At 37.4% G+C, this 54,419-nt stretch overlaps 3 protein-coding genes and 3 long non-coding RNA genes across 8 annotated transcripts; 4 read left to right on the forward strand and 2 right to left on the reverse strand.

Moving 5' to 3' along the window:
• The first annotated feature begins 3,133 nt into the window (after positions 1–3,133).
• LOC309476925 lies at positions 3,134–4,849 on the forward strand. The gene is made up of 2 exons (XR_014198422.1): positions 3,134–3,700; positions 3,984–4,849. It is a non-coding gene; the product is annotated as an uncharacterized lncRNA (long non-coding RNA).
• A 6,660-nt stretch (positions 4,850–11,509) lies between these two features.
• On the forward strand, positions 11,510–13,132 carry LOC309476898 (urokinase plasminogen activator surface receptor-like). Its single transcript, XM_082140055.1, has 5 exons — positions 11,510–11,770; positions 11,864–11,983; positions 12,229–12,369; positions 12,539–12,643; positions 12,787–13,132. The coding sequence occupies exons 1-5, from the start codon at positions 11,722–11,724 to the stop codon at positions 12,975–12,977; spliced, it is 606 nt and encodes a 201-aa protein (XP_081996181.1). The 5' UTR covers positions 11,510–11,721; the 3' UTR covers positions 12,978–13,132.
• Positions 13,133–18,778: 5,646 nt separating this feature from the next.
• Positions 18,779–27,749, forward strand: LOC309476889 (uncharacterized protein). Of its 2 annotated transcripts, none has more exons than XM_082140037.1 (5): positions 18,779–18,910; positions 19,003–19,122; positions 19,585–19,713; positions 19,878–20,039; positions 26,313–27,749. In XM_082140037.1, the coding sequence occupies exons 1-5, from the start codon at positions 18,862–18,864 to the stop codon at positions 26,351–26,353; spliced, it is 501 nt and encodes a 166-aa protein (XP_081996163.1). In that variant the 5' UTR covers positions 18,779–18,861; the 3' UTR covers positions 26,354–27,749. The 2 variants fall into 2 exon arrangements, with proteins under 2 accessions (XP_081996163.1, XP_081996162.1); XM_082140036.1 differs by lacking the exon at positions 26,313–27,749 and adding an exon at positions 20,199–20,601 and having other exon boundaries at positions 18,780–18,910.
• Positions 25,877–29,147, reverse strand: LOC309476924. The gene is made up of 2 exons (XR_014198421.1): positions 29,070–29,147; positions 25,877–28,871 (listed from the first exon to the last, which is right to left on the reverse strand). It is a non-coding gene; the product is annotated as an uncharacterized lncRNA (long non-coding RNA).
• Positions 29,148–34,865: 5,718 nt separating this feature from the next.
• LOC309478404 lies at positions 34,866–36,484 on the reverse strand. Its single transcript, XR_014198975.1, has 2 exons — positions 36,409–36,484; positions 34,866–35,852 (listed from the first exon to the last, which is right to left on the reverse strand). It is a non-coding gene; the product is annotated as an uncharacterized lncRNA (long non-coding RNA).
• Positions 36,485–46,073: 9,589 nt separating this feature from the next.
• On the forward strand, positions 46,074–52,922 carry LOC309476902 (uncharacterized protein). 2 transcript variants are annotated; one of them, XM_082140061.1, is made up of 6 exons: positions 46,078–46,148; positions 46,253–46,351; positions 46,853–46,993; positions 50,259–50,369; positions 50,502–51,512; positions 52,335–52,922. In XM_082140061.1, the coding sequence occupies exons 1-5, from the start codon at positions 46,100–46,102 to the stop codon at positions 50,696–50,698; spliced, it is 597 nt and encodes a 198-aa protein (XP_081996187.1). In that variant the 5' UTR covers positions 46,078–46,099; the 3' UTR covers positions 50,699–51,512; positions 52,335–52,922. The 2 variants fall into 2 exon arrangements, 1 of the variants encoding a protein (XP_081996187.1); XR_014198407.1 differs by lacking the exon at positions 52,335–52,922 and having other exon boundaries at positions 46,074–46,148; positions 50,259–50,383; positions 50,519–50,897.
• Positions 52,923–54,419: the final 1,497 nt, after the last annotated feature.

A 54,419-nucleotide genomic window follows, 5' to 3' on the forward strand; every position in this document is an offset into this window, starting at 1 on the left:
CCCGTGTTAGTGACATCACGAACCTTAAAATATGCATAAACCCCGCCCCCGGGAATGCGGTTTATAGATTATCATGACAGATTATGCTAATCAGTGACTAAAAGATAACTACACATAAGCTACTACAGATTCATCAACTAACCATTCAGAAATGTCCTGATGCATTCTACATGTTCTTGAGTCTCTCCATCATTGACTGCAGTTTGAACCGCAGTCAATGAGGCTGTCCTTACTCAGGCAAAAAACATTGTAAATGACAGTTCCCATGTTTTGTGCAGCGAATACTCGCAGATGCCTTCAGGGAGAAGATACAGGGTTTCCTTATGTAAATATAACCGGTTCAAACATTCCTTTGTCCCAGTGTCAGTTAAGCTCATTAATGAGCAAATGTAGGGAGGTTTTTACCAGAACTGTAACATGTACCAGCATCTTTTTAAAATTTGTACCAGTATTTTTAATATGCACTAGCATTTGTAGTGTGTTCAAATGTGTATCATGACTGTATTGTGCACCGCACTTTAACATGCACCAGCACTTTACTGTGCATTGCACTTTAAATGTGTATTTGCAATGTACTTCAAGTATTGAAGCTCTGATCCTCTTGCACTTTGGTCCCTATCTGGTTGCCAGTTATGCACCCTCTCCTTTGTTGGATGTTTTATGTTTTATGTTGTCTATAAGTTTTATGTATGCCTATGCAGCAGTACCCTGTCTCTAAACCAAATTTCTCCCAAGGGAGACGAATAAATGAACTTGACTTGACTTGACTTGAACATAAAAGGTTAAAAGTTTTTGAAATTGTAGTGCATGTCTGTGTGAGGTAAAAGGACATGAGCTGTTGAGCTCCGCCCATTGTGCCGGGAGTAGCAGTTAATTTGCATTGAAATGGACAGACACAAAAATTGTGCATTTTTGCTCACCCTCGAAAAGTGACAATTTGCTATATAAAAATATCTGTGGGGTATTTTGAGCTAAAACTTCAGATACACACTCTGGGAACATCAAAAACTTATTTTACATCTTGTGAAAGGGGCATTATACCACCCATTTTAACATGTTGGCCTACCTTCTTGTGTTAGTCACCAACATTTACAACTGACAAAAACTCTCATGCCTTTTCTTTTGCATTTAAATCTTTATACAAGTAATCTTGCAGGTCATAAAGAACTTGTTTTTCCACCTCCACGAAGAGATGATTGGTTGTAAGTTTGATTAGGCTGTGCAATTAAGGTGAAATTTAGGGAGGCACCGATACCGATACCAGTATTTCTCAACTGTTTACATAAGACGTCACTAACAATGGTTAAGCAAAGATAGGTGTTTTTACATAATTTTGTGTGATACCATTATCAGTATTGGGCCCGAAACTGCGCTTGTGTACTCGTACTCATTAAAATGCTCTGATTGTATTGATTTTACTGTACACCACGCGTGTACAGTAAAGTGTCTGTGACAAAGAAACAGACAACAGAGTGAAAAGAGAGCAAAATGGATTATCAGAGAAGGATTTATATGAAGTAAATGTATATAATTAAAAGAATGTTAAACAAATTAAATATTTACACTTTTATAGTGTGCGCACGCTGATAAGCAGAACGCGGAGTTGATTGAGCGCACAGAAGCTCAGACGCGTGAGTTTGTCGAGCGCACAACCCCTTTTTCACAGACATTACTGGAAAGTTTGTAGTTCGGTCGGATGTGTCAATAGCCAAGAAAGTAAATCAGGGCACATATTATGAATGTTAACTAATGATAAATAGAGAGCGCACACACTTCTGTTGAATGCACTTGATTGCTGATCACATATGCACATATGCGTCATTTGGATTAAAACTAGATCTAAAGAAAGAAAGGCACATCTAGACAGCGCTTGAATACTGAATTGAATTCTCTTTCATGTCTTCTTGCGCTTGAATTGACATATTAACACAAAATTATGTAAAAACGCCTGTCTTTGCAAGTAACATAGTAAACGTGATGTCTTAAAGGGATACTTCACCTCTGGAAAGATGAATGTGTATTTAAAATAGGTCATTTATGTTGAAGAAATGTGAAATTATTTTTTAATTTGGAGCTTTCTAGACTGAGAAAAGCCAGAAAATGTATTTTCGGCTTATGTGGATGAAAGACAACAACTTCCAGAATGCACTTGCTTAGTTGCCCTAGGAGGCCACTCCCAAGCCACGCCTACCAGTAAGAGAGCGCAGTTTAAAACAACAAGGCTAGGCTACTAGTGAGTCTACACAGGATTTTGAGATCGCCCAAAATGTCCGGAATTCGGCTTTTGCGTTCTACAGTCGCCATTCATTATGTTTACTGTGGCGAGCAGGACGAGACTGAGGGCTGTGAGAGAACGATGAGAGGCCGGTGGCGTGATTACTGATGAGCGGCACAGTGAGACGCACCGGTCTCGTATCTCTTATGGAGGAGCGGGAATTTTCTTAGCAATGTAACAACGCACATCAACCTATCACTTGTTTAGCGTTCATGTAAACACTACATTCAGATTCACCAATCGGAATGAATTCAGTTCGATTGAAACAAAAGGTGTGCATGTAAACAATGAAAGGCAATTGCAGAAAGCAAAAGCCGAATCCCGGACATTTTGGACAATCTCGACTGCCGGACATGTCCGGGAAAAAGAGTATGGTAACCCCTACTACTCAGCTTTCTCCTACTACTCAGCTTTCTCCACAGAACAAGAGCCTGCTAGCTTAGCTTCCAAAAAAAGATGGCTGACACTATGGCTGCATTCGAAACCGCATACTTCCCTACTATTTAGTATGGGAAAAAGAGTAGGCGAGCGAAAAAGTATGAATCCAAAAGAGTAGGCGAGAATTACCTGGGTGACGTATTAATTATCGCGAGATTCGGACTTAAGTGCGTTCGAATATGCCTACTTTCCTACTATATAGTAGGCGAAAACAGTACGTGAAGGAAGCAGTACGTTCGAAACATCAGTATTCATAAAAGAGTAGGCGAGAAGTTCCCGGATGGCTTACTGCTTCCACACAGATTTGTGAGTGCTGATCCGTGGATACTCTTCTATCCCAGGAGGCCACGCGAGAGGACACGTCATTATCAAACATCGCGGAGATCAGCGACGCGGGTGCTTTCAAATGTGAGTAAACACGGTTCCTTGCGTTAAAATTGCATGTGTTGAACTACTGTAGAGTAAACTGTTGAATTGTTGAAGGTGTAAAGACGTTACACATTATAGTATAGTTGTGATTTTGCTGTAAAAACACGTTTTATTGTGTATAACGTTAGCTAACAGTGGAGCTCCAGTAAGGACACGTAAGTTACGTCTCTAAAGTGGATTTACATAAACCATATATATCTTAAAGACGCTTATTTTAAATGTCTATTTACATCTGACAGGAAAATCTTCAGTAAGTATTGCAGAAGAGCACATCACAACATGAAATAGACATCTGAGTGATGAATGTGTGCTAGAACAAATCTATATAGTAACTAAACATAAGTTATCTATTTTATTTGTCCATTACTGTTGATAAATTGAGGAACATTTATGTTGGATAAAAAGTTAAAACAACCTCAACATGTAAATGTAGTGTTGCTCATAAATCACAGAGGTAATATGAATCTTGTCTGGATGTTACAGGGTCAGATGAACAGATGTGTGTTTATCCAGTGGAGAGTGGCTCATGAAGCTGAATGCTGTCATCAAAGGCTTTGAGTGAGTATACTACAGAAATAAATAACAACAACTATTTAAATATTAAGTTGTAGTTTATTTTAATTATTGTAATTTGAAACAGAGCTATTACAGCACTTTTCTGATTCTTGATTTCTGTGCATTTGCTGCACAGCTTTTCTGGTGGAGCAGGACCTGCAAGGAAAGATGATGGCGGCATTTGTGAAAAAAACACACGTTTTTGTCTTCTAAATAATACTGAAATCAAATGACATTGTGCGGTTAAAATGACTGTTTTTTGTGTTATGTTTGTGCATTTTTGTAGGATCTGAAATGTCAGCAGGCTGGTGTGAGCACTGAGGATGAAGAGCCCAGAGCTGAATCCTGGAGATGGTGCCATGGATGAGTCCCTTCATCACTCCACCTGCCCTTATGAGACCCTCCATCCCTCCACCTGCCCTTACGAGACCCTCCATCACTCCACCTGTCCTTACGAGACCCTCCATCACTCCACCTGCCCTTACGAGACCCTCCATCACTCCACCTGCCCTTACGAGACCCTCCATCCCTCCACCTGTCCTTACGAGACCCTCCATCACTCCACCTGTCCTTACGAGACCCTCCATCACTCCACCTGCCCTTATGAGACCCTCCATCACTCCACCTGTCCTTACGAGACCCTCCATCACTCCACCTGCCCTTACGAGACCCTCCATCACTCCACCTGTCCTTACGAGACCCTCCATCACTCCACCTGTCCTTACGAGACCCTCCATCACTCCACCTGCCCTTACGAGACCCTTCATCACTCCACCTGTCCTTACGAGACCCTCCATCACTCCACCTGTCCTTACGAGACCCTCCATCACTCCACCTGCCCTTATTGCCTCAGATTGTGAAGCACAACACAGCACACAACAACCTCAGGCACGAAGGAACGGCTCACCTCTGGCGGTCAGCTGATTCATCAGAATAAATCCGCAGAATGGGAACTGCTGTGTTGAGATGGCAGAAGGATGTGGGGTTCAGCGCCTGTAGTCTACATACATGATTGTAGTTTGAATAAAGCTTTGTTTCATGTGTTGACTTGTATATGCATTTGTTTATTGTGTGATGGTGACTTTGATTCATTCTTTTACTAATTTATTAATATTTCTCATTGTTGTCAGTAAATAAAATATAAATATTTAATTAATGCTTTATTTATTGTTTGAATGAAAATGTAGATATGTTCACTATACACATCTAGAGTGTATTCATGCATAGCTATGTCGTATGACATACATTACATTACATTTTGTTTGTTTTATTGAATTATTCTCAGTAAAAATTAATATAATTAAGTATTGGTCATCATTTATCGTTGTTATTATTGTATGTTTTGGGGTGGGATAGCAATGCAATTCATTCTGGGGTAATATTCATTTTTAACATTAATGATACTTACATTTTTCGAGTATAAAATCAACAGTTTTCTCCAAAGGCGAATCTTCGCACAGCTGCCCTTTGTGCAGACATTACAAACGCTGAGGAAAACCATTCTAGGTAGGGCTGTTGAGTTACTGATGTTATGAGGTGTGTATATATATATATATATATATAGGCCTATATATATATACACACACATATATCAATCATGGGTTTGCATACATAATATGAGATTTTATACACAGGAAAAAAGAACCTACAAGGTTGAATATCGTAATATATATTTTCTTAAATAATTAGTTATAATACACTTAAAAAATTCATTTTTTGTTATTTATAGGCCTAGGCCTGAGGGATGAAACGAGAGTTAAATTCATCAAGAAAAAGGAAAACATAAAGCAGTAAGCCACTTTTGCTTGTGGCTGAAAATGTTTGGATATAAAATAAAGAAATTAACAACATATTCAAGAGATGACAATTTTGGGATTTTGTAATAAAAATAAATAATATAAAACGGTGGGTCACATTAGTAGGGTTAAATATAAGAACTTAAATCAACCCTAAATGTATTCACAAAATAAATGGGCAGCAGTTTCTTCAAAAAGACCACAAAATGAGCAAGTTTAATCAATATCAAGATATTTACAGATAGATGAATTAAACGTGTCGTTCAAATTTTTCAAGTTATGGCTCTTGTGATAACGCGTCGTAGGTCACATGATAACGTCAACATGGCAGATGTCCGGTTCGCATTCATACTCAACGAGATCTGGCTATAAAGTACCTACTCTTTTAGCGCTCGTTAAGTAAGTACTCATTGAAATTAAGTACCTACTCGTTGAGTATGCAGTTTCGAACGCAGCCTATGTGTACATTCTGTGAGTGAGATCCCACCCCCTATGGGCGGGTTGAAAACATGCGGGACAGCCCCTCCTACTGGCTGTAGTCTTTAGCCTCTGGCCAAAAAATCCTCCGATGATGCAAAATGACGATTTTTGCGTCATCTGAGGATTTTTTCCAGACAAAAAATACATAAATCTCTCATCTCAGGGGGATATGAGGATGGAAAGCACGGTAATTTGAAAATACTACAGGTTTTCTACTAATACAAAGCTTAATGCTAAATCCTGAAGTATCCCTTTAAGTGAACGTAAACAGATATAGGGCCCTATTTAAACAATCTGAAACGCAAGTATCAAGCGCAAAACGCAAGTAACTTTGTGGGTGGGTCTTGGGCGCTGTTGCTATTATACCGGCGGGATAAATGACTCTTGCGGCCGACGCAAATCTAAAATGGGTTGGTCTGAAGTAGCTTCATTATTCATAGGTGTGCTTTGGGCGTAACGTGAAATAAACCAATCAGAGCGTCATCTCACATTCCCTTTAAGAGCAGACGCGCTCATTTTATAGCGGATTCCTATTATAACGGCGGATTTGCCAGACGCGCGCCAGCAGCGGTTCACAGCCGAGGAGACCGACGTTCTCGTCAGGGCCGTAAAACACAGAGAAGTGACATTGGGGGATGGAGGAACACACCCAAATTAACTTCGGTTAAACAGGAGTATGATAATTTGGGTAAATGTGTAAGCTAGATGTATGCTTTTATAATAAACTATCTATCTATCTATCTATCTATCTATCTATCGTAATAATGTATGATTTGCAAAAATGAAAACTGCTGCTTCTGTGTAGATGAGAGAATCAAAGTGTATGCGCGTTGTGCACACGCTACATTGATTATGGCCAAGCATGCACCCTTAAAATAGCATATGAATAACATGCGCAACGCGCCACTGACTTTAAACTAGATTTTTTCGGTTAGTGGCGGAATTGTTTTCTAAACGTGCAAAATAGCACCAGGGAACGTTTGCGCCGGAACACGCCTCCTCTTTGCGCTGAACCGCCCCCGGGAGCGCAAGTGTATTTCTTAGTTAACCGACGTGCATCTGTGGAGGGAAAAGTCCGCTGTACGCGGGTGCAAAATAGGAATGATACATGCGTCGCTGTACAAAGTCAATTACGCTGGGTGCAAGATAGGGCCCCTTATGTATGTGTAACAGTATATTGGATAAGTGCATTCAGTCTCAAAGGAGCAGCTTAATAAACCTGCAGCTGTGTCTTTAATATTAATCAAACAACAAATAAATTGCTCTTGACTGAATGACTTTTGCAACTTTAATAAATTCATCTATATTTAATTTATACAATGAAGACAATGCATTGTTTTACATTTGATTATTCAAATGAAACAACCGTTATTTTTTTATTTTTTTAATCTTGTTCTATTGAGCCCTGCTGAAGAAGCTCTAAATATGCCCTGTGCTATTAAATGAAAGATAAAATATGATAGAGCAATAGAATGAACAGTGAAAAAAAAGCTTGTACAATGCATTTTAACAGGCATCATTTCTGGTCTTATTTACACATGCTTAAACACAGCATGGCAGAAATGAAGACCTAATGCTCCAAACATTAAATATAGAATAAAGCCTCTACTTCAGCAACAACAGCAGCTCAAAATGATAAAAAAATATAAATAATAATAATAATAATATTTCTAAAACAAAGACTGAAACAACTGATAAGAATTTTTAAGTAACAGATCAAATATTGAGAAATAGCTGAATCCAATCTCAGTCGGAGGCATAGTCAGGTGTACACTGAAAATATGACTCTTTGAATTGGTGTTATTCAATTTGGATGCAGAGCAACTCAGAAGCAGAGAGAGAGAAGATAATGTCTGGGCGAGAGAGAGGAACCAATGTTGAATGAGAGGAATAGTTGGAGGAGAGTAGTTGGATCAGGACAAGGGAGAAGAGGTATAGGAGAGGAATGTGTGTTATGAATGATTCCACTGGAGGCAAGATGTAGAGAAACCAAATGCAACTTTAATTATCAAACACAAGATTAAACAAAACAAAAACATGACAAAGCATGGAAACTAGAAACAAGAACATAGACTAGACACAATCCTAAAATACTCAACAAAGACACAGAGCAAACATGAGGGCTTAAATACATAGACTAATTACAAGACAAGGAACACCTGTGAACAATGATCAGACGATTAACCAATGTCAAGAACATGGCAGGATCACATGACAAACAGGGAATCACATGGCAAGACATAGAAACATGACAATGACAAGAAACAAAACCCAAACCGTGACAGTGTGCTGTGTTTCCCCTTACACGTGGAACCTATGAAAGCTTTTTCCCGCCATGGATTAGAAAATAAAAGTAGGGCACTAACTATGGGGGCACCATCAATAACCCACACCACCCCAGAAAGAGATTTCAAACAAGGGGGCAATTGAAGTTCTGCAAAGCTCTGAGCAATTGTTAATTTTTTTTTCTTTCTACTGTACATTCTGTAAAGTAGTGCCTCATTTACTTTTAGATAGTATGTTACCATGTTGCTAAGAATGCACATATTTAACACTTATTATAAAAACAATGGATTTCATAATGTCTGCAGGTATAACTGAAACATGACAAGTAATGCAGTTTTCGTAATGCCATCAACTGTTAGTATTTTGACAGTCATTGCGCTATGATTGATGGATTTAGTTTAGTTTAGCGAGGTTAAAGCACGCAAGCAGACCATCTACCGGGAAAAAGTGTACGCGCGTTGTGGACTGGCCTATAGGCGCATATTACTAACGCTCCCTCTAAATAAATAAATAAATAAAATAAAAATAGCAATGCGCCAAACAATGCATTTGCTATATAAACAACGTAGGATGTGAAAATGATAACTGCGTTGGGCTGAAACTAGCAAAAAAACACTTGCGTCGCGCCTGGTCCCGCACTGCGCTGTGTGTATGATAGGGCCCTTAATGTTCATGTTGGATAGAAAACTAGTGCTCATGTTTTGACAGATTGATTCACTTTTGAATCAGGTTTGTCGTGTTTAAATAGAGTTAGTATATGTAACTATTTAGCCAACTGTGTGATATAGGTGTCTTGCTGTGTTAAGGGTACTTTAAGTTATTATAAACGCTTGTTAGCTTTTGTAAAACAAACAAACAGTGAATTAGTTGATTTCATCTATAAAGCAGTTCTCCAAAAAAAAAAAAAAAAAGTCATTGTCCAGCTCTGTTCAGTTTTCATACAACATCTCCAGCCCCACTGAGATGGTCTTCAGTCCCGTCAGCTCTGCCCTGGTGCCCTGCCCTGCCGGTTCCACCCTGGCCGTGGAAATTTATCAAACTCCAAAAAATAAATAAGAATAAATGCTACAAACAAGAATATATTTGTCGCTGTTGGCGGAAACCTCGTATCTCTATATTTCATTTTTTTTTTAATCTTTTTTTTTTTTTTTAAATGAATGCTATTAGTCATCCTTTACGTCTGTACGTGGGTTTTACAAATATTTAATCAATGGAAAGGATTTAAAGGGTTAGTGACTAAGCCTTGTAACTCCATTGAATCCTCAAACTGTCGGTCAAACCTCATAACTCCATAACTCTATCATGAATGAAGTGCTGCGCACAGTTTGGACCGTGTCTGCTTTTTTGCAGTGCAAAGGTAAATAAAGAACCGTTTGTTTAAGTACAGCGTTTTCTTAACACAAGAAAAACATTGTGTCTATAAAGCCTAATGTTGTTTGCTTTTAAAGGGCGGAGAAGGGTACTGTTTTAAATATCCTGTGCATAGTGCTTCATCTTTTATATCAGGAGATTTTGGGCAAATGTATTCAACAACAAGAAAAACTGAGCGCCCATTTAGCAACAATAAACTTTATAACCTGTAAGTTGATGAAAACATAATGCACACTGACAGTGCACTGGCTGTTCCAGTGATGGACAAAACATACTGTATCTCTGTCATTCGCAGGTCAAAAAAATCAATATTATAATGACACACGCAAGACTAAAACCACAATAAATATAAATTTTGACAACTTGGTGTTTAAAAAAATATGAGGTTTCCGCCTGACAGCAATGATAAGTAAATTTGTTTTATCATCACCAACAACATCATAGCTACCTAGATGACCTTATTGTATTCCTTTGTTGTGACCTTGTTGAGGGGTGTCCTGTTCAATCCAGTCCTATTGTGTTTCCCTTCCCATCCTACCATACAGCCTGAGACTTCCCTGCGCGCTGGTTCCCTTTGTCTGGCAGTTGTACCGGTTCGGCACCCTTGAGCCTAAAGCAGTGTTTCCCAACTCTGTTCCTGGAGGCACTCCAACAGTGCACATTTTCTCTTACTAGTCACTGGCATCAGATCTCTGGGTCATTGTGCCCTTGTCTGGTCTTCACCATAACCATCTGCCTGCTACAGCTCTAAAAATGGATGATTAGGTGGTTATTTTCAATATGTCTGTATGGAAGTATCTCTCAAAATATCTTGATATATCAAAAATGTAAGAGTGTGCTTTTTTGTTGTATAAAATTAAACTACAATTTAATTTCATCCACATATTATATGCCTCAGAGCAACTATTTTTTCTGCAGCACTCATTGTTTTGTCACTACAAAACGTACTTGTGTATGTAATGTTTGCATATCACTATTGCACAAGAGTGATAAAGGTCCCTCTCGCTGCCTTGTATTTTCTTTTTTAATCTCAATCTTAATGTACCATATCCATTCACACAAATGACATTGCTCAAACAACATTTAATGAAGAGAAAAATATTATTGCAGCATATGATCCTTGCAAATAATTATAATATTCTAAAAAATTGAAATTTTTGGACTCCCCAACTTGGATGAATTAAATGGAGAGTTTACATTCTTTTGAGCCAAACATTCATTGTCGAATTCGTGTGAATCCGTACGAATGCCCTACCCCTGACCCGCACCTAAACCTACCCATAACTGAGGTTTAGACAAATCGTACAAATTCATACGAATTATCCACCTTGTACTCACTCGTACGAATTGGTCGTGAGATAGCGTTGCGCATCTTTATGTAAAATTCTTAAACTTTTTCTCTATGCTTGGTTAATGTTTGCCCACTTTTTTTAGTTCTTAAATTTGTTCATTCATTCTGATGTTATCCATCATTTGCTATTATTCTTGCTTTTGTACTCCTTGCTTTTTTTGTGTTAGCCTAAAATTAGATGAATAAATAAAAAATAAATAAAGAGAAATCGTATATTTTACCTAGGCTCCAGCATCCCCGATCAGACAAGCTGCTTGGAAAATGCATGGATATTATAGTTTTACTGTTATGAACCAGACAAAAAAAATTAAAATCATTCATATAATATTTTCCTCAAGAGATAATTACTATTCAGCTAATTTTAGTCATGTGCTTGAGATTGTGATGATCATGATAACTCATGATTTCAGAGAACATGACAGTTATGGTTCTGTTTAAACATGTTGTTACATACAGGTCATACAGGAAGTCATACAGGTTTTGAATGACATGAGGGTGAGTAAATTATGACAGAATCTTCATTTTTGGGTCAACTATCACTATAATAAGGTTGGTTTAAGTAGATCTATAGTACACATTGTAGTTTCCATAATAATCCGTTATTTGTCATTAAAGTAAATGTTGTAAGCTGTAGTTTGTTTCTTTCTTTTTTTAATTTTCTCATGAAGATCCTCCCCTTTTGATAAACTATAAAATGGCACTGAAACAGACGCATTATTTCATTCTCCTCCTGATCAAATATGGATCTGCAAATCTCAGTTTTTCTCCTGTTCATTCTCTTCACTGCAGGTACGAAGACAAATAGTGTTTATACAGTACCAATACCAAATACAGATCATTAGATGTCCTCTGTCTCACTGCATCTCTGTTTTATTCCTAAAGGACATTCTCTCGACTGTTATAAGTGTGTGAGTTCGACGAGTTCTTGTGCAGGACAAACGGTTAAAACATGTCCCATTGGATCTACTCAGTGCAGTACTTCAACAGCAATGGCACAAGTTGGTAAGTCCAATATGATTGAAATTTACTGTTATATTTTACTGATAAAGATGCTGCTATTATTTACTTGTTTTTCTGGCAGAATTTAAATTTTCAGTCACAGTATATTCTACATAGATTTCTGATATTTAATTTGTTTTTTCTCAGATTGCTATGATTTGTTTTTAAAAAATTGTTTAAAATGAAATAAAGTTGTAAATACATTTTCCAGTTTAATTGGTCTTTCCTGTCTCATTCATGATCTTTAGGGGGCATTAGTTCTACAGCGAAGTCTAAAGATTGTGATGGTGCTGGTGCTGCTGCCTGTCAAAGCCAGTCCCTTAATCTCGGCGTTCTAAGGTCGACTTCTACCTGCTGTAACACAGACCTGTGTAACCTCCAAGAAGCAGGTATTTGTATTTTACTTCAATGATCATGTGCAAATAACTTCTGTAAAGTCAACACTCATTTTACTTCCAAATGACATTCAGCTTGTCTGTGGTGAACTGACTGAATGGAGCCGCTAAAGGAGTGTTGCTGCATTAGATAATGCATGTATTATTATATATCCCTCTGTAGATCCTGTCCCAACTGGAAAGAAATGTTACTACTGTGGTGAAGATCAGAGCTGCTCAAACACAGTGGACTGTTCAGGGACTGAAGATCGCTGCATTAAAGCAACAGGTGAGAATCTGGAATCGGAAGAAGATTAAAGTCATTATCATTATCATTTAAACTCTCTTAAACATTTGACACAATCACATATACCAATGACCTGCTTAGACTGAACCAACCTTTGTTTTCTTTCTTTTCTTTCTTTTCATCAGGGACTTCAGGTGGTCAGTCAGTTGTTATAAAAGGCTGTGCGTCTAAATCAGCTTGTGACGCCACAACATCAGTTAGAGGTATTGAAAGCATCACATGTTGTGAGGGGAACCTGTGTAACGGGGCTCAGAGTGTCACCCAGAGCTTCCTGTTCCTCTGCTGTTCTCTGCTCTCCTACTTCATGATGCACTGAATACAGCAGATCTTCACATTCTACAATCAGACACACTGTATTGAATACATGTATATAGCTTGTGTTTTCTTTGTACTATTCTTGGTGTTCTGATGAGATTTTTTTGCTGTGAAATTCTCATGTGACAATTTATGAAATAAAACTACTACACCTTGTTCCTGTGGTCATATTTAATAAAGCTTTTTTTAAAGAAGTTAAAAAGTTCCAATAATATTTCATTTCTTACAAAAATAAATAAATCAACTTTGTTCAGAAGAAAAATGTATGATAATTATTGAATTATTTAAAGAAGGAAAAATGTATCGTTTCTCTTTTTGTTCCCTTTACTTATTTTGCACTGTTCTTTGCTTTTATCATTATGTTCACAATGCAGGTGACAATAAAGTACAACAAACAGTAACTGTGTTGGCACCTGCTCTGAGAGAATTTAAATGACTCAAAAGTACGAATAAAAGTTCTACTTCTGATTAGGATCATGCAACATCCTAAAATATTTAAAGTCCCCATGAAATCAAAATGTAAGTTTTTTGGCTTTTAGTATGAATATGTTAGCCTTAAGGTTATCTATAAGCTAGTGAGCTCCAAAACAATGACAACATTTGCATTTAGAAGGTATAAGCGTTCAAAACTTATATGCTCTCACTTCTGTCCAATATGGATAAATGATTTTGATGACATCGCTCTGCACTTCAGACAGAGTTTCTGTTCAATCAAATGCTCTCTAGAATATGAAGCTCGAGCCCGATCTCATGAAAGTGCACGAATGATATTTCTCGTATCATTTATACGCCAAAAATAGTTTTTGCGTACATATGATACGCACTTTATGGCGTGTAATATGCACGCACTCCACACCCCTAATCCTACCCAAGGGGTTTACAGTGCGTATCATTTGCACGCAAAAACTACTTTTGGCGTATAAATGATACGAGAAATATCATTCGTCAAGTCAAGTCAAGTTTATTTGTATAGCGCTTTTCACAATACAGATTGTATCAAAGCAGCTTCACAGTATTAAATTAAAATAATACAACAAAATTTGTTTCAAGAGGAATTTATTGATTGATAAAATTTAATTAAATATCCCCAAAATATCCGTGCTATAGATACGCACTTACATGGTGAATGGCACATAGTGCACTATATAGGGGGTAGGGAACGATTTAGACTGTGTAAATATGCTTTCCATTGGGGCGAATGAAGTCTGGTTTCACGTTAGTGTCATGCAAACCACCGCAACTATAGCACAAACGATTGCACAGAGCGGATCAGATGCGCGAGTCAGCGCAGATCACAAAACATATCGGCCACATTTGAATTCTGCACTATTTTAGAAAAGGGTAGGAGCTGCCAGTGGCAGTGTGGTGAAGAGATGAGTCCCACCGTAGAGATGAGTCCCACCTAAGGATCCACCCAAGTAATCCCATTGGTTCAAAGCATGTTTTATGTGTAATCGCTTTAGTGCCTGAGGTTACAAATCAGAAAAAAAATCGATTTATTATATAAGTAGTTTGAACTAAGTTATAACGACCATAAATGTCTTTTAAAGGTATAGCGGAGGATTTTCCCGAATTTTAGAAAAGAACCGCCCTCTCCACTTTTTGAAAAAATGCACATGCGCAACACTCTACCTGCTCCCGAGAGGGAACGCCTATTAAGCGCTAGCATCGCTAATCATAGCTTACATTAACTTTTACTAGCAGTGATTTTAAATGGATTTCTCCAAATAGCATGCCAAACTTTACCTGTCGAGTAGAAACTTTGCGACTGAGGCATCAGTGGGAAGCCCAACCTGTGCTTTTAGCGCACGCCAGCGTGTAAAATATTCTCCCAAAAACACTGGTCTTGTTTCTTTCTTCAGAGGCCTTTCTCTTCTTGTCATACAATTCGTAGACACTTTTTCTCTTGCGACCCTCAGACATTTTGAAAAAACCCGGTGAGAACGGCGAGCTTCAATGAATGGCTGAAACCGTAGCTCACCACACATATACACCTGAAAGTGCGCATGCGCAGAAAGGACGAGCACGTTCGACGGCCTTACGTAAACATATCAGCAGAATGATTGACAATTAGGAGGACCAATAGTCTTGATGATCCACCCGGAAAAAGAAAATCCTCCACTATACCTTTAACTTAAATGTTTCGTATACTAGTATGTAACCGAAGCTATAGATTGTTGAACACTATAGAACATAGATTCTGCTCATACCGACATTCCCAAGTAATCATATTATATCTAAACAAAATGTTGACAAAAATCCACCATACTAAAGACTGGACAGTCTCTACGGACAGTGTTGGGGAAAGTTACTAAAGTAATGCATTACAATATTGCGGTACTTAATTACTTTTTTAGAAAAGTAATGCGTTACTTTACTTTTTGAGTTACTTTTTTTCACCTGGGCTGCGGGCTTGTTTTTTTATAACAAAAAAGTTATATTTTTGGGAAAATGTAAAGACCCTTTAAAAAGCTAAATTGAAATAATAAGCCTCATCCTGAAGGAAATGCAAATTCATGCATGTGCAGAGGGCGCAGCTCAACCAAACCTTTCAGCTGTGCTGCCATTCTGGATTAAAGAACAATAGGATACAGGAGAAAACATTTTTTAACACTTACTTTACCAATAAAAAAAATAAAATCTATAGTCATTTTTGCTTATTGTTTAACTGAATCAATGAAGGTCAGAAGCTACATTGGTCAATATAGTGATATTATATGCATCAAAATGTATGTTTTATTTAACATATTTAGTTATTGAAGGTTTGCATAGTATTCTGATTCTGCATTTCACTGATTTTATTCATTTTGAGGAATATTTAATCTTTTTTTGCACAAGTAAGATGAGTAAATGCAGGTTTACATTTAGTCTAGAACTACAATAACCATAATTTTTACACACAACGCCTCTCCACTTCAATTTGTCTCAACATGGGGACAAGAGAGCTGTCAGTCAATAAATGGGAAAACAAAGTAACTTGCGTTACTTATTTGAAAAAGTAACTCAGTTATTTTGTTGTAAATTTGAAAAGTAATGCGTTACTTTACTAGTTACTTGAAAAAGTAATCTGATTACGTAACTCAAGTTACTTGTAATGAGTTACCCCAACACTGTCCACAGACATGCACAGACTTCATAAACAATACAATATCAATGCAAATTCTGAAACAGCCCTAAGCCTACTACACCCTGTCCTAACCAGACGCGATGCGGTGGGTGAGAAAATGTCAGTTTTTCTATGTCAATTCAAGTTTTTTGTACAAACCAGCCGCAACGGCGATTTGTGACAATTCTGTTTTATAAACAGTTTTTATTTCAAAGTATGTCAATGATAATCTCAGGTGCAGATTATGTGCTTTATTTAATGTAAAAATAATTGAATGCAAGTTTGAATATAATTTTTCATAACATTTATAGACATGGCCCACTGAAAGCAACAATGGATAGGCTAATTCACCTCAGATCATGAAAATAAATTAAAGGAAACAACAATGTTCAAACTGTCAACTCAAGGTGAGCAAACAGGTCTATTACAAGTCTTAACAAGTCTATACAAATACAAAGTTTGTATTTTAATTATGTTAAAATGGTGTAAGATTTATGAATTTGATAATGTGCTTATCTATTTTGTTGCGAATGCAGTGCACTTGCAGAGAGCCCATCCACACGCTCTTCTAATTGGCTGTGCTTTTTGATTGATTTTGTCCCGTCTCGTTTGGACAAACAAATTGCTTGACAATGGAAATCTTGACGCATCGCGTCTGGTTAGGACACGGTGTTAGGCTGTTTAAAGGTGAACTAAGTAACTTTTTTTACCTTAACTGAACAGCTTCGGAGTCATTGGAATGGTTATATTACTTATTTCGGGTTGAATGGTGGTCGTTTCGCACCCCTGGTGCCCGTGAGCGGAAAATACGCACTTGCAACTTTGAGCCGGCGGGCCGCCGGCCGCTGCGTCAGGAAGTCTCGCGTGATATCAGGTCTCGCGATGTAAACAATTGCTTTACGACCAAAAGAAATCTGCTAAAATGCTGTCATTATTGCCCTCCCTCACGCTGTCCGAACCCGAATGAAGAAGACGTTTTAAAGAATGTCCCATCTGCACTGATGTCGTTGGTCTATAGCCTCTGGTGTCTGAGAATCACCAACGAGTTTTTACAACAGTGTTGTCAAATATCTATTCCGAAGCTGTGGGGGGAGCTGTAGAGAGAAACCTGCGAGCAAAAAGCGAGAATACAGCGAAGAAGTCCCGAAGCTACTGAGTGCTGCTTTAAATGTGCTTTTCAAAGCTGCAATTTCTCCCAGAGGCCAACCCAAGCAACAGAACTATTGAGCAGCATCATAAGCTGTTCATTTCCCCTGTTTTGTCTGAATGCCAGCATATGGTACCTTCCACACTCTGCCATACGTACACGCTGCATGGGAGCTACTCGTACATTATCGTACAGTACATTAATACTGACCTGTATTAATTTCCTGCTCGGGTGTGTTTCCCAAAGCCAACTGTGGTTGCAAGTTCCGTCATTACCAACACAATTCAATGGAACTTGCGACCACACACTGTAAAAAGTGAAAATGTGCAGGAGGTATTTCTACCCGATTCTACCAACAACAACAAAAAACTAATTTTGTTTACAGTTTGATGTCACATAAAACAAGGGGATGTTGTTTTAACTGAGTTACATTGACCCAACATACAACTTCCATTAAAGGATGTACACATTCGACATATCGTATATCTTAACACATATCTTAACATAAATTTGTTCGTTTTATTTCATTCCCATGTTTTTTTCCTTTGTCATATTTGTTTGTCTTGATAAATAGTTTGAATAGTTCCTTTACTTATTTCACCCATTTTAATCCATGAAGGGAACTCTGCTATATATTGGTGTGCAAAGAGAATAGAAATCAATCTTGGCCTGATTTTTCAATAACTTCCCATCATCGCCACCCCACCTTAATAATTCTTATGCAACTTATTTCACCCATTTTAATCCATGAAGGGAACTCTGCTATATATTGGTGTGCAAAGAGAATAGAAATCAATCTTGGCCTGATTTTTCAATAACTTCCCATCATCGCCACCCCACCTTAATAATTCTTATGCAAATTTAAGTCTTAACTGTCAGGTTTATACAACAAAGATGTACCATAATTAAATATATTTTCTCTTCCTCTTACTCATCTTTGGCTGTTAGTAAATGCATGTACTCATTACTCATCTTTGGCTGGTTGGTACTTAGTGCATGCATTCATCCTAATTGAAATCCAACATGAACTAATGTGGTGCTTCTGGTTAAAAACTTTGAACACCAGTTTGTGTATAAACAGATTGTCCAACCAAAAATTAACATTAATTTACTCTCCCTCAGGTCTTTGTATTTTTATGTCACTATAGTTCAAGATTAATCTATTCAAATCTATGTGATAATCAATTTGAGGTCAAAAGTAATCAAAAAGTAGTAAATTATATAACCTAAAATGTGTGATGTAATAGTTATGTAACTAACTACAGTTTTCATCAAGTAATTTGTATTCAGTAATGGACTACAATAGAAGTAATCTACCCAGCACCAACTCTGATATTTATTGTTCTATTAATATGGAATGAGAATACTGTACAGTATGTATATTTCAGAGGTGTCCAATCCGTTCTGCCCTAACACACCTGCCTGAAGTTTCCGGTAATCCTGTAATCCTTAGGGTTACAGAGCTGTGACTCATTTATGAAGAAGAATGCTTTTAGGAAACTGTCCAGAAAGAGGAAGTACCTCTATCATAAGTTTGTGTCTCTACCCGTCACTATCCCATGACGGCCCATCCCTTTTTCAAGGCTATAAAATGGGCATTGAAACATTATTTCATTTGCCTCCTAATCAAAGATGGATCTGCAACTGTCAGTTTTTCTTCTGTTTGTTCTATTCACTGGAGGTACAAAGACAAAAAAAATTTTTTTTTTTTTTTTATTCCATCCAAATCCAGATAATTGGATCTCTCTCACTGTCTCTGTTTTATTCCTAAAGTACGCTCTCTCAGCTGTTATGAGTGCACGAGTCTGACGGGTTCTTGTGCAGAACAACAGGTAACAACATGCCCTGAACTTTCCACGACGTGCATCAGTTCAACAGCAGTAGCACTAATTGGTAAGTACAGCAGTGGAAATGTATATGGATATTTAAGTGTGTGTGTGTGTGTGTGTGTGTGTGTGTGTGTGTGTGTGTGTGTGTGTGTGTGTGTGTGTGTGTGTGTGTGTGTGTGTGTGTGTGTGTGTGTGTGTGTGTGTGTGTGTGTGTGTGTGTGTGTGTGTGTATACTGTATATAAGATTTATGATTGCAAGCATAGAATTTTCTATCAATTTTCTATACAAATTTCTGCTACTTAATTCAGATTGTTATGCAAGTAATATAATTTGTAATGAAAAATGAAAATTAAAAGCATTTTTACTAGTGGTCTTAGACTTTGAGGATTAGGGGATCATTTTATATGGTAAATTTAGTCTTTTCTCTTGACTTCTGTTTTGCAGCTGTGATTAGAAAGACAAACACTTTTTCTGTTTTAAATAAATTGTATACATTCAGTCATTCCTGTATCATTTGTTTTTTAGAAGGCAATCCTTTTAAAGCGAAGTTTAAAGGTTGTGTTCCATCAAATGCCTGTCCGTACCCAAGCATCAGCAGTGCAAATGTCTCTCTTTTCTGCTGTAACAAAGACCTTTGTAATGCCAAAGATGCAGGTATTGTACTTTACTGACCATATGCAAATGACTATCTTTTTTTTTTTAAATCATCTCTCATTTGACTTCCGTAGAACATTCTATCAGAAAAGTAAATGTAGGAATTGATTGAATGGAGTGGCTTAAGTATAGTGTTGTTTCATTAGATGTCTTATTTTGTACAGAGCTTTCTGGAGATTCCAGTCCTAACATCTTCACTGTCCCCAATATCCCCATCCCCAATCCCCCCATCCCCAATGGAAAGAGATGTTACTATTGTATTGGGCAGAGCTGCTTAAACATAAAGGACTGTTCCGGGGGTCAAGACCGCTGCATTAAAGGAACAGGTGAGAATCTGGAAAGTTATTATTTTTATTTCTTCATCGTTGATGGGTCTTATTTTTGAACATTTGATACAGTTCACATATACCAATGGCCAGCTTAGACAGTGGTTTTTATGTTACTTTCATTCACGACTCAACTTCTGTTTTCTTTCTTTTCTTAAGCGAATTTCAATGGTCAGACATTTCCTATAAACGGCTGTGCCAATAAAGCGGTTTGTGAAAGTGTTGCGAGCTTCTCGTGTTGTGGGGGGAACCTGTGTAACGGGGCTCAGAGTGTCACCCAGAGCTTCCTGTTCCTCTGCTGTTCTCTGCTCTCCTACTTCATGATGCACTGAATACAGCAGATCTTCACATTCTACAATCAGACACGCTGTACTGAATATATATTTATTCGCTGTACTATATAGTGTTCTGGCCTGGGGCCGTATTCACAAAGCATTTTATCTTACCACTAGGAGTACTCCTAAATCGCACTAAAAGTTTTCTCTTAAAAGTTATTCACAACGCCTTTCTATAGAAGCTTGTTTCCGCCACAGAATAAAACATTTTAAAAGATAATTGCGACTTTTTATCTCACAATTGCGAGTTTACATCTCGCAATTCTGAGAAATAAGTCAGAATTGCGTGAAATAAAGTCGCAATTATGTGTTATAAAGTCAGAATTGCGAGATATAAAGTCGCAATTGCGTCTTATAAAGTCAGAATTCTGACTTTTTTTCTCGCAATTGCGACTTTATATCACGCAATTGCGACTTTATTTCACGCAATTCTGACTTTATATCTTGCAATTCTGACTTTATAACACATAATTGTGATTTTATATCTCGCAATTCTGACATCTTTTCTCAGAATTGTGAGATACAAACTCACAATTGTGAGATATAAAGTCCAATTCTAAGGGGAAAAAAGACGGACAATTTTGACTTTATAACACGCAAAATTTTGCGACTTTATATCATGCAATTCTTACTTTATATCTCCCAATTGTGTGTTATAAAGTCAGAATTGCGTGTTATAAAGTCGCAATTGCGTGATATAAAGTCGCAATTGCGAGAAAAAAAGTCAGAATTCTGACTTTATTAGACGCAATTGCGACTTTATTTCACGCTATTCTGACTTTATATCTCGCAATTCTGACTTTATAACACGCAATTGCGACTTTATTTCACGCAATTCTGACTTTATATCTCGCAATTCTGACTTTATAACACGCAATTCTGACTTTATATCTCGCAATTCTGAGAAATAAAGTCAGAATTGCGAGATGTAAACTCGCAATTGGGAGAAGTCGCAATTATCTTTTAAAATGTTTTATTCTGTGGTGGAAACAAGCTTCCATACTTTTCAGACCTACTCTTAGTAAAGAAAAATGACAACTCCTAAACTAAGAGTGAGTCTTCGTTGCTATGGATGACGTCATTACTCATGCACGAGCTTGACTGAAGTGACCACCTTGATTGGCTGATGATTGTAACGCGGGAATGATTCCAAACAGCTCCCCTACGATGATGAGTGACAGGTCTGAGAATGCGTGCGCTACACAAGTAGTGCAAAGGACGGAAGATGATGAATAACTGAATAAATAGCCTAAATGAATAAAGAGTAAGGCAAAACAAATAGCCTAGTAGCCTAATGAAACATATGGATTGATGCAATATCTTTGCAACATTATTGAATTAATCTGTCACTATATGCCTCTGCCTACGTTTGCAAAGAGAAGAACATTTTAATTTGATTCACAATGAAACGTTACAATTAGTTTACATGCAATGAGTAGCCTAGTTTTGGTTGTTGTTGGTGGCGTTATTGCATCCCTAGTTATGCCTACAATGCAAAATTGTTCCCTCGCGATTGGAAGCTCCTGTAGCCGCCGCATACGCATTTCAAAACATCGCAACGTGAAATGCCACAAAAAGCGGTTTGTGAATAGGTCTTAGTGAGTTAGGAGTCCTCTCGACTTCTTTTAAGCTGTCCCAGACTTAGGTGCTACTTTTAGGGCTAAAATGCTTCGTGAATTACTCTTAGTGAAAAAAATTAGGAGTCCTAAAGTTAGGAGTGACACGCCCATTATTTTTAGGAGTTGCTCCTAAATTCGCCAGTTAGGAGCTACTTTTAGCCTTAAAATTCTTTGTGAATACGGCCCCTGATGTAATAAACAGAAAAGTAGACATTCAAAATGCAATAATAGTTCAAAAGAAAGTGCAATATTTTTTTTCTTTAAAAAAAAGTAATAAATTATCATCCTTGTCCAGAAGAAACAGGTTCTGTATGATCATTATCAGTGCTGGGTAGATTACTTACAAATTTAGATGGTTTCTGATTCCAAATTATATGAAAAAAAAATTGTGTTCATAATGTAGATTACTCATTTTAGGATACTGACTTGACCCAACTCGCTTACCACATTGATTTGAATATGAATATTGTACCATATTGATATAAATTTACAGAGAGAAAGAAAATATATTCCATTCTTATTTATTCTTACATTCTTATATAAAATATATCTTATATATATCATTTTATAAAATATATTCAACATTATGGCCCGGTATTAGACAGGGCTTAGATTAAGCCATGATTAGGCCTTAGTTCAATTAGGGCATTTATAGATTTTATAAATGTGCCTTAAAAAAAACATTACTGGTGTGCATAATGAGACATATTTTACATTACTGGTGTGCATCATGAGGCATATTTTACAATATATTTTAAGATATTCCAGTGCGATTTGCTTTCAGCTAAGACCGCTCAGTGCATTTTAGTTTGGGACTAGGCCTTGTCTGTCACAAGTGCATTAAATATTACATAACGTTAGGTTTTCCCAGACTGGAGGTTGCGAGTTTAATGAAAAGCTATTTAGTAATTATGTCATAACATTTTTAAAGGGTAACTAAACCCTAAACAAACTTTTTTAAGTTAATGATCTGTAAGAATGGGGCTTTATTAGTGCTGTTCATTGATTCGAGTAACTTTTTTGACATTTGGGTATAAAGTGTTTTAATTCTACAATATATGGTGTAAAAACGTCTGAGTGCTGCCCTCTTCAGGTTGAACGGTGGCTACTGCAGTTGAATTTTCCTATTGGATGTTTGCGGTACTGCGTGACGTAAGCAGGTTCCAGCTCACCATGCCCTTGGTACGAGCTACCATGCATAGTATTGCATCAGTTAGGATAGCTTCAAGTTAGCGTAGATTTATCTGTATTTAGTACAGTGGTCAGGAGGGTACGTAGGTGTAGTGTTGCTGGTTGCAACAGGACTGCTGGACTGCATAGCTTTCCAGCAGACTTGGAAATTAGGAGCTAGTGGTTGCATGCACTTGGTCTGGAAGACCGTGAGTTCCCGCCTAGAGCTCAAGTGTGCAACCTGCATTTTACGCGGGATTGCTTCTCAAACGCAATAGAGGTGGAAATGGGCTTCTCCACACGACACAGCTCACGCTGAAAAGCGACGCAGTGCCAAACGCTGCTCCTAGGGATGGGGAAATGAAGCCTCATGAATCACTGAGGCTTTCCCCTGACTGTTCCGGGAAAAGATTCAAAGCTTCGAGAGTGTCGAGAACAGCGCCGAGAGCAGCGCCATCTGGTGCTTATTTAAAATAAAGCAGCCAGAAGCCTGTGTTAGAAGCTCTGGCAGATGAAGCAACCACAACACACTCCATAGTTTCAATGTTATGTGTACAAATAAAAACCTTACATGTTTGTGTTTGATTTGTTCATTAAATAAATTATTTTACCCATTAAAGTGTGACAATTAAAATATAAAATGAGCTTATATGATTCAATAAGATCTAATGTAGGCTCTCTCTCTCTATATATTTCTCTCTCTCTCTCTCTCTCTCTCTCTCTCTCTACACACACACACACACACACACACACACACACACACAATGAATAAGGACATTGTCTGATAGGATCATCTGTTATTAAATGTGCTTATGACACTTGTTACTGATAGTGCTTAATCAACTGTAGGAATGACAGAAAGTTGATAAAGTTTTTAATTATTTTTATATTTTTGGATGTTGCCATTGCTCTAAATACAAACCCTTCACCAAACACCAACACCCCTTCCCCCCTAATCCCACCCTAAACCCCAATACCAACACCAAATTACCTAAAATCACCAAAAAGTGCAAAGATTTTACAAAAACAAAAAGACACAACAACAAAAAATAATAGCCTAAGTAGCGAAAAATTAATTTTGCTTATTTAAATGTAATATTGATTAACTTTTCAAAGTACAGCACTCTGGAGTTCGAGCCTTCTGACACCCAAAGCTAAACGCGCACGTGATTTGACAGAAAGTGAGGCTTCGTTTGTCATCGATCACGTGACTCTAGTAAACCGATACACACCCCGATACGGGGCTTCACTAGAAATTGTGTCGCTTGTGTGATACGCGCATCGAAGCTTCAGTGTCATACGTAACATCACTAGTTTCTTGATAGCAAAAATGGCACAAACATACACACTCTCTTTGCCGGCAGAGGACCGTGAGCAGTTAAAGAAGCTACTGGATACGGGGTTACAGAGGTGTCCCTTTGAAATGGTCGAAAACTGGATTAATGACCCCACGCAGTGGCCAAATATGGACTATTCAGACATCTAAGTTACCACTATCTCGTGGAATCACCAAGTAACGTTAAGTAGCCTATTTTTTTTATTTATTTTTTGTCATTAACAACCTCACAGTATGACAAACTAGACGATGAGGCTAGTTACTTGGATCATATTTCACTTGATTTAAGCTATTGACAGTTTTGTTGTTGACTACTAAGTTAACGTTAGTTAGAAAGACGAAGCTGCCATCAGCTACGTGATTAGCTCTCACTAAAGTGGACTTTTTTTGCCGTACACTGTAAACCTTTTTACAACTTTTTACAACTTTCTAAGTCCTAGACCTTTCTAGACACAAGCCAAGAAACCAGCCAAGTCCACTTTAGTCCTAGCCTGCCACTATTTCAACAGTAAAATCAGTTAACAGCCAAGGTAGCGTGCCTAGTGAGAGCTAATCACGTAGCTGCTAGCAGCTTCGTCTTTTTAACTAGTAACGTTATAGCTAGTCGACAACAAAACTATGTCAATAGCTTAAATCAAGTGAAATATGATCCAAGTAAACCGCCGACTCCTCTTGACATGGCTTCATCGTCTAGTTTGTCATACTGTGAGTGTGTTAAACTTAATGACAAAAAAATAGGCTATACTTACTTGGTGATTCCACGAGATAGTGGTAGATAGTCCATATTTGGCCACTGCGTGGGGTCATTAATCCAGTTTTCGACCATTTCAAAGGGACACCTCTGTAACCCCGTATCCAGTCTTTAAATACCGCTCACGGTCCTCGGCCGGTGTCATGCCGAAAAGTGATGGTCTGCCGAAAATTGATTGCATTATTTATTGCAATAAGTAGAGGCTTCAATCATTTTGTTGTAAGTAGAATACTGCATTTTATGAAAGAGAGGTGTGGTGGCAAAGAGTGGTGGCGTATGTTTGTGCCATTTTTGCTATCAAGAAACTTTGCAGATCTAGAGCGAGCGAGTTCTGTTCTCAGTGGAATCCGTTTGTCTTCCCCCAAAAAGGGGCGTTACCCTTCGATGACGCAAAAGTAGCGTTGGTCTATCCCTACTCCGCGTTCCGGAAGCAGGAAGTGTGACATAGGCCTATTAATCCGTCACTGCGGGTCTCAGGTGCACGCCCCCCCCCTCGGTTCGTCCCCTCTATCTCCACTGGGGTCTGCCCACTTTTCCAGCATTTTTTAAATATTGCCAGTGGGTGGAGTCAGGCTCTGACCAGGGGTTTAGTTACCCTTTAAATGAACATAATTTAAAATAAAAAGTCAAAATAAAACATTTACTAAAAAAGATTTAAATATTTGTTAATTGATTTAAACATGGTTCATGTGACCATTAACCGACATCGGAGAACCGTAAACTTAATTGTATTATTATTATTTACTTCATTTTATTATTGCCCTAACTTATTAACTTTAAATCTAAATATATTAGGTCTAAGAGGTTCAGCTGACAAAAAAGTTGGGGAATCCCTGCATTGCATGTAAATATGAAAAGACGTGAATTTGTACATTTTAACGTGTTCTAGACAAAGCCTTCCAGTGACATAGCAATACATTATTAAATGAGAGTGATAATTAAAATAATAATTGTGTTTGTCAGGAGCTGATTTGATATGCAATGTTGTAATGTTGAGAAAACACTTCTAAAAAGTGAAAAGATTTTTGTAAATCCAGTAATCAAATGTTGTGTGGGTCTCAGTTTTCAGTGATCGGCTCATAGCAGCGGGTCTGTGTGTGTGAATTCCACAAACCTGGCCTTTCAAGACCTTCTGAATGGGTATAAGTATAGGTTTTTATAAAGGAGAATTTAAAAGATGAGAAATAAGTAGAATCGATGAATTATGAATAAATTTACTGTCATTTTATGTTAGAATAAAGAATAGCATTAGAACATTAGAATAACATATCAATAGAAAAATAACTGTAGTCTGATTACGAGTATTTTAAAACATAATACAAGTAGGCCTACTTAATTTTTGGAATCTGATTACGTAATCCAGATGACATGTAATCAGTTACTACCCAGCACTGATCATTATTTAATTATTCAAAGGTTTTACATGAAATTACTTTCTACATTAACTGTATTTTCCTTTTCAAAGTGATTCCAATCATATTTGAAGCAATTCAAAACCATCATGCTGAACAGTGTGCATCTGAAGTGTCTCTGCTGAAGGAAATAATCCATCTTTTATTGGCTTTTATATATCGGCCACATTAAAAATAAAAATATATCGGCCGATACCAATATGGTGGCTGATATATTGTGCATCCCTATTGGTTCTGTTTCTGTTTACTGGTGTTTCCTGTCTTTGTTAATTGACCTATATAGTGTGTGCCAGTTTGTTTCCATAGTTACTGATTAGTTTCACCATACATTTCATTTAGCTCAATTTGTTTGCCTGTGTATATTTAGGGTGTTTCTCAAATGGAAGACTGCATCCTTCCTAGTCCAGTCCTTCTGAGGCTTGTAGGCTAGACGACTCCTCAGCAATTAAACGTTAGAATGAGATGGTCTAGTAAGTGTGCATTCCTACATCACACATGTTCCCGCCCCCACTTTCACTGCACAAAAACACTATTAAAACGTAATTTTGGAACATTCTTTTGTATTACAAATCTTTATATTAACTGTCTTTCTATTAATGCAATAGAGTGAATGACAGCCATCTGCAGTCTCCCAGTGGCTTACATTATTGGCAGTTTAGTGTTAGTGATTAATTTACTGCAAAATAAAAGATAACATCTATGTTTTTATGTCCGAAAACATTTTTGTCTAACATTTCAAAATAATCTACGACAAGCTGAATACCAACTCCGTCCGTTTATTTTTTGTGAATTTAAATGTGTGCAAAGGATTGTGGGTGATTTAAGGGATTTAAGGCATCCAATGCATACTTCAAAACAGTCCGAATGAAGGATGAGAAACAAAGGCTGCCAAGGATCCTTAAAATTGAGATGGCTTTCAGCGACGTTTGATGACGTGGCAGCTGAAATATGCAGCCTTCAGTTTGAGAATCACCCATTGATCTCAGTTCTTTGTTTTGTGTTGTTTATGCTGCCACATATTTTTAACTGTGATCTTCTTCATTGTGGATTATCTTCTTTGTTCAAAAATAAAAGTGATGCAATTAAATCCCTTTCTCATTTTTGCCTGACCCACTGTGACAGTTAAAGTGTCTCTATTATGCTATTTTAAAGTTTCCTAATGTTGTTTTGGAGTCTCGTACAACAGGTTTACATTTACATTTACATTTAGTCATTTAGCAGACGCCTTTATCCAAAGCGACTTACAAATTAGGACAACAATTCAGCGAGTCATCATAAAGAGGCAAAAACAACAACAACGCAAGAAGTGCTCAAAATACGAAGTTCAGGTATTATTCAGAGTAGCATAAGCCTGATAAGTGATGTTTCAAAGGGAAAGGATTTTTTTTTTTTTTTTTTTTTTTTTTTTTTTATAAGGTTAAGTGCTCACGGAAGAGATTGGTTTTCAGCTGTCTTTTGAATGTTGTCAGGGATTCTGCATTCCGGATGAGGGTGGGGAGAGCGTTCCACCAGCATGGAACTGTGAATGAGAATGTTCTGGAAAGTGATTTTGTGGCTTTCTCTGATGGAACCACGAGACGTCGCTCGTTGACCGATCGTAGGTGTCTGGTAGGGATGTAGACTCGTAGGAGTGAGTGAAAGTAGGAGGGAGCTGAGCCTGTGATAGATCTGTAAGCAAGCGTCAGTGCCTTGAACTTGATGCGAGCAGCGAGAGGTAGCAAGTGCAGAGAGGTGAACAGAGGAGTGACGTGGGCCCTCTTGGGCTCGTTGAAGACAAGACGAGCTGCAGCATTCTGGATCATCTGTAGGGGTTTGGTCGCACATGCTGGGAGTCCAGCCAGAAGAGCATTGCAGTAGTCAAGCCTAGAGATGACCAGGGCCTGGACGATAAGTTGCGTTGCATGCTCAGTTAGGAAAGGCCTGATCTTCCTGATGTTGTGCAGTGCAAACCTGCATGATCGAGCTGTCTTTGAAATGTGATCTGTGAAGGTCAGCTGGTCATCAAACGTTACTCCAAGATTTCTGACCGATCTTGATGGGGTGATTAATGATGACTCTAGCTGGATGGTGAAGTCGTGCTGTAGAGATGGATTGGCAGGGAGGACGAGAAGCTCAGTCTTTGCCAGGTTGAGCTGCAGGTGATGTTCCTTCATCCATGTGGAGATGTCCACCAGACAGCTTGAGACCCGTGCAGCTACTGTGGGATCATCTGGTTGAAAGGAGAGGAAGAGCTGTGTGTCATCAGCATAGCAGTGGTAGGAAAAACCGTGTGCCTGTATGATGTGTCCCAGTGATGTGGTGTAGATGGAGAAGAGGAGGGGACCAAGAACTGAACCCTGGGGAACACCTGTGGTCAGCTGATGTGCTCTGGATACCTCACCTCTCCATGCGACCTTGAAGGACCTACCTGTGAGATAGGACTCAAACCAGTGGAGTGAAGTTCCTGTGATGCCCAGTGATGAGAGGGTGGACAGAAGGATCTGATGATTCACCGTGTTTACATGCATCAAAGGTCAAAAAACTGTTTCATTTTCTCATAATATTCATTTGCACAACACCGCATTTTCAATGATTCTCAAACGACTCGTCAGATGAATCAATCTCTCTAAATCCCTCCTTTCCGCGAGCTACTCTGCTCTGATTGGCCAGACGGCTCAGTCTGTTGTGATTGGTTTACCGCGTACAACGCGCGTGTTGAAAACAAAAATGGCCATTGCCATAACAACGTCAGCTCTGCGTATCCTGAGGCTTCCTACACCGTAAACTACGTCGATTTTACCATATCAATCCGAGCGCAAGTCCGATGATGAAACATTGGAAGAACTATTCATTCAACCCGAACCTCCATCGCAAGGACGACTCGAGCAGGACATTTCTCAGTGAGACACTACTCAGTTTGAGGTACATTGAGATGTTGCAACTGTAATTCCTCACCATCAGCATTAACAAGTGCACGTCCATCAACAAACCGATTATTTTACTTGTACTTATTTATTTACCGAGTATTTTCCTAATATAATGCGGTGAACACGTGGAAACTGTATCAATAACAGTGCATACATTAGCCAACATTTAACCACCGATTCTTCACATGTTCGTCCTTGGGCAGTGAAAAAATACTGGCTTTACCTTACTACGCTAAAACGACCATTATTTTTACCATGTCTTTTAACTTATGTTTCATATACTAGTATATAACCGAAGCTATAAATTTTGATATTAAACATTTCGCGTTTTTAGTTAGCTTATATGAAATTCTTTTTTAAGGACATACAGTAATTACTTAATCTAGCAAGCCGAATCCTATTTCACAAGACCCTTACTAAACCAATCTTTGAGAGAGAGAGAGAGAGAGAGAGAGAGCGCTTGCTGATTTATACTAACTGATTAACCTGGATATTGGATATATGGATAAAAGAAAAAGACAAAACACCAGTAAATATTGTTCTGTGATATAGCCTAATCATTTAAAGGACAAATCCAGTGAAAAATGAACCTAGGGGTAATTAACACATGGTTAACGAGTCGATCGTTCCCTGGGGTGCGTTTTCATGATAATCGAATGTAAAGAGTTTTATTTATAAAAACAGATTAGCTCTGTTTTATACATTACGCGTTTACATGCAGGATCCATCTTGGAAAACAGTCTCGACTTGTCGAGCAACGAACGCCGCGCTAAGTGAGCTGGTCGATAGGAATTACGCATAGTGAAATCTAACGTAGCACGGCATTCGTGACTCGATTAGTCGAGACTGTTTTCCAAAATGGATCCTGCATGTAAACGCGTAATGTACTGTCTTTATAAAGTATCTTCTTATTAAACTGTCTGTACAGTTAAAAAGTTCTCAATGCTTCGGTTTGCATGTATGGACCCTCATTATGCTACCGTGTTAGTGTGAGGCTATTTTGAGCCTTGTTAGTGGTATTAACTTGTGATGTGTTTTTACTTACTCTCTGTAAGTTGGGCTAATCTGTTTTTATAAATAAAACTCTTTACATTCGATTATCATGAAAACGCACCCCAGGGAACGATCGACTCGGTAACCATGTGTTAATTACCCCTAGGTTCATTTTTCACTGGATTTGTCCTTTAATTACAGCCATACATTCCCTTGACGTGTCAAATAACTCAAATTAAATTATATTTTGCTTGTATCAAAATAAAACATTCAACAACTTGAGATAGACATTTGATATGAAATATTAGCTATAGAATATACAATTCAATTACAATACAATAGCTGTCTGTCTTTCTGTAAAGCTGTGTGTACTGTTAAGTGCTATAGCCTACAAATATATTACTTGATGGCAGAAAACTGTTAGACTACCTGCTTAAAATTGCACCGGGATTTAGCATGCTACATAAAGCTACCACATAAAGCTAAAACGCATTAGCTACAAGAAGTTATCGCGAGAACAGCTTTAGAATAGACATACTACTGGAAATAAAAATAGTTTAGTTAATTTAGAGAATAGACACTACAATTAAAAAGTGATCGTGTCTGCTCAATGTTGCGTGAACCAAACGATAGTCGCAGCACAGATCAGCAGCAGGAGTCAGATTTCACCTCACTTTGCCCAATTTCACCTCACTCTTGACTGACATGAATGAAGATTTGGTTTCAAAGCTAAACGTAAAAGAGCCTATTTAAGGGAGTTTGTCATTGTACTGTTTTGTTGTGTTTTTCATTAAGAATAACAATGAACCCACCATTTAAGCAATTGCCGAACGGAGCGGGTGTGCGTGTTCACGCTTAACTTCCATTGGAATTAATTGAAAACGCTCGCTCTACTCCGCTATGAAATAAAATGCTTCGCTAGAATTTTCCTTTCAAATTAGCGTTTTAAATGCGAGATGCAAAACGGGAAAATTCCACACGTCAAGTAACCAGTGGGAAAATGTCCTCACGTCACATCCCGTCAACTGTATGGTTAACAACATTATTTAAAATAGGCATATCTTCTTTTGTGTTCAACAGAATAAGAAACTCATACAGGTTTGGAACAACTTGAGGGTGAGTAAGTCAAATTTTCATTTTGGGGTGAACTATCCCTTTAATGAGAACCAATATCATATTTTGCAAAACTAATACAGAAAAGACCGATCCACAGCTTTTAAGAACCGATAGGCTATCGAATAGACCAAAACAACAACAATAATAATACCGGTAGGCTAATAATAATACATTTACCATATGAGAGCCATTCAATTCAACATTTCTGCTGCTGATTAATAAATGTTATATGGGAACATTAGTTCCTTTAAATAAAGTTTAAAATTGCATTTAGCATCATTTATCAGCAGGTGGCAGCAGAAGATCTTGTGTGGGCCCAGACCTGGTTTTGCATTTGCTTACATCAAACACGATGGCTACTGGAGATTACAGCTCAATGCAAAATTATTTTGGAGTTTAATTGAGTTGTATTAATATGTTGATGTTGTATTAATAATCTATTAGCTGCATTTGTCTGTTAAAAAAGAATGTTATTACTTGTAAAAACGTAAAAACTCACCTGTACCAGACAGAATAATGAGAGGGTTTATCATTAAAAGGTAAACCGCAAAAAGCTGAACAACTGAAGGAAACGTGATTCAGTTCATCTTAAACTCCACTGATCATTGACAGAGCTTATTGCGTTCATTATTTGTTTTGAATGTCAGTCATAGCATTTTGGAATGATAGGCTATGTTAGTAAATGACAGAATGTTCATTTTTGGGTCAACTGTTCCTTGAAGTAACTACACGGATGTTTTAAATTATTATTTTTTTGATTATTTTTTTTTGGGATTACTAGATAGACCTCATTGCTATTCTAATAATATAATTTGTAATTTAAATATTTGCTTGAAATTAGAAAAAGGCTAAATTTAAAGCATTTTCACTAGTGGCCTCTGACTTTTGGACCTCACTGTATAAATATCAGATCGGATCATAAGCCAATCAGGATACGGTGCGTTTACACCTGTCCACATCAAGTGGCTTCTGTATCTGGATAACAGATCGGATCTCGCATTCCCTGGAGTGAAAAAAAAAAAGAAAGAAAAAAGGATGGCTCCAGTGCAGAGTCGACCTGATGTGGTAGGTTTTCTTTTAAAAACAGTTTTCCGTCGGGGTACATTTTACAAATCTTGCAAAATGAGGAGAATGAAGAGGCTGCAAGTAGGCTACTAATAATGTGAATAGATGTCATAATGGAAATGGTACAGAGAAACGTATGGGAAAAATGCTCGTTCTTTACAGAAAATGAATGGTTCTGCAACTTTCAGGTGTGAACTGCGAAGGCAAACATTTCAGTATATTTGCAATGTAGTAGCCAACATGTAGGCTACTTCGCACTTGATGCAAGCTGTGTCCCAATGTGAAGGCTGCATCCTCCGAAGGCCGTATTTGAAGGACGATTGGCCGCATTTGAAGGCCAACTGCGTCACAGCGGCGCGACGAAGGACGTCCCAATTCAAAGGCTGCATCCTTAGAAGGTTGCATTTGAAGGCCGATTGCGTCACCGCGGCGCGATGAAGGCTGTCCCAATTCAATTCTGCATCCTTCGAAGGCCGTATTCGAAAGCAGGTTGCGTCATCGCGACGCGATGAAGGCTACCCTGATTCAAAAGCGACGCCAAATGCACCCTTCGTTTCCCCGTGAAAGAAAGGATACATAGGCTGCGTTCCAGTCCAAAATTGTCATGCCCTTCACTTGCTAACTTCCCTCCGTCTCGTTCACTCGGATGTACGTCATTGCGAGTGCCCACTACTGGCAGAAACTGCAATGGGCTGAATTGGAACGTCCTAAGCCCTTGATCACTTGGAATCAGCTGTGTAGTTGATTTATTATTTACATTTGTTTTCCCTTTAAGAATTTGTTTAATGCAGCATCCAAATGTATATATGTTTTTTGGGTTGTTTTCAATTAAAACAAATTTAATTAATATATCATAGAGTTATTTGTTGTGGTGGTGATTAGACAATATTTGTGGTGACGTCACAATCGTACTGCATTGTGGGACATATAGGTGCCTGAAGTGTACATATGAAGTAGACTCGCTCCCTCTGTCCAAATCGAGGGAACGAGGGTATGTCCATCTAAACTTCCCTCGTCCACTTCACGAAGTGGAACGCACTTCAAAATGGCGGCGGGGATTCCCCCGAGGGGAAGTGCGTGTCTAAAAAGTGGACTGGAATTAACGCAGCAATAAAAAGGATCCTAAGTGGCCTATCCTACCCTATTCTACCCAAAAGTCATTGCGCGCCGTTGACGACAGCATTTATTTATTTAATTTTAAAGGCGGCCGAGACTAGATCGGTGGTGGACAGCAAAGTCGCATTTAAATGTAAGTATTATGTTTTCATTTACTCAAATAGCTTAGCGAAACCAGAGTTAAAGTTTCTTATAAACTTCATCTTAACTCCTTCGTCATCATTGCGTGGCTTCATTTGTCAGGTAGTTTGAGGCAAAACTTGTGCTAATATTAGTTTAACGACCTATTTGTAATATTTGCACTAGTCTATCTCACTGTATTATAAGAAGTATCACTCACCCTATAAAGCCCACAACAATAAGAAAAGCGGTAAGGCAATGGGGTTTCACTTTTATGTGTTTTTGTAGTGCTGTCATGAAAGCTGTCTAAAAGGTTTTAACCAAATTTGAGTTTCCAGAAATTATGATTTCTGAAGTATTTTGTATGCATGTCTTGATGTGTCATATTTTGCAGTGTTAACAATGCACTCACAAGATTGCACTCCTGTGTTAAGTACCCTTTTCTGCTTTTTTAGAGCAATTCAGGAGAAACAAAAAAAAACGTTGAAGAAAGGAGAAACTTTCTTACAAAGTAAGAAAGTTAATACGCAATTCTTTGCTGAAATGTATTGTGTTGTTGTTAACAAGCCATGGTTCATTTGCTCTGCCCCCCGTCCTCATCGCCTCAATCCCTGAGGACACACCGGCCAGGGCCGAGTTCAGCAGTGGGTGCCCACGGTGAGGAAGAGCCAGAGGCAGCAGCACGAAGGCAGAGGCGAGGAGAGCACAGGAGAGTAGGGAGAGGATGGACAGGCTGTTTTCTCTTCTTGAGAGAATGATTGAAAAATATATTTTTTTTCTACAAATTCTTGTTGAACTTTTTTTCACTTTTTTTTTTTTAAAAGGAAAGAAAAAAATCTGTATATTATTTTTATGCAACTTTAAATGTGTAAATAAAAGAGAATGAATTGTTCTGGACATTGTTTATTTTTGTAATTACAGTAATTCTACATTCACATACACATTCTTGTATACCTTTTTTTATTAATTTTTTTATAAAATTGGTAAATGAAAATCATTTGTTCCACGGCCTACTTTTTCCAACTATTAACAACATACGTTAAACATATCAAAATCAACATAAACATTTACAGTACATAAAATAAGAAATTTAGACTTTTATTCAGCTGAGCAGGGAGACCCTGGTGGAGCCGCTGGAACGGGATGGCCACAATAGAGACCCTGGTAAGGCCTCTCTGTTGGTGGCAATCGTGACAACTGCCGATGACTAGCGCGAGAAATACTGGACTTTTTTATATTCAATTGGGTTTTATATTCAAACAGGGCAAAACCGAAAATACATGACCTGGCAGCTCCGGGGCTGAAACATCCTCACCATGTCCTCCAGTAAAATATAAAACATAAAATTGACAATAGCCAATTCTGGCTCCATAGCTGTTTACTCAATTAGGCTATATCAAATGAATTATCAGGATGGCAGCTGTCCTCTCGCACCGTTGAGGAGCGGTGATCAGAAACACCTGGTTGCGCAATTAGGAGATCCTAGAAGGCTACATGATGCGTCCTTCGAAGGACGCATAGGCTGCATCCTTGAAGTCTTCAGTCCTTCGAAGGATGCAGCCTTCACATTGGGACACAGCTACCGCAAAACCACACAGCTCTCAGTTCCGGAGAGAGGAGGGGGAATAATAACAGTGGGCAGGGTTTTGTGTGACGTCCACCTGTGAATACAGACACGATGGCTGGATTGCGTTTACATTACTGTAAAAATGTTGGCTCGTAGAAGCCGAATTTGCCGGTTGATAACAGACCCACTACAGAGAGTCCGGTTAGAGACTTTCACCAGATGTGATCAGGTATTCGGGAATAACCCATTGATTGTCACCACAACTCAGTACACTGGATAATTCTGATTTGCATGTGTGTCTGGTTTTCTATAAATAAAGATATAAAAAGAATAGATAAGTACAAATAACAAATTATAATAGTCACAATAAACATAGTAACAGTAATCTCAACAATGAATATTAAGTTACAATGATTAATAAAGTACAATAAGAAAACAAATGTGTCATTATAGGGAAAAGTATACTGCTAGAAATGATTAATACTGAGCGGTTGAAATTCGACACCTTTGGGCGCTGAGGACAGAAATGGAGCCGCTCTGTCTATCACATTAGTGCGCATGCGCTCAAAGAGTGCTTCGACTCTAGAAGTGAGCGATATATATTAAATAGACCATATAATGAATAAAAGGCACGTAGATTATGTCTTATGAATATAACAATGAAGTATGTGAGGAAACTAGTATGTAAATATACATACGAACATCTTTACGAGCTCGGTCGTATCGTCACTCGCATACATTAACTTTTACACACGTGGGGCTATTCAAACGTTCATAAAATGAGTAAAGAACAATGTATAAACAGACTGCAACTTACTTTAGAGGCACGCACACAACTTTAGTGTAAACAGACTGCAACTTACTTTAGAGGCACGCACACAACTTTAGCAAGGAGTAATTGTTACAGTACAGCTTGCATCCGTCCGCTTTCCCGAATCAGTCAGAGTCCGTTCAGTGGGCGGGAGGCCGGGAGCACTGACCTGCACCGCGGCGCTGATTGGCCCGCTGGACGGATCCTGTGACGAATGCGTCATTTTGGCATAATAGCAAAGGAAACTAAGACACTTAACTATAAGAATAATAGTGGCCTTTTTAACAATTACACTGAGATCAAATCACAATGCGTCCTCGACTACCTCCGAACTTGGAAAGGCTGATCGGATAACAGAACCCACAAAGAGGAATGGGACTGTGCAAGCTTTGGGGGTGTTGATGGACTCGAGCTATCTTTTGAAACCCAACAGGAGTGCCAAATTTTGACTCCCTGACAAATTATTAGCCCCCTCGTTGAAGCTGCTGGTACCTGATTGCCTAATCCCAACCCCACCCCAAATCCTAAATTTAGTGCCGTTAATAATCCGAAAACCTCCTGATAATCTGGCGAGGGTCAGAATTCAGCACAACACCTGGACGTGATTTTTTTCAGCTTTTTGTTAAAAATCTGTTGCTTTTTTATGAGATTTACCCACAGTGTTGATGAAAGAGAGGGCATGAAGCTAGAATAAAATGTTTTGTTGTTGTTGTTTAAAAGCAGAGGCTCTTCTTTCTTTTGATATAGTTTGTTCAGATATTCATACAACAAAACATTCTGTGGGCCATGAAAGTATTGTGAAAATTATCAAAAATGCTCGTTTGAGATTTTCATCAGCAGCACCTGGGGCCGGATTCACGAAACAATCGTAAGTACAAAATTTTTCTCAACTGCTATTTCCTTCTCATTTTCTACCTTAGGAAAAAAAATATATGAATATTTTGCATTCTCAAACTTCTTCCTTATTAAGAAGATTTTCATGAATCCAGCCCCAGGCTGTTCTTTGGATTGGTCTACAAGAATGTCTCTTTACATAACATTCAATATTTCTAAAATCAAGATGTTGTTCTAAGGTTGTGTTCACACTTGTAGTTCAGTTCTCTTGGTTCAGACCAAAAAAATAAAATAACATTAGTCCTGGTTCGCTTTTAACACTGAACCTAGATACAAAACAAGAAACTGCTTTTATTACGTATATTTTGCGACAAAACTTGTCGAACATCCAAACCAATGCTGTGCACTGGGCTAAATGCTTGCTATGTAAAACTCCATCAGGAGACAGAATGGAGAAAATAAAACGTGGGAGAAACCAGGCTGAGTCATGTTCCTTGCCACTGTCGCCTCATGGCTTCGACATCAACATCGCCTCTAACTGGAATATTTTGAGACTTGTTCATCATATTCTCTCCTCGAGTGGAGGCCCTCCTGTCAGGTGTAAAAAATATTTATTTTTTTCTTTGAAAATGTAATTAGGTAATTAAGTTTTCAGTTTAAATTGAACTCAGACTCGAGTAAAGTACAAATCTCCCTAAATAATACTTCCATGTTATGTCAAACAGTGTTGAATCATTTTAATGCTTAAATGTATTGTATTATTTAAGCTGGACGATGACATTGTTTTCTCCAGAGCTGCTGTATAGATAAATCAACAAAATGTATAACTAATAATTTTTACAGCGGAGATGAATCAACACTGAACTGACTTCAGCTGAGCAATGACAGTATTTCTACTGTAAAGCCTAAACAAACTTTGTTGCAGTGTTTTCCTGTTATCACTGTAAAGCTGCTTTGAAACAATCTGTTTTGTAAAAAATGCTATATAAATAAAGGTGACTTGACTTGACGAACATATGATGGTATATGATGGAGCTGAGGACTCATGAAGAGCTATAAAATGTGTAAAGGAGTCAAATCAGCGTCAGGAATCCCTCCGTCACACATACAAACGAAGATCTGCGGCAAGAATACTTTACTTCTTAAAGGGCCTCATTATGATATTTTAAAGGGTCATGATTTCATTTGAGATCTTACAACAGGTTTACATGCATCAGATGTAAAAAAATAAAATAAAAAAAACACTTTAATTTTCTCATTGCACATCACCATGTCTTTCAATGATTCTCAAATGACTTGACGGATGAATCAATCTCTCTAAATCTTTCCTTTCCACGGGCCTACTCTGCTCTGATTGGCCAGATGGCCAGGTCTGTTGTGATTGTTCTACCGGTTACAGCGCGTGTCGGCAGTTAAACGCCCATTACGGTAACTGAATTTCAGCTCCTGAGGCTTCCTAAAGCTCAGCAATTGTACACACTGTAAAGACAGTAACAATGGAGTCAAATTTACCATATCAATCCGAGCAAAATGTCTGATGATGAAACAAGAAGAACTAGTTATTGAACCCGAACCTCCATCACAAGGACGACTTGAGCAGGACATTTCTCAGTGATACGCTACTCAGATTGAGGTACATAACAAGATGTTTTAACTTTAATTCCTCACCATCAGCATTAACAAGTATATATCCATCAACAAACCGGTGTATGTTTCTAACTTATTGCAGTGTGCATGCGGAACTGTATCATTAACTATCAATAACAGCACATACATTAGCTGAGCATTAATGTGAATGACTGATGTAACATAAAAATTTGTAAAACAAATCTTGCTCCATCCTTTATCATTAATCAAATTAGTAAAAACGACTGCATCTGCATTAATAGACACAGTTTTAGGTAATAGTGGCACACAGCTGATTAGCAGAAGCATTTTAGTGACGCCCGTTTCACACATACTCCGTATGCGGTGCGTGTTGCGGTGCGTATGCAGCACAGGAGCAGCACGTGCTATAGTGTTTTCACATATGCTGCGTTTGCAGTGCGTAACTGATCCGCGATTGTACCACAAACACATACTCACTATTTTTATTTAAAATCCAGAAGTTATTATTTAAAAAAAGTTTTGTCAGCATTGCGATTTTCTTTGTACACATATACACTCTTTAATGGATGTATGCACGTTTAAACACAATTTAAACAATGTAGGCCTATTACTCCATGCTGTCATGATTCATGTCTGTGTTCCCCTGTCTTGTCCCATACTTAGCAGTTCCCCGTTATGTTGACTAGGTTCCCCAGGTGTTTCTGATTTATCACGCCCCCTTGTTACCTTGTTTAGCTTGTTTGCCTTTGTATTTATACCTCTGTGCTTCAGTTGTTGTTTGTTGGTCGTTGTAGCTGTTGCTATTTCATGTTCTTGTCCTGAGTTCCGTTGTTTGCCCTGGATCATCTGTTTGTTTTATTAAAGTAGTGCTTGCATGTGGATTCTCTCTTTGCTTCGTTCCTGCCTCATCGTTACAGAATGACTGTCCAAAGATGAATCCAGCAGCAAGTGATGGCAAAATGAGGCCTCCTGAACCACTGAAACCTCGCAGCCCATTGCTTCAGCCAAAGGTTCATTACTCGAAGCTTCATTCAGCATTGCTCACTAGTGACACCTAGCTACTGTGCAAAGAAATAGCAGACAAATTAATTCATTCTGAACCAGTGCCTCGTTTGTCATTAGTCACGTGATTTTCACGTTAACAACACAAGCCTCGAATCCCGGCTTCAACTGGCACGCCCATTTTTTTCTCGACACAAGCTCCGACGCCTCGGTTCAAATGTCACATCACTACCAGCAGCACAGATTATGTGTCTCCGTCAGGGAGACCGGCCCATAGAGGAGTACGTGAGAGACTTTATTGAGCTGGAAAATGTAACTTCAATGGACTCTTTGTGCCTGGAGTTTTTTTTTTAGAGAGGGACTATCTGAGCCACTCGGGTCAGCCATGCCACTGCACAATCCTCAATGGACTTTAGAATTTTATATTGATTTGGCCCTGTTACTGAGCGGCTCAACCTTTACTGTGGGTTTGGTGGATGAGGAGCCCTGCAACCAGGGTCCAAAATGAACTTTTTGGCTCACCTGCCACGGGGACTGGTAGAGGAAAAAATCCACCAGCCAAGCATATTTTTTACCGGCCAAAATAATAAACAGCCTTTTTTTTGTCACATAATATACATTCATTTTAGTACATTTAATTGAGATAATAAGGTAGGCCTATTATGTTGAATACAAACATTAAAAAAAATGTCCAGAGAAAAATGATAATAAAGTAGGCCTATAATAAAAAAAAAAATCTATATATTGATCAGAATGAGAGAAATATATGAAATATTACTATCATTGGGATGGTTACAGTTTTGTTACCTGACTCATGTGGAAGGGAAGGCAGAACGTACTTGGTTACTTACGTAACCTCGGTTCCCTGAGAGATAAGGGAACGAGTATTGCGTTGCAACCGCTATAGGAAAACTCATTTTCTCGAGAAAAGAACGGCCATGGTGTGGAAAGCAGAAACGTTATGCACGATCCGCGAGTGCTGAAGACGTTCTGTACGGACCATAGTATGGAAGTAGAATAATGTCAAATGTTTTTTAAATAAAAAGCCTGTTGAATTGCACTACTTGAAAAAAAAATAGGCATTGCATTAACCATGCTTGCATTTTAATGCATTGTATTTTTAGTGCTTACATTTTTATGGGCTGAAATTCAACATGGTTGAATATTTAAGCTGTGAATATTTCAATTAAAAACATTTCAAACACCTTTTCATTATTAAAAATTCAATAATCCATATTCACCTTTCATATTTCACTTCCAAAATATTCAAACTGTTTAAAAATACAACCAATAATATTCAATAGGCAATTTTCGGTCCATTTTATTTCGCTTTGCAAATTCGCTTCCACAAATTCAGTGGTTCAAATTCGACAGTAAATTCAACATTGACGTCCAGGAACTGCAGGAAAAGCAGTAGATTGCCGAGCATACTCTCCATCTGCTGTTAGTCTACCTCACCAGCAGATGGTGCAAAAGCGCTTGTTGCTGACGAAGACATTCATTCATAAAATGAAAATGATTATCTGTGTCAGTACATGCGGAAAAGATGATAAACACACAAAAGCTGTGTTTATGTTTCATTCAATAACTTCATTGTTACTTTCCCTGTGTATTCTATGTCATCAGCTTTCTCTACCATGAACAGGATTATAATCGGTTTCCCTCAATACCTCATACTCAAGGATTTCCCTTCTGTTGATACAGTGATATGAAAGACCAATCTTGCACCTTATTAGGGAAGTAGGCTGTAGGCTATTATATAGGCTACAGGCAAGAAGATGGACTCAGAATATGAACTTAACGCGCAAAGTTTCATGCTGAGCGTTTCGTGATATACTGGCATAAAATCAACACATACATATAGTATGCATACGTGTATTGCATTAGCTTAAACTGTCACAGCACTTGCATATTGTCCTCCTATTGTTAGTTTAACTGTAAATCGCTTTGGATAAAAGCTTCTGCTAAATGACTAAATGTAAAAATTGGCTTGATATTGGACATTCGCACATTTAGGGACCGTCTCTAAAGTTGCATACAACATTGGCATACACGTTTCTAACTTCAATAGCAAACTTAAATTTATTTGAATAAATATCAAAAATCCAAAGGGTGCGCATTATGCCTGACACTAAATGAACACTTTACAGTTGGTTTTATGACTGTAAGTCGTTCTATTCCAATGCTATCGGAGTTAGAAACGTGTATACCAAAGTCGTATACACTTTAGAGACGGTCCCTAAATGTGCGAATGTCCAACATCAAGCCATCTTTATGCCAATCTATCACTGGGAAACGCTCAGCATTAAGCTTTGCGCGTTATTCTGAGTCCATCTGCTTGCCTGCGAGTTTGGTCTTTTACATCACTGTAGTCCATTACGCTACGTTAAGCGTTGTATATGTCCAGCAGGGGAATCCTTAAGTATTGAGGGAAACCCTAATAGCCTGCATGCAGCACATCGCCACAATATAAAGTTAAGGCAACTAAACAACCAAGAGAAATATATGTCAACCTCAAAAATGTAACATTGGATCTGTATATCCGCATCGGGGAATAACATTATAATCTCGTTCACGGTAGAGAAAGATGCATGTAGGCTACACAGGAAAAGTAACCGAGACACTGAATTTAACATAAAACCGCCGTCATAATAATCACAAATACACTTACATTGCTATAAATGAGTTTTATGAATGAATGACTTGCTCTAACTGTTGCTGGTCTTCAACACACGCTTTTGCACCATCTGATGGTGAGGTCGACTAACAGCAGATGGAGAGTATGCTCGGCAATCTACTGCTTTTCCTGCAGTTCCTGGACGTCAATGTTGAATTTACTGTCGAATTTGAACCACTGAATTTGTGGAAGCGAATTTGCAAAGCGAAATAAAATGGACCGAAAATTGCCTGTTGAATATTATTGGTTGTATTTTTAAACAGTTTGAATATTTTGGAAGTGAAATATGAAAGGTGAATATGGATTATTGAATTTTTAATAATGAAAAGGTGTTTGAAATGTTTTTAATTGAAATATTCACAGCTTAAATATTCAACCATGTTGAATTTCAGCCCATAAAAATGTAAGCACTAAAAATACAATGCATTAAAATGCAAGCATGGTTAATGCAATGCCTATTTTTTTTCAAGTAGTGCAATTCAACAGGCTTTTTATTTCAAAAACATTTGACATTATTCTACTTCCATACTTTAGATTGGTGCGCGCCCTTTGCTCTCCAACTGCCAGCAGCAAAACATTGTTTTATTTTGCAGATATATGTGGCCCTATGACAACTCGAGGTATCGCACACCGGACGAGAAGCGCAGCGCCGCGTCGCGAGGTATCGCACACCGGACGCGCACTTTGTCCACTTTATGGCCAGCAATATTGTTATGTTTAAGGACATTATGGAATTAAGATCATGTCTGTACTATGTTATGATTGTACTGTACAATTAAATACAATCGTTGCTTAGTCTGCAGTCTGAATTCACTTTACCTCAGAGCGTCCGTTAACTGAATTAATTGAGAATATCACCTGAAAATCCGATAAAATCAGCATTTTTCATTCAACCAGCTTATTTCTGTAAATGAATGTAAAACTAAATGTATATTGCAGCACAGGGTGAAGTCTCAACACTAAATTAAAGGCCTGTCTCATATAACGTGAGACGCCTGTCTCAAATAGGCCTACAAGCCGGTGTAGTTCGGCGATTTGGGAAAATAAAAGCCAGGGCTATTATTTGAAGTTAATAGCTTTTTTTATGAGATATACTTTTAATAGCTTTTTTATGAGATATACCCACAGTGTTAATGAAATGTTTTGTTGTTGTTTTCGATATCAACATCGCCTCTGGCTGGAAAATGTTTAGACTTAGTATTCATCAAGTCTGTCAGGTGTAAAAAAAAAAAAAAGAAAAATTGGAAATGTAATTAGGTAATTTAGGCCTGGTTTCACAGACAGGGCTTAGACTAAGCCAGGATTAGGCCTTAGTTCAATTAGGACATTTAAGTACCTTTTATAAATGTGCCTTAGAAAAAAACATTACCGATGTGTATGTTGAGACAAAACAATGACACTGACATATTATAAGATACGTCTGTGCAAGTTGCTTTCAGTTAAAACAGCCCAAACATGCATTTTAGTCTGGGACTAGTTTAAGCCTCGTCTGTGAAACCGGGGGTAAGAGTTCAGTTTAAATTGAACTCAGACTCGAGTAAAGTACAAATACCCCTAAATAATACTTCCATGTTATGTCAAACAGTGTTGAATCATTTTAATGCTTAAATGTATTATTTAACGTGTTACAGTTGCGAGACAACTTTGAGTGAAAAGAGAATGTGAACTATTCGTAGACTCAATGACATTTTTTCCATAACATCAGTTGTACCTTAAGCATTATTATGTGTGTGACAGTCCGTTCCAAAGACTTAGCAAGCACAATACCCTCTACTGAAGAAAAACCCCAAACAAAACAAGCCTCGTCTGCATTGTCTGGATTGTAGCTTTCCTTGATCAGGCAGTTTTTAACTGGTTTAAGGCATGGTCTACTGGTGGATCAACTTTGCTGTTCACCATCTGAAAACGAAATGTGCTTTTCTCTCTAACTAAAGATCTTATCAAACAAATATATATAAAACATATGGAACTTTGAGCACAGTAGTTTATTGTGGAAGGAAATCAACACCAGCACATACTGAACTTGCTGGTCCATTTATCATTTCCAAAGGAAATCATTATTTTAAGTTTTACATTGTTCTTGTCACATTGTGAACACATAAGTTCCTTAAGGCCCTTTCACACCAGAAACGATAACTAAAGATTACTATATTAATGTCCACAACAGCAAACAATATTTTTATTCTAAGTGCATGCTTATGCTGTTTGAAATGCTCGAGCTCAATCTTAAAGCAGGGATTCTGATTGGCTGTCAATGTTTTTATCATTCATCAGTTGGAAAAAATCATTCTGAACTTGATTCCAATTATGTATTTTCTTTTTGTTATAGTTTATATTTAGAACAATTTACAGGACTATATTGTTATAGTTTTCACATTTTATTGTGAAGAGGTCTTTAAAGGGATAGTTTACTCCAAAAATGAAATTTCTGTCATCATTTACACACCCTCATATTCCAAATGTGTATAACTTTCTTTCATCTGCAGAACACAAAAGATATTATGGGTTGCACTTTATTTTACAGTATGTGCCAGCCAGGGTCCGAAATTAACGCCCTTGGGCGCCAAATGCGGTTAAATCTCAAAAGGCTATCCGCCACATGGCGGGTGAATGTTCATACCAAAATATGAAACGCGCTCTTCTGCCTCTTCACGCTCTCATCTGTTGACGGCGGCACGGCGCTGAGGAAAAATGATATGTGAAGCTCCCGCCACTGGAAGAAGCGGTCGCCGCCCATTTGTGTCCTACCACTGCTGCTGGCAGTTGGAGAGCAAAGGAGAGCAAAGGCCGCGCACCGTGCAGAACGTCTGCAGCACTCGCGGATCGTGCATATTAAGCTGCTGGCCAGGCTCATCTTAACACCATGGCCATTCTTTTCTCGAGAAAAGGAGTTTTCCCATAGCATTTGCAACGCAATACTCGTTCCGTTATCTCTCAGGGAACCGAGGTTGTAAGTAACCGAGTACGTTCTGCCTTCCCTTCCACATGAGTCAGGTAACAAAACTGACAAAAAAATGTTTTTATTTCACCCCGATGATAGTAATATTTCATACATTTCTCTCATTTTGATCAATATATCGATTTTTTATTTTTTATTATAGGCTACATTTCAAATTTTGCTCTGGACAATTTTTTATTTTTGTATTCATCATAATACCTTATTATCTCAAATAAATGTACTGAAATGAATGTATATGTGACAAAAAAAAAAAAAAAAGGCTGTTTATTATTTTGGCCGTAAAAAATATGCTTGGCTGGTGGAATTATTCATCTACCAGTCCCCATGGCAGGTGAGCCAAAAAGTTCATTTCGGACCCTGGTATGTGCACTTTAACTAAAGTAACTAGGTAATACAAGGTATGGGTTAGGGTTAGTCTAGAGGTATAGGTTCAGGGTTAGTACCTATTACCCACTTATTGTAATTACTATACTAGTAAATAGTATGTACATGGAGAACCAGAATTGGGTAGTAATATTGCAAGTAAATAATTTCAAATCTACTGTTTTTACTTAATTGTCTTTGTGTTAAACTTTCATTTTCTCATGAAGATCCTCCTCTTTTGAGGAACTATAAAATGGGTGCTGAAACAGGTAAGTTATTTCATTCTCCTCCTGATCAAAGATGGATCTGCAAATCTCAGTTTTTCTTCTATTCATGCTGTTCACTGCAGGTACAGAGACAAATTATGTGTGTTTTTAATATTATTGAATACAAATACAGATCATTGGTCTCTCTCTCTCTCTCTCTCTCTCTCTCTCTCTCTCTCTACTAAAGGACACTCTCTCAGCTGTTTTGTGTGTGCGGCGGGCGCTTGTGAACTGCTGAAGACATGCCCCAGTTTAAATGCCAACTGCCTCAGTATGACAGCTGCTGGTGAGTCCAGTATGGATTTAGGCATGTGACAGTATAAAATTTTCATGTTGCGATAATTGCTGAAGCTTTTATCACAGTATACGGTATTATCATGATATTGAAATAAGTTACAAAAAAGTGTTGTCATAGTCATAATATAGGAGGTTTAATTATTGTATTTCTTATAACAAAAAGAACTGAACATTTAAATACAATAAAGCAATACACAAAAATGTATAAAGTAAACAAATGTTTCAAACAGATTATATAATTTTCTGTAATTTATTGGTGCTGCAAAATGTAAATATATGTTGAACTTGTCAGTCGTCACAGAACGGCTACTACTTTTCTGGACAGAATTTACAACTGCATGCATAAAATATTCCATATAATATACTGAAATTAATTTATCTTTCCCTCAAATCATTATTCCATAATATAATATTTAAATTTAAAAAAAAATTCAAATGAGAAAAAGAATGATTTAATGGTCATATTATATTACAAAGTTTGTCTTTGCAGGGCCAATTGATACTTCTCCAGTGACAAGTAAACTGTGTTTGCCAGCAAGTGCCTGTTTAACTGGGTCCGTCAACATTGGCAGTTTAAAGTTATCTACTTCCTGCTGTAACACAGACCTGTGTAATGTTCAAGATGCTCCAGGTATTGTACTTATAGTCAAAAGTTTACAGTCATAAAACATTAACCAAGAAATATTTGTCATGGGACTTTCTATTGGGGACTGTGACGTCAGCCGGAAGGGAATTTGGGTTTGTTCACACTTGTCAGGTTTGGTTCAGTTAAAACAAACCCTGGTGCAATTGCTCTAGTAGTGCGGTTCATTTGAATAAGTGTGAACTATGAAGGTAATATGATGTCATTAGGGCTGCAGCTATCGATTCTTTTTGTAATCGATTAATCTAGCACTTAATCGATCGAGTAATCGGATAAAAAAAATGTGTGTGTTTTTAAACAACCAAAACAAATAATGCATAACGAAAATGATGTAGCTGTAAAATGATCAAGCATTTGGCTTTTATTTCTCCCCAAAAAAACCCAGAGGTATTTATTCCAACTCCAACATTTGGCTCCAAAACTAAGCCTATTTATTGTAATTTTTACCCATTTAGTGTTTATAAGTGCCAGTGCCAACAATTATATAACAATACAGTTAAGTCAACTTTATACTGTAAAACATGTATAACATGTAAACCTATGAATACAAACTTAAATAGTAAAGGCCATTTGGCCTTAGTTTTGTCTTCTTAATACAACATTACAAAAAAAGGATTGCACCTTCTGCAAATTACCCGCCGGAGAACAAAAATAAATGAAATGAATATAAAATATCAAGCCAAACAGGTACACAATGTATACAATTAAAAAAAAAAAAAAAGTGTAGCTTTGAAAAGGGGAATGTTTTACTGCAAATATGCATTTTGTTAAATAGAAAAAGAACAGCATTTTGTTTTTCACTTAGGCTAGTTGAAGTATATTAGCACGTTTTGTAGTATTATATTTTTTTGTTAATTGAAAATGTTCTATGCTCAATTTACTTTGGTAGCCGATTATAATGTCTTCCCCAAAAGTACGAGTGGATTTGGAGAAGCAGGCTGGGGAGTTTCATTTTTTGTTGTTGTCTGTAACTATTTGGCAGACGTGACATAGCCTACAAACAAGGTCTCGCAAAGACTGCAATACAATATGTGGCCGGGGGGGCCAGTGCCCCCGTGTCACCAAGCTTGGCCCCCCCTCTGGCCCCCCTAAATTTGGAATTGTAAAATCACACCAAACAACTGCGCATTTTATCAGTTGCGGCGCCTTCATCTATAGGCTACACTGCAGCACGACGTATATTCACATCAAATGTTAACGCAGAGGAACGGGACACTGCAGTTCACAAAAGTTCATTATTTGCATGTGCTTTATTAAAGCCTTGCCGGTTAAACATGTCATTCGCTGCTGATGCGCTGTTCAAATATGCGCTTTACTGAGCGCGTACACTCGACGCGCACATGCACTAAAAGCCTGTTACTGGACTAAGTTATCTTTTGAGTCTTATATTGCGCTAATACTGTCAAATACAGACAATGTTTACATAAACAAAGTTGGTTATGTCTAAAGTGAAAGCAAACAGAGAAAATTAATTAAAATCTGCTTGTCATATGCGTGTATATTAGACGCGTCGCGTGCAGTTCTTAAAGAGACAGTAGCCCTAATAATAAACATGCTGCCGCTTGTCCTTAAAGAGATAGTTCACCCAAAACCAAACAGTTGCTGGTCCCCATTGACTTCCATACATAGTAGGAAAAAAATATACTATGGAAGTCACAGGGGTACATCAACTGTTTGGTTACTCACATTCTTTCAAATAACGTTTATTTTCAACAAAAGAAAGAAACTTATTCAGGTTTAAAACAACTTAAGAGAGTAAATTATGACTTTTTGGGGGGAGAATTATCCCTTTAATGTTAATAAAACAACAAAACACACAGAGGAAATCATTCACTGCTCTTGACTGAGAACTTTAAGTCTGTTGTGTTTTATTTTCATATTTGTTCATTTAATTACTTTCTTCAATTCTACTGTTAAATACACATATAGCTGAAAAAATAAAGCACTGTTTATTTCATTTGTATATTAAGTTGTGTATGTGTAATATGTATCTCTGTTCTTAATTTTTAATAACAAAGAAAATAGTGACAAAGATTTTTATTTTCGCCACTTTGGCCTAAATGTCTGCCATTCTTTTTTATTTTATATTTTGTTACCTATATTTTGTTTCCTAGAAGGCTTTGCTTTTAAAATAGGGACATTAGTTTGGCTGTAATGCTCAGTCACATGCAAAATAGTAAAACCAACATGAAAAAAGAATCGTGATAAAATCGTGATTTTCCTGAAAAATAAAACAAATTGTGATATGATATTATTGCCATATCGCCCACCCCAGGTGTAAAAAAGTGCCTAGATGTGCTTAGATGCTAAACATTTGTTATTATTGATCATTATATCACACTACAATTAAACATAATGAAACATTCATTTGAACTGAAATTGTTTTATTAGCTTAGCTAATATAATTTATTAGCTTTTTCTAGAGATTGCAGTCATGCATGACATGGTGAAAAATGACTTGAAATAATACTGAAAATAGGTTAAGATGAATGTTAAAGGTGTGCCCCCTAAAAGCACAAGTGGCCCCTGCCTGGCCCCCCCAGTTACTGTGGTCTAGAACCGCCACTGCCCTAGATGTCATAAAGAATCGCATGCGCAGGGTAAGAATTGTGAAAGTTTACATAAGTTTGCAAGTGTAAATTAAATTTGCATGCGCGAGAGAAGATTTTGTAAAGGTGTAAATCGCCTTTCAAGTGTAAGACTTTTTTTTGCAGCATTTACTGTTATTCGTAAGTGTAATGCATGTATTGTGAAACTGTAAAGTCTGGAAAAATGGAAGTCAGAAGAATACAGATCCTATTTATTTTGCGTTAGCATGAAGCTGCAGTTTCACAATACATGCATTACACTTACGAATAACAGTAAAATGCTGCAAATATTTTTTTCTTACACTTGAAAGGCGATTTACACCTTTACAAAATCTTCTCTTGCGCATGCAAAATTAATTTACGCTTGAAATCTTATGTAAACTTTCACAAATCTTACCCTGCGCATGCGATTCTTTTTGACATCATATTACCTTCATAGTGAACGCTGCCATCTGAACACTCGTGCCAAGCAACCAGACCTCTGAGACCGCTGACATGAAGCACACCAAACCAACTCTGGGGCCAAAGACATCAAAACATAGAAGCCAGTTATTCCAGTTTATGAGGACACAACTTTTCATTGGAACAGTGAGCACCTACAGTATGTTGTGTGCACAATTAGACCAGAACAAGGTAAATAAAACTTTTTCTTCTTCTTCCTGTAGATCCCTCTAATGCCCCGAATGGAAACAAATGTTACTATTGTGATGAACAGAAGAACTGCTCAAAAGTATTGAACTGTTCAGGGATTCAAGACCGCTGCGGTACATCAACAAGTGAGAAGGATGAAGTGATTTAAAAAAAAAATCTTTTTTAATCTTATGCATTTGATACAGTTTTCATATACCAATAACCCGCTTAGACACCTCAGCTTTCATTCATGAATCCACTTTTTTTTTTTTCATCAGTGACTGTGGCAAATCAGACAGAGGTTGTAAAAGGCTGTATCTCTAAATCATTTTGTGACGCCGCAACAACAGTTAGTAGTCTTGGCATTGGGAACGTCACATGTTGTGAGAAGAACCTGTGTAACGGGGCTCAGAGTGTCACCCAGAGCTTCCTGTTCCTCTGCTGTTCTCTGCTCTCCTACTTCATGATGCACTGAATACAGCAGATCTTCACATTCTACAATCAGACACACTGTACTGAATATATAACTCGTGTTTTTATCTGTATAAGATTTGACCTGGTGTGAGGAACTTTAAACAATATAGAAAATCTGATTAGTTGAAGGAAATATATATATATTATATTATGAAATATTAAACAAAATATGACGATCAAATGTAATGATCACCTTTGCATTTGTTTCTGGGTTTATTTTTAAAACATTAAATTAGTGAAAAGGAGGCAGGGCTAATTTGCATATTCACCAGTTATCAGCTTCACCTCGATTCTGATAGCTGTCACAGACTAGAGCAAATGAGATGGCAGGCGATGGTGACTGACGCTTTCTAAACACAATTTGAAACCTTTGTGAAACGTTTTGAACCAGTGATTCGGGGCTCAAATCAAACTGCCAAAGTCACATGATTTCAGTAAACGAGACTTTGTTACATCATAACCGCTTTGAAATTTTGATGGCTATTTAAATGCCATCAAAATGGGGACGATAATCTCTGTGAACTAGGGGTGTAAGGATTCACGCGTTTTCTTGATGCATCGATTACAAATCCTGCAAGGGGGGCTCAAGCAAGCACCCTTCTGAAACCTATAACAAATGGGACACCCTACGGTCTTGTGGACTTAATGGACACACGTTTGCAGCTGTCAGTCCACAAGACACAAGTGCGCATGAAGTGTGTCATTTGGGACAGGGACTATCACATGATCAGATGACAGCTCTCTCACAATAGACCCTTTCACATTTACGGGTTTCTCAGAAGCAGAAGTCGTCATAGTTGTGTCAAGTTCTAGCAGTGAATGAGAGACTACATTAAAAAAAAAAAATTTCTAATAATAAAAAATAATAATGGAAGCAGTGCATGTTTATATACCTGGAACACTGTAATAAGTTCCTACACAATAGTTAACATGAACTAACAATACTTTCAAAGCCTTTTTTACATTTTGCCTTGTGTAAATGATTAAAACAAGAGTCATTAAGAAATAACATGTAAAAATGGACAAAAGTTTTTAGTTTTTTTGGCCCCACACGAAGGCCGATATGTGTAGGCTAATTCGCACCCAGACTAGTACATTAGGGGAAACATTTAAATAATCCTGTGAATGCACTTTTAAAAAACGCAGAATTGAATAGTTAATCGAATCATTTCAAATTTTATTGTGAATCATTTCAAATTGAATCGTTCTGAATTAGAAAAAAATTGTTCTTGAATCGAAAACCTATGGATCGTGAATCAAGTCGATTCTCTGTTTACCCAAATATTCACAGTCCCACTGTAAACCCATAAACCAGTGTCTATATGTTTTTTAAAAAGTAAAAAAATATACAGTATATATATTGTAAATACTTTGAAATGTCACATTTGTACAATAAAAAGGAAGAGATTCAGTTAATAATATCTTATTGGCCTGATTAACCAAGCTCTCCAAAATGTACTCAGATCACATGGACTGCAAACAGATGTGCTATTAAATCCCTTTGTGACGGGCCTCTGCTAAAGCTGAGAAAGAGGCTGTAACATGTAAATAAATGTTTTATAAATTGGTAAACTTTAAACAAGGCAATTTCTGAAATCAAGTTTGGAGTAATGCTAAAGATATAGAATAATTTGGAGTAATGCTAAAGAATGCAAAATAATAATAACTTTCTTTTGGCACTGTTGCACTGTAGTAACAGTGGTTTAAATAAAGTGTAAAACTGTATTTAGCATCATTGATCAGCAGGTGGCAGCAGATTATATTTTTACCAAAATAACACTGCATCTGCTTGACATCAAACAGCTTAATGCCAAATTTGTTTTTTCATTTCACAATTATGTTGTATACATTGTCACAGTATTAATGTATTAATTGCATTTGTTATTGGTAATAAAGTCTTATCGTATATCAGAGAAGCCACCAGAAAATAGAAACTACAACTGACCAAAACTGGCTTCAAGTTACAATCTTCATCTTTAAACCCCCATGATGATTGACAGTGCTTATTGATTAGCCTCATTGATAACACTGATAATAATCAGCAGGTCAACAAACGGGTAAAGTAAAAACTGCTATAAAAAATGTCAAAAGTTTTCATCAAAGAGGACAAAGATCAAATGATTATTACGTTTATGTATGTTTGTGCTCAAATCTGCTCTTGTGCATTTGACATGACATTAATACTAAACACCTGTTATTACAGCAATCTCATGAGTTGCTAAAAATGTCTTGTGATTGTCTCTTTTTCAATCAAAAAACCCAAAGCAAACTACAGTCTAATCAATTAGAGGTTATCAGAAATGTTTGTGCTGCTTTATTCAAATCTAGAGTGAGTTCTCTGTTTAATCAATAACTGAACTTTGACTAAATTGACTTAGTCCCATTCAGAGCAAAAGACCCAAAATATCAGCAGCACTCTCCGTGACATTTAGTGATAGAGCTGGAGTTCTGTGTTTCTCTGATGTAGCTCTACATGTTTTGCTAAAATTACCAAAAAAAAACGTATATATATATATACACACACACACACACACACACACATATATATATATATATAGCCATAAACAGGAAAATGTAATTCATCAATATATTTGTGTGTGTGTGTGTGTGCGTGCGTGCGTGCGTGCGTGCGTGCGTGTGTGTGTGTGACAGAGCTGGAGCTCTGTGTTTGATGTAGCTCTACATTTTTTTTGCTAGAATTAACAGCAGCAACTATATATATACACACACACATATATATATACTGTATTTAGCATCATATGCATTTGAATTAAATATATTTATTAATTATATTTTCCTTTTTATGGCAATATATATACACATACACACACACATATATGTGTGTGTGTGTGTGTGTGTGTGTGTGTGTGTGTGTGTGTGTGTGTGTGTGTGTGTGTGTGTGTGTGTGTGTGTGTGTGTGTGTGTGTGTGTGTGTGTGTGTATATATTGCCATAAAAAGGAAAATGTAATTAATAAATATATTTAATTCAAATGCATAGTATGAACAATATTAGATGTAACACTACAGAAGCCATGAACTGCAATGTAAAAAAGAATATATGGAGAAAAAAATTGCCACAAAAAGTAGAATCAAAACAAACAAAAACATGATATAAAAGTACAAATATAAAGAAATTATTAAAGAATATAGACAAAAGTAAGAATACAAAAAAAAATCTAACAAAAATAATTATGAAATAAAAGAAATAAAGATATATTTGAAATTTGGTGGCAAAACAAAAGAGGGGGGGGGGGGGTGTGCAGAAAAGAAAGGCAAAATAAATGTATTTTTATATATATATATATATATATATATATATATATATATATATATATATATATATACCCCTATATTAAAGATGTATATATATATACTTAATATCATAGCCTATATATTACTTATGTTAATTAATATATATTAATTGATTAATTAATATAAAAAGAAAAGAAAATTCATATATACTAAAGTATATCAAACAAAAGTAGCTGATTTATAAAAATGTATTCTTGTATTTTCTTTTTATTGATTTATTCACACATTTTGTTTATGTATTATATAACCATTCTTTTCTTCATTTTTCATGTAATGGCCAATGCTTTGGAAATACTGTACAAGTCGTGCCAGTAAAGCTCATTTGAATTGAAGAGAGAGAGAGAGAGAGAGAGAGAGAGAGAGAGAGAGAGAGAGAGAGAGAGAGAGAGAGAGCGCCTATTGGCAGTGT

The sequence above is a fragment of the Leuciscus leuciscus genome, assembly GCF_965113295.1.
Source record: "Leuciscus leuciscus genome assembly, chromosome: 16".
Taxonomy (NCBI): Eukaryota; Metazoa; Chordata; class Actinopteri; order Cypriniformes; family Leuciscidae; genus Leuciscus; species Leuciscus leuciscus.

Excerpts from the sequence above, each read along its gene's own strand:
- LOC309476898 (XM_082140055.1), top strand. The coding sequence starts at position 11,722 with ATGGATCTGCAAATCTCAGTTTTTCTCCTGTTCATTCTCTTCACTGCA. Across the intron at positions 11,984-12,228 it reads AACAGCAATGGCACAAGTTG|GGGGCATTAGTTCTACAGCG; the intron begins GTAAGTCCAATA and ends CATGATCTTTAG. Across the intron at positions 12,644-12,786 it reads TCGCTGCATTAAAGCAACAG|GGACTTCAGGTGGTCAGTCA; the intron begins GTGAGAATCTGG and ends TCTTTTCATCAG.
- LOC309476902 (XM_082140061.1), top strand. The coding sequence starts at position 46,100 with ATGGATCTGCAAATCTCAGTTTTTCTTCTATTCATGCTGTTCACTGCA. Across the intron at positions 46,352-46,852 it reads CCTCAGTATGACAGCTGCTG|GGCCAATTGATACTTCTCCA; the intron begins GTGAGTCCAGTA and ends TTGTCTTTGCAG. Across the intron at positions 50,370-50,501 it reads CCGCTGCGGTACATCAACAA|TGACTGTGGCAAATCAGACA; the intron begins GTGAGAAGGATG and ends TTTTTTCATCAG.
- LOC309476889 (XM_082140036.1), top strand. The coding sequence starts at position 18,862 with ATGGATCTGCAACTGTCAGTTTTTCTTCTGTTTGTTCTATTCACTGGA. Across the intron at positions 18,911-19,002 it reads GTTTGTTCTATTCACTGGAG|TACGCTCTCTCAGCTGTTAT; the intron begins GTACAAAGACAA and ends TTATTCCTAAAG. Across the intron at positions 19,123-19,584 it reads AACAGCAGTAGCACTAATTG|AAGGCAATCCTTTTAAAGCG; the intron begins GTAAGTACAGCA and ends TTTGTTTTTTAG.